The following is a 71,873-nucleotide window of genomic DNA, read 5'->3' on the forward strand; positions in this document are numbered from 1 at the left end:
AATATTTGCAGTGTTTTTGTGCCCAGCTTATTGATTTATGCGTTTTATTTTGTACTTTTATATGACAGTTCATGGCTGGCAAAATAATTCTGCTTGCTTGAGAACTGTAGCAGTTTTAATTTTGCTTTTAAGAGGCACCCTGCAAAGTTTGCAAATTTGGAGGAACATATACTATGCATTGAAATAATTACACTAAAAATGTAGTCACATGAACCCATGTGTGGGAAGATAGGTGATGGATGGTAAAAGGTTAGAAGTTTGGATGGAGAGGTGTTCAAATGGATTGATGCTGCTAGGATTAAAATTGATGGATAATGGCTGGATGGGTGAATGAATTGATAGTTGAATATATTACATAATGACATATTGTATTGGGTAGCAGGGTTATATATTTGGATTGTTCATTAAGAGTTGTAATTTTTGTTTGGAGCTGGTTTGTTCGATTTTATTAGTTTTTTTTTTTTTTATTCAAATGTGTTGTCTTAGTTTAGTTTTAGTGCTAGTTTTATGGTGGGGTTTTTTTTTGGGGGGGGGGTATTTGTTGTGTGCAACATAAAAGAAAAAAACTCACTGTTGTGTCATGAAGTAAACTACAACTCTCAAACGACTGTTTGACCTTCCTCCTTGTGTACAGATGAACAACAATACTGAAATAAACATATTTAAAATGAACCCCGGAAAGCTCATGTATGATATTAATTGGCAAAGAAAGAAATTGACATTTTCACTGTAATTATAGTTAATGTTAGCTAGTTTTATAAACACAAGATGTACAGTAGTTTCGGTTCATTTTCAGGGTTTTTAAAAAAAAACTAAGCATTTTTCATTTTATTTTATTCCAATAACAAAAATGTTTTTTCAATTTTAGTTCTAGTTTGTTGTTATTTCTGTTTAACACGAATAACATGGATGGATGGATGGATGGATGTGCTTTGCATGGAAAAACAAAATCTCTTGTTTACATGTCACGTACCATTCCAACTAATTATTGTGTTTTGCTTTGTTACGGGAAATCCTGCTAACGTCTCCTGAGAAAGAACATACGCCTTCCCATTATATTGGCTAAAAGAAGCAACAACGACACACCGCCCCCAAGTTTGCAAGTCGGCTCCAATTTAAGCCATCATCACACCTGCCGTGACGGGCATCTCTCACTCGCGCCGCACTCTTCTTCTTCTTAATTAACACTCCTCCCATTCAGGAAAATCTGTGTCAACTGTAGAAAAATACAACGTGGGGTGGGAAAGGGTGAGAAATGATCAGGGCGGTGTGCAGGTAAGAGAAAGGGGAACAAGAATAGATGATTTCTCTCACTAATTTCACACTGCGTATTGGCACTTCTGTTGCCGTGTTACATTATTCAGTGTTAACAAAGTGAATCCTCAATCAATTCTGACACTACTCGAGGTAGGCCTGCTAGATGGCTGTTCACCCACCACCAGAAAAGGTCATTAAGTTGTTGTCTGGGTTGTGGTGTGGGTTCAAGAAGTCACCCACAGCTTGCTTTTTTAAGGATGAGGCACTTTAGGAAAAGTAGGATGATGTAAGAGCAAGTAGTCCTGCTCCTGGGGGACAAAAGAGCCTTTGAGAGCATGTCGCTCCGAGCAACACACGAACTCACACAAGGCCTTCTTAATTGTGTTTTGTTGAGATTTAAAAGAAACAAAATTGAAATTTTTGCAAGTTGGGGATTTTGCATGACTGTATTGGCAAGTGGGTCAGTCAGTGCCCCACCAAATCCAGCACATGGTGTGCTAGGACTATGTGTATATATATATATATATATATATATTAGTGCTGTCAAAGTTAACAAATTAATTAATCACCAAAAATTATCGCATATGCATTCAAATAAAGAATTTAATAAATGTTTATGTATGACATTCAGAATATTAGTTCAAGTCAAAATATTGGAGTCCTTTTTCCCCATTTCAAATCATGCAAGTAATTAATTGTTTAGAAAAAGACGAGGATGAGAGTGTGCAGTGGGTCAAAAAATGTTGAAAGATGTCCTCATAACATTAAATGTCGAAAGAATTAACACAACAGGTGCTCGTCAAATTTAGCGGGCAAAATAATGTTGATAAAAACTTTTTAATTAAGTGATAAATCATGATTAATGAAAATTCTAAGATGTGATTAATGTGACAAAAAAAATTATCGTTTGACAGCTCTAATATATATATATATATATATATATATTGAGCATATCAAGTTTATTTTATAGGCACAAACGATCACGCCCAGTCACCGCGGGAATGTCGTCTTGATTTGTTTTGATATGTGGCAACCATTTGAAACACACGCAAGTGACTTGCACAGTGCCCCAAGTACCTGAGATGGAAAAACAGCAAAACATGACTGGTCGTGCCTTGTTTTGAGGGGGGGTTACCCGTCCCCTTACAAAGCCCCCTTGGAGTGAGCGGTGGTCCGTGTCTACAAAAGCTTGGCACGTCTCCCTCTTCTGCATCTCCCACTGGGACTGCATGCTGTCTCTTGCTTAATGAAACATGTGACACCACCAGCCACTATATGGGACTTTAGGGAGGCGGTCACCCATCACAGCCCCCCTCTTCCCTTCTAGGAACCAGACCGACCCCATTCATTTACCTACAACATGACCCCGCTTCATTCATTAGAGTACAATTGAGGAGGAGCAGGGCCAGACTGAAAAGAAAAACAATATTACAAGAATGAAGTCATTATTATCTTGTTCAAACAGCAGAATTTTACTAAAGTACACTATTTGTATTAACTCATATCAAAATAATTTAATTTTGTGAAAATGGTTGGTCATTTTTACCACAGTAAAGGTAGCCTAAAGCAATGACTTAAAACAAGCAAAAAAAATGAAGAAATAAATGGCATAAATATATTTTCATCTCTGCAAAGTCGTTTTTTCCTTTATTAAATTAAACATTTAAGCAGTTCAGCGGTTAAACAACTCGAAATTTGTCATAATTTTAATGAAATAAGGTCCACATTTTTTATTATTATTATTATTATATGGTATTTTAAAAAAAATAATAATTTAAATAAATCACTTAAGAAATTACAAAAAATGGAGTATAGATTAGTATAGTATATAAATTGGAGGCTTTATAAATTGTGAATTTTTTCTTGTTCTAATGCAATGGACCCTCATACAGTAACTCAAATGATTCCACAGTCAAACTTTGAGAATTTTGAATATATATATATATATATATATATATATATATATATATATATATAATTGTTATTGTTTGTAACTAAAAGAATAAAATACTATAGAAATTTATGAATTCTGAATTTTTTTTAAAGCCCATTTTTATTTTTCAAGTTTTTTGCTTTAGATATTACAAATGTAATTTTTTTGTAATTCAGTGGATCCTTAGAACTTGATTCAATGACTCGGAATTTGACGTGTAAATTCAAATCAAATATGGAACATAATGTGATTTAAAAAAAAAAAACATGAATTACTTACAAATTCAGCATAACAGCAAAAAGTCACAATCTTTACTTTTTTTTAAACTAGAACTAGAAAAAATACTAAATCATCAAGTATGTTTTTAGTTTTTAAGCTTTGAATTAACAAACTTGTTTTTTTTAACTTAATGTTAGAATATTATTGAAGCATTTGCTGCTCTGTATTAAAACTCTTGAAGAATGTATTGCATTTTGGTTATATTTTGTAGTAAAATAAATAAATATAATATAAATGTGGTAATATAATGAATAAACACTCCCAATTGCATGACTGTTTGTGACCATGTGTTTAAGTAAATGCTCTTGATGACGCAGGCTGTAAATTAGTTAAATACACACACATACACATTTGACATGGCCTCATCACACACAAAGAAAGATGGGTGTGTCTGCCCCCTCCTTCCTTTCACGAATACAACCTCCCCTCTGCCTCCCATGTGATGAAGACGTACCCCAAGGCGACTACCGGGTTTAAAACTCACAAAAAATTCCTCCTTTCACCTCCAAGATGCTGACGATCAATCCCAAAACACCTTGGCGGACTTTCACAGAAATGTGGAGGAGCAGGGAAGGCGGGGCTCGGCGCTTATTGACTTGGGCATCAAACTGGCATCGTTTACAAATTGGCTCAGGGTTGGTGAGCGTTTGCCTCCGTCTCTGCCTGGTGTGAATTTCAACTTGTCTGTGAGGGAACGTTTCATGGAAACTGTCAGTGTCGAACATTTCATATACTGCAATTTTTAATTGCTTGCATACAAATACAGTCATTTGCATATAAGGCCAAAAATGTGTTTCTTTGTCTGTTAAAAAAAAAAAAAAAAAAACACTTGGAGGTTGCAAAACTGGTGACAGTACCTCTTGGCTCATTGGAAGTCTATATTTTTACTCGTAATAATTATGTTTTGAAGTAAACAAAGGGACGAAATTGACTAAAATTAGCAACATTTCTTTCATGTTTTTATAGCTTGGAAAACTGGTGCTGATGGCTTTGCTTTGAATTTTTACTCAAATGGGGTCACACAAACAATAAAAGCTTTATCTACTGCCTTCTTTCTGTGTTGTACGTGCACTCGTGGCTGACAATAAGGCACTCTTAAGTGAGCAGCCACGCCATTAGACTATCTGAAGGGAAGATCTATTTTCAAGATATAGGGACAGCAAGCTAGCTAGATAGCTAGCTGCAATTTAGCCAGATAACCACTTTATGCGAATAAAGGCACTCAGGTTCTTACTATATATAGTCTGTATAGACTGTATAGCTTCAGAATTGAGCACTACACAGTTCTCAGTCTTTGCACATGTTTTCAGCATTTATCTCCAATCATGTATCATGTACAGTAATCTCTTGTTTATCTTGGGGGACTTGGCTAGCTGTTAATTGGCTAAACCATTAGCCACTCTGTGTGGAGTGACTCAGCATTAGCTGTGTGACGGTGTGTGAATACAGGATGTGCTTGTGTTTCTTTTGTTAACTTTGTTTAATAAAGTGATGGGAAGTGCACCAACGGCTGTGGTTCAATCTCTACAGCTGGATGGATTACAGGGTCTTTAAAAAAAACTGTAATATAACTGGTACTAGCATTAGCACTCAAATACTGAGCTAGCTAGTCCCGTTTTGAAACGTTTTTTTGACCAAGGTTATGATAGTTAACGAAATAAATAACGTGAAAATTGAAAAAAAGATTCTCAATGAATTTTTTTTTGTTTAAAAAAAAGATATAACTATGTAAATCTACATTTTACTTTTGTAAAAGAAACTAAATCTAACTATAATATAGCGAAAATATATTTTGTGTCAATCAGTTTCATATGTACATGAGCTTTCAGGGTTTTCAATCTTACTGTACGATTGTACGGAAGAAGGCAAGCATTTAAAAAAAAAGTTGTTTGGTATTTGTTTACTTCATTACACAATACTAAGTGACTTTTGTTTATCTTGCACTTGACAAACACTCCATATATTAAAAAATTAAAGAAAACCAATACTAAAACTAATTTTAAAAAAAAGTTAAGTTAAAGTTAAAAAAAACTAAACAACTTTCTCTAAAACTGAATTAAAACTCAATTTTAATAGCAAAGGTCAAAACAAAATTAAAACTAGCTACAAAGAGCTTTCTACTCACAAAAACGACATGCTCACATAAACAAGGGGCCCAAAAGGACAACATTCCTTATCGGCTTTTGTGTCAAGTTGAAAAGAGTGTTGTGCGTAAACACCCCCTTCCGATAAATAAAGGATGTGGATGGCCCCATACATCAGACGGGAAGCACAAACCTTGACAGGCGACAATCTGTCACCCGCTCGCGCTTCCTCGAGGGGAGGAAACAAAGATGTCCGTGTGTGAGCTAATTCATTTTTCTCCCAATGTCTTACATCGGCTCTTCCACTCTCTCTCCTCCACCTTCGCTGCTGCAGAACAGGAACCCCCCTCCCTCTCCCATCACCCCCGCCCGCTGAGGTCAAGGGCAACACTCCAAAAGTACGCACCCTTCATCTTCTTCTTCTTCTTGGTGTGTGGAAACATGTCGACACGTGCGTATACATAACCGTGTCCCCTTTGTGTGCACCGTTGCCATGCAACATGTCTGATTGGGTTAGTTGAGCTCTGCTGCATACACACACACACACACACACACACACGGATCAGATCACAAACACGGCGTGGCCACACCCTTTCTCTGCTCCCACAGGACTCGGCCGCGCCACCAAGGCCGAGGAAGGGAGAAGAATGGGGGATGTCTTCGAGTTGCTCGGGTGCATTGGAGGTGGTTTTCAAGGTTTCTCTTGGTACATTCGAGGGTTCGTTATTAATGATTGAAGCGCCAAAGCGAACCTTTTGTTTGTTTCCTTCTTTGGCTTTTGAGTCTCTTTCCAAGTACATTTTCTTCTGTGGTGTGTGCGTATGTGTGTCGGAGGTTTGAGTCAGCGTGTTTAAGGATTCGTCAGTGCATCCGAGGTTTTGTTTTCGACGGGCTTTTGTTTTTTTGTTTTTGAGTGTCTTCCAAAGTTCTTCTTCTGTGTATGTACAAGGTTTGATTTGATGCATTCGAGGTTTCATTTTTGAAGAGCGAGGTGCCAAAATAGACTATTTGTTTGTCTTGCTCTTTGGTTTTTGAGTGTGTTATAATTCATACAGATTTGACATTTTAGGTTTCTTTATTTAACCACAAAAGTTGTACCACTGGTCAACTTTTGTAGTTAAATAACAAAAACTAATAAAATGTCGAATCAGTATAAGTTATAATACACCAAACTTTCCTTCAGTGGTGTTCAAGGTTTGATTTGATGCATTTGAGGTTCCGTTCAGTGCATTCAAAATTTCATATGGTGTTCCTTTATGGATACAAAATAGACCCGAGGGTGAATAGTGAATATCTGACCGTCCTTGTAAAGGCCTTTTCACACTGCACTTAGCAGGGCACCGCACAAAGTAACCTATTCATTGTGTAAGTGTCGCGGAATGGCCGTTTACCGTCACAGCACTTCAAGCCTCAAATTGAAAAAAAATTGAAACCTGGAGTGGCGCCACGGTAACCTCAGACAGCATGTCCAATAGGAGAGAGTTTGGCAGCGTGATTTCAGAGTGCTAAAAATATTAGACCAACCAGGGCCAGAAGCTTCCATGCTACTTTCTGGTAGGCCGCTGAGCAACCTTTTCCAAATATGGGCAACCATTTTCCATGCAAAACCAAGTGCAGTGCAAAAAGGCCTTAATAGCCATGATGAAAAGAAACAAGTGGGAAATTGGGTGATAAAAATGTGAATTTTTCATTCTATGACTTTTGAGTGCCTTTCAATGTATTTCTTCTGTGCTACATTTGTGTTCAAAATTTGAGCCGATGCGTTCGAGGTTTTTACTCTTCTTTCTTTCTTTTCCTTTGTTTTGTTCTTTGGCGTTTGTGTGTCTTAAGCACTTCTGTGGAAATGTGTATGCGTGCACATTTGTGTGAATTCAACACGTTACAAAGGTGGAATATTTACAATTCAATGATTAGACATTGATTGGGAGATATTGTTTACAAAAATTTATTCATACAAATCTTACAACACTTTCATTGACAATGAGCAAATGTAAACCCCCTTGACCCCCCCACCTCCAAATGCGAAGGAGTCCTGTGTGTGGTCACCAAGTTGTACTTAGGTTGACTTTGCAAACACATCGTTTTCTAGTTACGATTAAATTCAACATTGAAGTAAGGCGTTTGGCGCTTTCGGAAAGATAACAACAGGCATTTTTCACCCAACCACCATCACTACCCCTTGTTTTTTTCTCTTCTATATAGTGATGCACATAGAAATGATGATAGAGTAGGGCTATTTTTCTGATTTAGTATAGAGCAAAAAAATAAATAACAACACCTTATCATCAACAATAACAAACACTGGTCATTGTGTACAACTCTCACAGACATGAAAACACCCCAAAAACATGCACACACACGCACACGCTCATTGCCCGCTTCATCAACGTATACATTCTAGTTTTACATATATATTTATATTTATATGTACTTGAACTCAATGAATCATTAGTCATGCTTCCAAAAAAAAAAGAACGTCTAAATCTACGACTCTTGGGCCAAGACCAAGTGATCAAAACAGGAAAACTTTCAATGTAAGCTAATGGACTTGCAGCATTGTAGGGCCACTGAATTTGCCATCTGTGACTTGTGGCGATATTCTATCTATTTTTTAACCTTTTTTTGGTTTGTTTTTTTATGTATTTTTTTTTTTTTTTCACATCAAAGCGAGGCACCAAAAGCCAGAAGCTGTCTGCAACTCCGTCCAATCAATGCACTCAAAAACAATCACAACAATCTTTATATGAAGCCAAATTTAGGGGTGGGCTGTTCTCAAGCACGTTTGCATCATCTTAATGAACGTACAATGGGAAATATGCTTCCGGTGGAGCCCATTCAACAAATGGGGGTGCGCAAAGCTGTGTCGCCAGCCTCAGATTGACCTCAGCTCTTCTTTAACTCCCAAATGGTGGTGCATTTTAGGAGTGTAGCAGTGTAATTTTTACTGAAATGGTGATCATTATTTCGTGGGGGGCATTCTTGCAGGTGCGAAGGTGTCTCTCTTATGTCTTTGAATTCCTCATTTCTTCCTTATCTCCAGACAGAGGTATTATGATGTGCACCACTGTGGGCATATTGATGCTCTGCTTTTTGTTTATTTGTTTACAAACACAAATCCCAGAATCATCAGCTGTTATTTTGTAAAATTTTACTCCTAATAGATATTCCGACAGACTTGGTGCACCCCCTCTCTTCCCATTTTAATTGTGCAAAAAGTAATTTTCAGTCAATTGTTGATATTTTAAATTTGACTTTATGGGGGGTGGGCATGGGGGAGAACTGCTTGGGGGTATGTCAACCTTCTCTTGTGTTACAGCTTTTGATTGCCCTCATCTCTTCCTTATCTCCTGATTGAGGGATTCCGAAACAGTGGCACGTACATGACTGGGGGTGTGCAGCGATAAAGACAAGGGCAGCCTGTTTTGTTTTTTTTACAACAAAAGTTAATCACAAACTCATTAGTATTTTGTCTACAAAATGTTGCTATAAAATCCTTCAACTTTCCTCCAGTGTTGGCGCACCCCCTCTAACCCATTTAATCATGCACTTACAGTTATTACATGTGACAAAATAATAAAAGTGGCCTTAAAAATTATTTGGGAGGAAATGCCTAATGATCCACTCAAAATCTATTTAACGAATCTTGCAAATCATCTCCTTTGCCCAAATTCCCACGCAAAACTCCCACAATGAATAGCAAATCCGACATAGTTGGCGCACCCCCATGGATGATCAAAACAAAACAATGACTGATATTTAAACCTTTTTGTATTTTGTGACCAAATCTGACCTTGCGCACCCCCATCCACCCCGCTCCCGAACAGTTTGGGAATCCCGGCTATGTACACACAACACCACCTTTAGCCAACAATACAACAGCATGCATATTATAAGCAGATTTTCACAAAATGACTACTAAGTAAATGCAGATTTCACTCTCCTGTTTCTCCCAAATAAAATCAACACAACCCAAGCACACTTTTGACACACACACACACGCATTTTCCACACAACATGTGCAAGTGTGAGCAGCATTGAGGCATCCTTGCAATAATAATATATTTTTTTTAAACAAAAAAACGTATTTTTCAATGGAATGTTTAACTCACACATTCACACATACACACAAACACACACACACTCAGACATAGATATGTTGCATGCTCACCGCTTCTTTGGGCCTGTTTTTGTCCAAAAAAACAACAACACTTAAAAAAATAGCTTACAAAAATAAGTATAACATTCAATACTTTGATTGTCTTTTTTTATCTATTTATTTTTCTGCATATACTATATATATATATATGTGTATGTATGTATGTATAGATGATTTTTTCAATGATTTTTTTTCTTGTTCAAGCGCATAACGTTGAAAGTGCACAATTATGATCTTTTTTCTGTCTTTTTTCTTTCATACATCTTCAAACATGAAAATAAATAGATAATGGTCCATGGACTGTGCGGTTTAACCCTCCTGTTACGAACAGTGATCGCTTTGCTCATTGGTCAGTTTGACCCAGGGTGTGTTTAATCATCCAAAATGGTTTGAAACAGGGTAAAAAAAATAATTTAAAAAAAGCACTATAGAGTGTTTATAGCTCATTGCTAACTCTATGATTAACAATTTCACTGGAAATGTCTGAATTTTGTGAAATTCTTTCAATTTTAAATGGGTCAATTTGACCCGGATCATGTTTATTGAGCCACAAGTGTCCAAAATGGGGGAAAGACAATAAAAAGTATTGTGTGTATTTATTAGTAACTCCACAACTAACAAGTTCATTGTAAATACGTGAAAGGTGAAATTATTTCACTTTTTAAGTGGGTCAATTTGACCCAGGTCATGTTTTATCATCCTAAATTGGTTGAAACGGGGGAATCATACTAAATAGTGTTTTTAGCTCATTATTAGCACTATGATTAAAAATTAAAAATGTTTATAGCTAATTGTTAACTGTGATTAACAATTTTACTGTACATGTGTGAATTGTGTGAAATTCTTTAAATTTTAAATGGGTCAATTTGACCCGGGTCATGTTTTTTAGCCACAAGTGTCCATCCAACATTGGGGGTATCTCATTATTAACCACACAATTTAATTTCATTGTAAATATGTGAAAGAGTAAATTATTTCACTTTTAAAGGGGTCAATTTGACCCAGGTCATGTTTAATCATCCCAGACTGTCTAAAAGTGTTTTGTTTTTTTTAACATGACTAATAATTCAATTACTATTTTTTTTTTTTTTTTTTAATTAATTTATTTTGAGGGTTTGTTTTTGTTTAAAAAAAAAAAGACTTGAAAATGGGTCATTTTGACCCATGGGCATGCATGTGTAATAATCCAAAAGTGTCAGCGAAAGAAAAAAAATATGCAAAGCATTAATTAAATCTCATTAACTCCACCCTTATACGATATAATTGCTAATATGAATTTTGTGAAATTCTTTTTACTTTAAATCAGGTCAATTTATCGCAACCTAACAGGAGGGTTAATCATCAAGTGCCTTTTTTTTCTCGTTGCAAAAAAAATGAGGGGGGAAAAACGATATTATTAATAAAATATTGATTTTAATGGCTTAACGTCATACATAAATACATAATGTTGAAAGAGAACACAGAGGCGCAATCCACTGCGGTTTGCTGAGCTATATTAGATGACACTGACTGTGTGTGCGTGTGTGCGGGCTGGGGGAGGGGGGGGGGCTGTCATACATATATACTGTATACACGCACAAGGTGTGTGGGTCGGTGGGATGAGGGGGGGGGGGGGGTTGACTGCACTACAAATAGGCGAGCCGGCGTCCTTTAGTGCGCACTCTCTGTCTGTACCTTCGTCCCAGGACGGCTGCCAGGTACTTTTGCACAGCCATCTGCTTCCTGTAGCGGCTGTAACTGTCGGTAAAGATGCCGTCCGAGTGTCTCTTGGACAGCGGCTCACTGTCGTCCTCCATGCTGTTATCCTCACTGTTAAACAAAAGACAACAAAAACAATACAGATTATTTTTTTAAAGAATAAAGGATTCAATTTAAGATATTTTTTTGTGTGGCGTTAATAATGCATCCCTGGGCCTTATCAATAATTAATTTACAGGCCGATTTGCTATTCTGACGCGTTGACTCGAGCCAGAAAAAATATCAATTTATGGATTAATCACATTAATTTTTCAAGACATTACAGCCAAGACAAAACAAATAATTACAATGACAACAATGGGGTTTTAATAAATAAATAAATAAAGACCCAAATGAATGAAAAATAAGAATGAGACAAGCCAAGGTGGATGCAGCAAGCGCTTACCCTGCGCGCATTGTCATCAGAGAATGCAGATAATGCCGCGTGGTTAACTGACCCAGGATCTCCCTCAAGGCTCTATCTAATTCCTCCTCAGCATGCCTTTCTGCTCTGAGGTGCCAAAACACACATACATCATCAGTGGACGACAAAAATAAAATAAATTACATGTCCAAAAAAAAGAAAAAGATGCGCTCAAACAGACAAAAATGACCAAAATGCACGACACGAATAACGCGTGAAGGGATGCACAAAATGCTTTTTTTTTTTTTTTGATGACAGTCTTAATAATGATGATAATATACACCTTTTTTCGGTGGGGTAGTAGAGCGTGTAGCCGCCGCCGTCGTCGTTTAGGGACGGCGCGCTGCGCAAGGCGAGGTGGTCGCGGTCGAAGCTCAGCTCCCCCAACGAGTTGCCGTCCTCGTCGAACGCGTCGTTGTCCAGCCTGCATGCACGCCACCACCAGTGTCAATTTAAACACTTTCCAAATTCATTTTGCATGATTCAAATTCCGTTTTTCATAGGTGACATTGTTATCTTTCGTTTTTTATTCACGTTTTTATTCGTTTCCAGCTTTAAAGCCGCCTTTTCCTGTTCATTCATTGATTAAAAACTAGACAAAATCGGCCAAAAAGAAAAAAACATTAATAATAAATTAAAAACAATGAATAAGGACCACACCCAACAACAACAAAATGGCACATTAAACGAGATTTAAAAAAAAGAATACATCTTAAATATTCTCCTATTTGCTTCCTCTCCTTGGTGACGCATCTTCCTCCTCCTCCCGAGGGCTATTCATTGCACTCTCATTTTTAATAAGGGGGGGGGGGGGGGGTCACAGAAGGGGTCCCACTAGACAGATACCTCCACGCAAATTTCCATATTGTCTCCTTCTCCTATTTTTAATGTTTTTGTTGTCTTTCCTCGCGCGTAATTCGCATGCACGCCCAAGTGCACTTTAATGATGAATCCACACGTGGTGCACACTTGAACAAAAACATTTAATTGGGGAGCATATTGAGATCATGCAACAACAAAAAAAAGCATAAAAAATGGACCTACCTGATTTTGGGGTAACTTAGTCCGAGAGGTGTGCAGAAGACGCTATAGTGCATTAAGATTCCGTAGATGAGCAAGATTAAAGTGGCTTTGCTCGAACTGGCCATGCTGTAGTGTGACAGAAGATGTATTTTTATTGTTAGTACAGTTTTTGCACGAAGTGGAGAAAAAAAATGAACAAAGTTTGTCTGATTGACTTTTTTGTGGAGGATCCATGAGACGGAGGGGTTGCGCCTTACCTCCAAGCCGGGAAGCGGAGGTGGCTGTTGGGATGTGATCCGGGCGCGGCTTGCCTGGTGCGGTGCGCTTGTCTCCTGCCTCGTCTTAGGTCCCCAGTCTCTCGTACTTCTGTCTTCCTCCAGATAATAATTCAAAAAAATAAAAACGCGCAATGAAGCGTTCTGCAGGTGCAAAAATCTCGTGTTTTCAAATAAAAAAAAAACAAAAAGCAGTAGCAGCAGCTCCTCTGTGTATCTCCTCGAAACTTGTTTTTGTCCCGATCGCCTTGGATTTTTATCTTTAAGTATTCCCCCTCCCTCCCCCTTCTTCCTCCCTCCCTCCTTCCTCCTCATCCTCCCTCCCTACAATAAGTCACGTTAAGGATGCTATGGACGTCATCAAGCCTTCCTCCTGCACGAATATAATGGTACAGTTCCTTTCTCGTGCGTTGCATTCGTCACACATGCACATCTCCGCCCACCCTGCAAACGCAGCCTCAGTCTACAAGTTTTCTTCAAAACTTTCGGGATTTATTTATTTATTTCGCGTTAACATTAGTGGTAAAACAAGAGTGACAGCCGTTTTGCACTAGCCAAAGTTCGATATAGGCTAATGCATGATGACTATTTGTGTTTTGGGGATTTTTATAACAGAATTGCATGGCAGGCTGGATGAAATCCTCTATAGATGGCCACACATCTTCATCATCATCATCATCATCATCATCAGTAGTAGTTGTATTGTACGATTGTTGTTGGGTTTAGATTTTTATAGTAACATTTTGTTATACATTTGTTGTTTGTAATATAAAAAAAAGAAAAGTTTAATTTGCTACCGGACTGCTATTTTATTTTGATACATTTTAATTGTGACCTTGATTTTTAAGAAATAATTTATTTTATGATTAAAAAAAAGTCTGATTTTGTAAATTCAGTTTTTTAAAATATGAATTTGTGTTTAGTTTTCATGTTTTACCATACCAAACGTTTGCATTTCAAGCAATTTTATCTAACCTTTTAATATTTGTTTTATCACATTAAATTCATGGCACTACTATGTATAAACTGATTTTATGTTGTTGTTGTTTCATTGTAAAGGTATTTTAGTATTTAAATCCAAAAGATTATTTCTCTGTACTTAACTTATGCACGTATTTTGTTTTGTTTTTTTACTTGGGAGTTATATATATATATATATATATATATATATATATATATATATATATATATATATATATATATATATATATATATATATATATATATAAAATACAACAAATCAAACAAAGTATTAGACCAAACAAACATTTGCTTATTCAGATGTCAAATTTCTTATTTTATTATTATTATTATTATTATTGTTGTACAAAAAATCTCAATTTGATCAAATGTAAGTCATTGTTTTATATATTAATTGGATTGTTTTTACTACAGTATTTAACTGTACTTAAAAGTTTCATTTTAAGAGTTATTTCAATCGAACTAAACTCACGTTTTGATGCATCATAATAAAGTTTCTTTATTTCATTTTATTAGTTGTATTTTGGATCTTTTGTTTATTTTTGTTTTTGCTTTTTACATAAGAGGCCCTATACTATACTCATGCAATGTAATAGGATACCACATCACGTCATCAACATCATCATCTTCTTCACCAGTAAGTCCAATTAAGAGTTTTATCTCGTGTGGGTAGGAGTGCATCCTCGTTTTGTGTGGGCCTAAAAGCTGCCCCTAGACAATCACCATTCCCATGAGAGTCACTTTCTTGGAAACACGCACTTTTCTTAATAATATTGATCATGGCCCCGCATGGATGAGGAAATAGGCCCAATCGGTGCGTGGGTGTGGGGAAAATTGGGGGGGGGGGGTTCAGACGTCCATCCATTCATCCGCCATGTAATCGGATTGGAGCAGGCCTTTGACGCAGGGTGCTTTTTGCTAGAAACATTCAATCAAGTTGTGTGAATCATCCGAATGGACCCATTGACGCGTCACAAGTTACCAACACAAAATCGCGTCAAACCCTACCAATGGCATTACGCAATACTAATTATTCACTAAATGAATCGAAATAATTCGATGCTTCATTGTTGTTATGACCTCTTACACCGGGATGCTGAATCCTAAAGGAATCGAACAACTGCACTTTGCCGGGCAAGAACGTCATTACGTTCAGCCTGACGCAATGTGACGAAGCAAGAACGTCACCGAGAAGGGGTGGTGGGGTGGTGGCGCTCATGTCTCTCCCCAACCATTACCACCACCCAACTTGGCAATGACTGGCTGCAATGAAAAGTGACCACGCACACACTTCACAGTCGAGGAATGAGGACACGGCGCCACCATCAGGACAACAAGGGGATAGATAGATGGATAGATAGATAGATAGTCAGAATTTATTTAACCAATCATATTGAATTTTATGTTAAACGGGAGTCTGCAAACACCTTTAATTAATTTAAGAAAATCTTATTAACCACAAATAATATCTAGCTGTGTAGGCTTTTTTTTGTGTGGACATTTTTGCAGTCAACAAGCCATGGTCTGCAGTGATTTTCAACAGCGTCAGCACAATCTCACTTTTCAAAGTTACGAGTAAGGAAAGGAGTCATATCCGAAAGAAGAAACACAGTTAAGACAGTCATCATCAAGTGGAGAAAATGCGGTTCAACAGTAACATTACAGACTGGACGCCTCTCCAAAACTGGTAAAAAGATGAGAAGAAAACTAAACAGGGAGACTGCCAAAAGGCCAACACCAACATCAAAGGAGCGGCAGGAATTTATAGCAAGTCCTGGATGTTTCGAACCTGTGACAACAATCTCCCTTCTTCAGATTTCTGGCATATGGCGTAGAGTGGTGGTAAGTTGAAACACACTATAAATCTCCAAAACACACGTGGGGAAAATGTTGTGTGGTCCAGTGAAACCTTAGGTGGAACTTTTTGTCCATAGTTCAAAATGGTATGTTTCGCCCCCGCTCATCAACAAAAGAACACCATCTTCAACTGGCACTGGGGCCTTCGTCAAGGTGGAGGGAAATATGAACCATTCCAAAGACCAGTCAGTGTCCCCACAAACCTTCAGGCTTATGCTAAAAAGCAAAACAAATATTCATCAGGAAAATCATACTTAGTTAACCAGAGGCAATTCAAATAGTGGCATTATTATGAGTTTAAATGTACAACTTTTATACTGAACAGAGCCGCATTCTCAGTTCTATGGAGTTTACATGTACACATATCAGTTGTTTTACTTCCCCTATCTAAAAAAAAAAATCATTAATATAATAATAATAATAATAATAATAATAGTTGTACAGTTTATAGGTCACATGGGAAAAAAATTGGGAAATTATTTTCGACTTTTAAAACCATTAAAACCAGATTTGAGTTGTGTGTGTGCCTGTGTGTCTGTCTTTCTTTCTTTCTTTCATTCTCTTTGTCTGTCTGTCTGTCTAGCCGTCTTCCAACCACATACATACTTTTCTGTTGTACTAAGGGCCAATGTTATTGTTTTATTTCAGGGCAACTAAAGCACTGTTCTTTTTCTTCTTTTTTAAAATAAAAAAAAACTTTTTTTTTTGGGGGGGGGGGGGGGTTATTATATATTTTTTCCTTCTTTTTTTTCTTTATTGCCAGTGCATTCAAATATTACATTGTTTTTTACAGTACTTCACAAACCCAAACTTTTAATACCTGTAGGGGGTGGCAGATGCTTGGAAATTGAGTGTTCAGTCAAGGCACATACAAAAACCCTACAAAAAACGGGCGGTGAAAGTAAGGTGCGTGCGTTCATACCGACAAAGTAAGTTTTTTTAAATTCTCTGATTCTGATACTAAAGTAAATGTTTCTATTAATTCTTAATTTCTTAAAGTATTTAACTACTTTAGTGTCCACGCACGTCGGCCATATTTGGCGCATGGGAGAGTCGATCATGAGACGTTCAAGCTCATGCGGAGAAAAATAAATATATATGCTAAACGTATTATTATGTCTTTAATTATGTAAAACGTTGTTAAATTTTGTAATATAATTTAGAATTAGTAGCTGTAATTAGTAGGATAGTGTCTCCTTGTTGGTAAGGTGTATGTTGTAAGGTGTTTTAGACCGAGTATGAATTTTAAGTTTCAATTGTCCGACTTTGAAAGTGAGTACATGAATGCACCGTGATTCCCTCTCTGGCCCTGGTGGCTACTAGCCGGGCTATTGTCGTGCTGGGACAAGTCACTCTCCCTCGGTCATTTTAAAATACGTTTTCACCGGCTATTCTCGCCTTTTTACGTAAATCTTTCCAACCCAAAGTGACGATTTTCCCTTCCTTTTTCGAAGGACTACCCGAGGAGTCCTCGTAGACGACTTGGAGCTGCTGGCGCAGGACTTATTAGTCAGCATGGGACGTACAACTAACTAAGATTTGATTGTGAGTGCGTGTGCTTGCCCTCCAATTTCGGACGTGAAAATAGGAAAAAGGAGGACGACAAGACGCATGTAGCCGGAGTACGGCGCTGCTTGAGGTCGCTTGGAAAGAGGTAAGAGACGCTCCCTCAGGGAGGGAAAAGTCTTCTTTGGGGAGAGTGGGGCGAGCGAGGCCTGGTAGTTTTTGTGTTGCCTGACACACAAAAAGTTGGGGATTGTGTATTTTTTCTAGTTTGTGTGTAGTTGGGTGTTCCCACCGGTACCGCTACTTGTTGTTGGGTTTATCCAAGTTCCTCAAAACCTGCCTTGGACGAACTAATGCTGTTGAAATTTTGTTAGTGTCGTTATAAAACAACCAAAGAAGATGGAAATCGGATGTTTCTTAGCTAAATTTACACTTCCAAATGTTTTGTGTCTCCCCAAGCATTTTCTCAACTTTGCCACAATAAACTTAACTCATGTAAAGTAGTTGTATTGCAATTGTTTATGCGTGCAAAGTACCACTGTTCTTTTGAGGGGGCGAGCATGTTTCCCTACTGTCCTGTAACTTCCACTGTTCCTGTGTTTGGACACTCCATTCCCACGGTAATCCTCCTCCATGTTAATCCATCTGTGTGTAATGTACAGTCCCGCTTGACTGGACTACACAGAACACACACACACACGGACTATACAAGGAGGTGTGAAGGATCCTCTGGGCAGATCAAACACACTTTACAGTCTCGTGATGTAATGCAGTTTAAAAGTTGGATTAACACACTGCAGGTTCAAATGGCCAATTCTGATTTCATGCCTATATCCGGTCGAGTTGAGTGACACATATCAGATGTAGCTTTGTTTACATTAACAGCACACATGAAATAACACCCAAATTGCACGTAAATAGCTCCTGAAGAGTCAATTTATATGAATGACCAACCCCCATTGTTTTACACAGGGGCAGTTTAATTTATAGCTTAACTGGACTGTAAAAACAGACAGTTAAAATCAAATACACATGTTAGGTTGACCTCTACTTACAGTACCTTAACTTATGTTAATGCGATGTTCCAGGCGCAGCCCCAGATTCAGGTCACTGTGGGCAAAATAGAAAGGTTGAGGGACAATTGGGGAAGGCAAACGGGGAAAAAGCTGTGATTGCCGTGGATGCCCGGCAAGATTTTTAAACTGTGAAAACATTTGCCAGCGTAGATAAAAACACAAAGCGCCTCTCATTGTTCAACATTCAACAAGGAAACGATGAGTAATTCTGTGCAAACAGAATTAAATGCAGTGTCCATTCTTTTATATTAGGTTTGTTTCCCCCGGTTTCATCACAAGCTGCATGTCCCGCCTTAATCAACGCCTGATTGGTCCGACCTAAAAAAGGTCGGTTGCGAACGTATCAGCGGGAGCAGTACGAGATGGATTCTCGTAGTATTTGTGAGCAAATACTACAAGAATTCAGCTTGCTGGCAAGTTTACAATAATAATACCTTGACAGAATGTCACAAATGTGATCAAAGTCAGCAAAGGCCTAATTGTCAGAGGTTTCAAAAATATTATCCTCAACACTTATCTTGTGGGGTGGTGTGTGCTAAGTGTTATTTTCCCCAGCACGATCTGCTCATAAAATGCTTGGGGCCGACAGTTGTTAAACCTGCTTAAAATTTCCGACTGCAAGTCCTTATAACCATACCACACAGGCGCACACTCTAAGAACAGTAAGAACACACGTGGAGATTTGTTTTTTTCTTGTCGCGTGTGTCGCCTCCCACTGAAAAAGTCGCTTAGGGTGTTAAGAATCGGTGTGTGTGGTGTTGCTCAATCCCAAAGTGTCAACAAGGGGGTGCTTTGCTGCGTTTACGGCGTGAAGACGCCTCTTGCAGGTGGCCTCAGTGATGTGAATGGGACTCGGAAGGAAGTCCCCTCAGCTAGCCTCCCCTCACCCCCCCCAAACTAACCACCCCCACCTTCCTGGGTGATTGGCAGGCAAAGAGAAGACGTCTCAGAGCGCGTGCCAGGGCGATTACTGAGTTACGCTTCAGTGATGCTCTTATAGTCGCCGCGCCCGTGTCGTCACCCCGAGATGTCATCTTAGATTTCAAGCACAAGCGCCGGTTTATCCTCCAATGAAGCGTGGCTGTAGACCTTGTGCTATTTTACTCAGGCTAGTGTACTCCTAAAATCACGATTTCATAAATTAGTATTTACTTTGGTTTTAACGCCTCTTGGTTTACATTTTCTAGAGCAGGGGTGCTCAAGTTCGGTCCTCGGGAGCCCCTATCCAGCCGGTTTTCCATGTTTCTCTCCTCTAACACACCTGATTCATGATCAGGATCGTTATTAGACTTCTGCTAAGCTTGCTGATGAGCTGATCATTAGATTCAGCCGTGCTGCAGGAGGGAAATATGGAAAACAGGCTGGATAGGGGCTCTCGAGGACCCAACTTGAGCACCCCTGTTCTAGAGTAACAGAACAAGATGCAAAACAAAAACAGTGCTTGACATTTGTGAAATTGACACAGATTTACACTAAAACCATTCAGAATCTCATGCTGAGTCAAAAGCTGTGGGATAAAAATTGGACAGAGAGGGCGCTTGCCTAACATTTAGCAGGAGGTCATTCCGAAAAGAGGGACCAGCAACGGAAACATTTGAACCGAAGATCGCATGGGTTTTAGGAAGTGACTAGGAAGTGGCGCTCTGTATATTCTGCGATTCATGATTACTTCAGGTGTTCTTTTGAAGAAATACTATGTGAACAGGAAAATAAATTATAAATTACTTCAAGTGTGCATTGAGTTCAAACATGAGGGATGCCAAACGTTTTTGCATGAATGATTTGAGAAGCAGCGGAAGGAGAATGCGTTAGGACAGTGAAATCCCTGCGATCGTCCCCCAGGTCCTAAAACTTTGCCACTACATATGCTTCGCTTTTTGTTATTCTAAGTTATATAAATAGTTGTTTAAAAAAGAAAAAAAGAAGCTTCGCTTGTGTTTTTTCGAATTTTGTATTTATATTTTTGTTTTTCCTCTATGCTCTGTTATGACGTGCACACTGATTGTCTGTTTACATGTATTTTTTATTTATTTAAAAAAAAAAAACACACACATTGTGTGCACTGACAAGTATGTGCTTGTGTGCCGTATTGTGGAAGTGATTTCAAGAGATGATTAATATTTGGCTAACTACTGCTGCATAGAGGCTTGGCATGCTTGTAAATGTGTGGACAAAGCCTGACACAATGTTTGCGTTTTCATCCATTTTAGAATCGCCATCTCACTAATTGCTCTCTAACATGTCACCACCGGCAAATGTAAACAATGTAGCATAGGCTTGACAAGCGATGTTACGATTACACTATCACAAATCATGTGCTCACGTGCCGCATGGAGGATTGTGGGCTTTACTGTATGCAATTTGCATATGGACATGCTTTTTGGTTGGTTTGTTTTAGCTTTTTGCATATGGACATTTATGCAATTTTGACAGGCTAATGTGGAGAGCGTGGGAAACATTTAATCTGTTTCACCCCGTCATTGGCAAACTGGGAGCATACTCACCAATGGTTGATGGACGAGATTGTGAGTCAGTTACACTCCATGTACGAATACTATTAACAATCCTAAACGTTTGGGTAAACTGCACTAGCATTTACAGTATGCAAATTGCACTGTTCAAAGGTCGACTGGCCGCTCCCAGTCTCCCTGACTGCCGTATTATCTGATTGATCATAAGAGCAGAGTGTTAACAGGATTATTTGCCAGACTGACCTATTCTTCACTCAAAAACAATGTATTTTTTTGTCAAGATAATGAAATTAGCTTGCATTTTAAACATTCTCAATTTGTTGTTCAGAAAATGGATTATGGGTGTTTTGAAGAAATCAGTAAAAAAAAAAAATCTGGATATGCCTCTATTCTAGGGCTGGGCGATATGGCCTAAAATCAATATCACGATAAATTGGGCAGTTTTACCTCAATAACGATAAATGACTGGATGGGTGGAGTCACGTGACTATACACGCTGAACACGGTCTTAAGGGGGAATGAACTTAGCCTTCCAAGAACACACAGTCAAAAATTCTTTTCTTTCTTTTTTTTTATTCAAACACCGAATTTACCAACATGGGGAAAATGACGTCGGTTATTGTAGAAAATTTCAGTAACTAAATTTTCGGTTAATCGCCGAGCCCTACTCTATTCCCTTTGCAATATGGACTTCCATGTTTTGGTGGGAGTCAGCGGGGGAACTGGACACAATACGTCCATTCAAGAATAAAGTGTTCAAAGTGCAAGAATGAATAGCCATTGGAGGGGTTAATGTTGGGGCAACAGAGAACTGTTTGAGTTTTTACAGTCTTAACAGCTTCTTGAAAGAAGCTGTCACTCAGCCTGCTGGTAGTGCTCGGGATGGTCTGTAGCCTCCTAATTGAGGGAATGGAAGAGGGTGTGTGTAGGGCGAGTCTCGATGATGCAGAGAGCCCTCTTTCTTCATCTGCTGCTGAACATGTCAGTGGTTGTAGGGAGGATGGTCCCCACAAACTTCTGAGCAGCCTTTACTGTCCTTTCTGTACGTGGTTGACAGTTGGGCGGGGTGTGATTTCAAACGACACGCTCACAGTGCCTGAGGGCGGAGAAAACGGTATGATTTTAATAAAGGTTCATTTTGAATACTCTGTGATTTATTATTACTGTATTTTTAAATCATTCAAGCTATTCGGCAGCTTTCTTACTAAGGATGTAATGATAATGGTAATATTGCGATATTAAAATTGCCACAATATAGTCACCGTGTTTATATTATTAACAGCAGCACATCTACATAAAAAAATAAAATAAAATTTGCCCGCTTAAGCCAAATGTAGCATTGTGAACTACATACAGGGATGTGATTTTTCCGCTAATTCGCGGAATTCCGCTTTTTTTATCTCCAAAAATAAAGTGAAGTGGCTGAAGTCTCCGTGTTGACCAATAAACGCGCTTGTTATAAAAAGGATCCTTTTGTAATTGTACTTACAGATATACTAGTTGCGAGCTCTTTCTAGACGCTCGGCTTTTCATCGACGACAAATGTGACTCGGATGCTAAAGTAGCTTAGCGAGCGACTAGCGAGCCGTGATGGGTTGCCAGGTTTAATGAAAGAAGCCACCTATTTTGGTCAATGGCTGATCTGGAATTGGCGAAGCAAATGTACGTAGCAATACGCACACATTTAACACATGAAACGTTTCAAATAAAAGTAATTATAATTGGTTATTTGGCTTTATCGGCTTATAACATTATTTTTAAGACACAAAAAAAACCTGGAAGAAAACAAACATGGCAACCTACTTTAAACCTGTTTTATGACGCTAATGCGCGTGTGATCAATGACATTCTAAAAATAGCACGTTGTACTGTTTAAAATCTAGACTACATCTGGATTTAGGTCGTAAACGAGACCGGGTGATATTTGAACTACTTCATTTGGGGCAAGTTCTCATCCCTGACTCTGGAAGGTGTTAACATTGTTAACATTTTTAATTCTTTATTTTATATTTTAATCATTTTGAATTTAGTTATAGATGTGTAGAGCAGGTGAAATAATGTTAAAAATGATATTTTCTATGGTGGTGTCACCAGCAAATTGATGGATTCTTCCAACAAGTCGTCAGTTGTGTTCAAGTTCAAAGCCAAAGCCAAGGCAGCATATCTGGCATGTGGACTGTACCTTCAGAAAAAGTTGCCCATGAACAGCAAGCTTCTGAAAGCAGCCTCTGCCATTGACCCACTTGCCAGAGGACACAGCTCAACTTTAAACCAACTGAAGAAGCTGTCATCGTTGGTCACCAATGTCCTTGATGAGTCAGAGCTGGGGAACTATGATCTCGAGGTGAGAGAATACCAGTTAGACAGTGAGTTGCCAACACCTTTGGACTCAGAGGGGAAGGCAATTGCACTGGATCGTTGGTGGGCTCAAGTCTTTGCTGTTGGAAGATACTCAACCTTGGCCAAGATGGTGAAGGCTCTCATGAGTTGCTTCCATGGGCCGCAAGTAGAGGGGGCTTTCAGTGTCATGGGTGATGTCCTGAACCCCAAAGCATGCAGAATGGACATAGCCACATACAGTTTTATCCAGACTGTGAAATATGCCCTAAGAGCAAGAAAGACCACCTCTGTCAGCCATTTTGGCAGGAAAGACATTCTGATGGATCCTGTGCAGTCCAAATTGTGCCTAAATCTGAGGACATCCTCCAAAAGGTACAGGGAGGAGAAGGATGCAGAAGCAGCTATGTTGTCTGCAAAATGAACAGAACTTGCTGTGAAACAGGACACCCAAATGAGCAAGGCTGCCTCAAGAAGAACCATCAAAGCTGCACAGAAGCAGGCTAGAAAGACCCATTCCAAAGCAATGAAGTCTAGGAGGAAGTAGTGTTTGTGTCATGTGAATGGGTTATGCTCAAGAATGAACACTTGTATATTCCTGTAAATATGTTGAATGTTTTAATGAGTAGAAAATAGAAAACAATATTTGTGATATTAAGTGATGTTATAATTCATCTAGAATGTGACAGAAAATATAAATTTCAGAACTTTGAATGAATTTCATGTTTCTGCATGGCCAGTGATTTAGTAGTTCATTGTGTATGCACATGACTCCGACAGATAACATCTTCTGCTATAACAAAGACATTTGTGGTATGTTCTAATATGAGTTACTTTTCATTTGGTCATGATACAATTATTTGTTCATGAAATTTGAACTCTTCAACATTATTTATGTGTTAACTTAGTAATCACATTAGTTAGATATGATGATATTCTAAGTGATAGTTTTTAAAAGCAAATTCCAATGTTTTTGAATGTGACTGATTTTGAGTTGACTAAAACTGCCATTTTATATGGGATAGTTCAATATACATTGAAAATTTATGCTGTTGTTTTGTCTATTTCTGTCATGTGAGTGCATTGAAAGTCCTTAAAAACACGGAAAACCCATGAGCTCCGGGGGGCTTCACCCCCTTGTCCCCCCACCAGGGCCCCCGGCTAAATTTTCAGATAATTTCACTTTGGTCAAATCGCATCCCTGTACATAGACCATGATTTTTTGCATCGCTGAGCCAATTGGAAGATACACTGTGCACAGTATACAGGGTCATTCAAATTGGCGGAGAGCACCAAACCTACTGGCATGGTTTTATTTTTTTTTATTTTGTCATGAGTTTGTTTATTGCCATGATTATTTTTCACAAATAAGTGCCTTTATCCAATACGTCTGTTATTTCATGTGTAAGTTAATTTGTATTTCTTATAAAAAATCATAATAAAATCTAAATCGTGATTTTATATTTTAAAAATCGTGATTTTATATTTTTGCAAGATCGCCCACCCCTACTTGGATATGTACTTTTCTTAGATCATGTTTTATTTAGTTATAGAATATTTTTAGCATTATTGCGTTGGCTGCTAGGTTGTGCAAGAGTAACTTATGGTCTGATGTGTGATTTGTCAGATTCCTGGATTCTTTATTTTTGCAATATCATGCAATATTGATTACCGTGCTAATTTTACTAACCTCAATCGTGATATACATTTTTCATCCAGTTTAGTCTCTATTCTAATTTTGCAGCATTGCTATATTAAAGAAAATGTTGCCTGTGAAATATTTTTTCTCATATTGTTTACTGGTTTTTGTAAGGATTTGCGATGCTCGTTTAAGTTTTGGACCGGAGTTCTTTTGTATTTGTCACTAGGAACTAGGGCTGGGCGATAAATAATAATACATATATTTTTTTATTAATTTGAGTGTTTTGTTGTGAACGATTAAAAAAAATTATAACGTCAATATCACCCCCCCCCCCCCCCCCCCCAATTCGTTGCGACGCGTCCGCGGCTTTCGCCCCCATGGGCTTCCGTAGAATTAGCTCTGCCAGTCGTGTCGTTACACACTCCATACGGGAGGAACTCAACAACCGCAAACAAACTCCCGCTAAAAAAAACAGTTTAGGAATTAGAGTTGGGCGATATGGCCAAAATGTAAAATCTCTTTTTTTTCTCTTCATTCAGGATGATTTTTTCCCAATTTTAATCTAATAAACCCAACATTTATAGTTAAAGGTTTCGTCAAAAATAATTCCTGTGCCAAATGTTCAGACAACACTAATGTATACCACTGATTCAAAATCAGATTTAACATAAACTTAACATTCATAGCTTGTGCTTAAATGCCACAATTAAGTAGTTGGCAGCTATTGAAAACATGTCTTGTAAACCACCAATCCAGCATTCTGCCACTTGTGCAAAATTACAACTCATAATAACATTTGGATGACCATGCGTGATATCAACTACAAAACTTTTCTCACAGCCACAAGTTTAGCTGTGTATATTGTATATGGCATTTAAATAGTGAATTGGTGCAAGGTAGATTTGTTTGGAAGGTAACTCACATTATGCCTTTTGTTAGCAAGAAGCTCAGCATAGCATGCCGCAGGACTCTCAGCGCAAACATTTTCTTTGTTAAAGATAAATCGGTCCTTCAGCAAGTTTCCAAACAGTGAATACCGGTCGTTACTTCCTCCTTTCGTCTGTGAAGCTTTTTAAATGGGCCGCGTGCGGGTTTGGAAGACACGACATGAACGCAGCAGCAGCAGCGTGTCGCTCTCTCTCTCGCACTCTCGCTCTCGCTCTCTCATTTCATTGAAAATTGTAATCCCTCAAAATAATCCCCATTTTTTAAAATAAATGTTTAAAATGTGTATTCTGATTACGTAACGCTGGTACATGTATTCCGTTACTCCCCAAGCCTGGCTGTAACTGAACCTAACAAAAGCTTTTAATAATCAAGAGGACAGAACTTGATTTCATGATTTAAAACATTTTTAAAATGACAATTATTTATTGCCAAGCCATACTAGGAACTCTGAATGAAGTCCCTTGCATCCAAAATATTCTTGATGATTCAGAATGGAGGCAACAGTGTCCCACTAAAGAAAAACCTTCACTGAGTCCCTCTTGCCGCTCTTCCTGTGGGAAGTGGCAGCATATATCTCCCTAAACTAGCACGGCAATGCGGTCATTACATCCAGTCAGGTGGCCTCAGACTTGGGGCATTTGTTTGGAACACATGTGCCTGTACAGTATACGTAAAGTGTAGTCGTTGTTAGGTTACTGCACTGATACTGTTCAAATGTGGTATTCGTTTATCACATTTGTTCTATAACATGCCTTAATTGTGCAAAGAAGTCACACTTAGACCTAAAATTCAGTGTTTGAACATCATTAGTTTGTGCAATTGTACTTAAGTCTAACTTTGAAAGTCTCCAATTTGATCAATTTAATTTGACTTCCTTGAACCAGCAGATAGCCTGCTTTAAACAAGGAAGCTTAAATATGTTAAACACATGTGCTAGACCCCACATCCTGCCCGCAGAAACACCCATTGTTTTTTCTTTCTTTCTTAGTTTTTTAAATTTAAATGTGTTGATGGATTGCAGGGTCTGCACCATCATTAGCATTTGTATGACTTGCAGTTAGCATGTGTGAGTTTGCTAAGTGAGCATGCTCTGTGCACACCGCTTAGGACTACCTTTTTGGTAGTATTGGGTGCGTCATGTGATGTCATTGTGATGCTCCTCTCGAATTTAACCATGAACGATTGATTTAATAGCAAGCTGTGGGTCCGTGTCCCTAGCGTGGAAGTGGTTCGGGTTTGACAAGACTGACGTCGGTCAAGGTGACCTTGAATATAAGATGTGCCGTATTGAGCAGTTCAACGCCAAATCTGTTACTACATCATCACTTCTGGTAAACCATATGGAGAAGTATAAGGAATATGTAGAAATTTGTCTCCAGCAGTCTCGACTACTGTTGAAAAAAAGATAAGTAAAAAATTTAATGTTTGTTTGGTTGTCTCCTAGCCCAAAGGTTGCGGGATCGATCCTCAGCCCTGGTGACCATTCAAAGTGTCCTTAAGCAAGCTGGGTATTTATTTATTTATTTTAGAACTCAGTATTGTTCATTCGGTAATCTTGCCGATTCAACATGTCATCATCATTGCTCTCTCTCTCTCTTTTTTTCCCCTGTTTTTCTTTTTGTGTGTGCGTGTGTGCTCATTAATTTACCTAAAACCTATTAAAAATTCCATACCGTTCTCCTAAACCGAATACTTCAGAATCCAGCTAGAGTTGTGAGGTTGTCAGGAGACCCGAGGAAGGATCAAAGAAAAGAACGAGGAAGGATCAAAGAAAAGAAAGAAAAGTGAAATCCATCACCGACCAGACATCACCTACTACCCACCGGGTTACCAACCAGAATCTTTCACCAACCCCAGAAACATCTAAATTCCAACAAATTAGGGAGACCTCAAGAGACCAAAGGAAAGACTGAGGAAAGGAAGTAAGGATAGATGAAGCGGAGTGAGATCCACACACATCAGCCTCCACCGATTCAGCGACCTGAGAAAGAAGCAGATTGTGTTTGAATTTCGGTATATGCTGGTGTGGTGGATCTGGCATGCATGAAAACCTCCACCAGAGAGGGGAGCCGTCGACCTCGGCCAGGACCGAGTAAGCACAACTCCCCTGGGCCCCCCAGGCCGCGGCAGCGCCAAGGCACAACCCCCGCCCACAGGGGCCACCGGCCGGAGAGCAAGCCCAGGAGCGCCCCCCAACCCAACACGGCCCGCGCCCCAAGCCCAACGCAGCAGAACGGGGCACGGCAGGCCCACCAGGCACCCCACCGGCCCACAGCCCCGGCTCCCCCGCCCCCCAAGATGGGTACTTTTAAAAACAAATAATTTCCTCCCACCCAGGGTAGATACAATTTCTGTCCACACTTCGTTTGTTTAAAAAAAACAAAAAAACATTATTATAAGACTGTAAAACACAGAAGTGTGTTTTTAAGCTCATTTACAAGCATGCCAAGCCTAGAGTTCATTAGCATCGTTAGCAATAGCCTATGGAGTGTTGTGGAAAATTTTGGTTGCGTCACCTCAATAGGAGGACGCCCTGTTTTGTTTTTTTTTCTTCATAATAATACTACAAAGAAGGGGCACATTTGCTTGATTGTTCAGTCTTTTCAAATGAAATAAGATAATTGATGATATGAACATACCGTTGTTGCAGTTACTGATAATTGTGACTACGTTTACATGCAGGCAATAACCCTTTTAAAACCCAAATATAAGCAATATTTGGGTTTTATAAGGCCATGGAAACACGCGCAAACCGAAAATGCCCTTATTCGAGTTTTTAAAAACCCGAATAAGAGCCCTGGGTTACTCCTTTCATAACCGGAATTCTTGCTTATATAAAAGCGTACGGAATATCTTGATCGATTGGGGCAATGTTTTTTGCTGTGCACATGCGCGCTATTTTCTCTTTCGTCTTCGTCTTCTTTGCTGATTTGATTCGCAAGGAATCTTTGTCTATGTAGTCACGACTTGTATGCGTCCAACTTGCTATAGTATACATTGATTTCTCCACTGCGTTTTCACATTATCTTGTCTCTCTACGCCTACGGCGAAAACGCCACAGTTTGTGTCTTTATACACATACAGTAAATACAAGTATATAAGTCCATGCTTCTGGCGTGTAACCCACCGAAAATACTCAAGCCGTTGTTAACAAACATGACACTTGCAGCAAAGAATCACACTTCAGGAGCGAGGAGGAAACGGACTACTTTATTTAGCGTGGTGAGTGACATAAATATGTCTTTTATTGAATGTATAGTAAATTAAAAGCGGAAATGACATTATTTACGTAATTACGTTGTCCGTGCGTCTCCGTCTGAACGGGTTGTTCCAATAGAGCACAAATGAGCAGAACGGGAGTAACTCTTTCCGCCACGAATGTAAACGTGTTACCTCGATTGTTTGAATTCAATTCACTAACTGCATAGCGACCTGCTCCACATCTACTACCAAAGAACTGACCTGCCTTCTACTGTCACCATTTGACAGTATTGTCAATGCAAAGCTACTAGATTGCCACCGTTTCAGTTTCCCTTTCTCACATGTTCCATCATGTGGTGGTCCTCAACCTTTTTTTGCGCCCAGGGGTGGGCAATATGACAATAGTAGATCGTGTGACGAAATGCAGGGCTCACGATGTCATTTTTGTGGAATCGATTGATCCTGACGTAAAGCATTTCAGCATAATTTGATCGTCAGCTCATTTTCTGCCACTGACTGAAAAATAATTTGACAGCCAATCAGTGTGGCCAAGTACCGCACACTCCTCGTCACCCCGCCTTTTCCACAAACAAACAAGTGTGAGGTATGGCGCATGATGGCAGAGGAGCGAGTTTGTTCCAAAATTCATCGTCCATGATATAACTGTTTTGGCAAATTGTAGAAAAGTAGTGGGGCAAAAAATAAAAAATGTGCAAGTTTTTTTTGTTTTTACAAGCGACCTGTAACATTTGTGAAATCATCAGGTCAAGCGGCGAACTAACATCGTAATGCCAATTTTCAAAAGTTACCCGTCCATGCCAGAACACAACACGCAAACGTGTGTAGCTTAGTTCCCCCCCCCCCCCCCCCAAAAAAAAGACTCTGTTTTGCATTCAAGGCCCATTCAGACCATCAGGAAAACTACATAACCTGCAATGCACTCCCAACGATTCGATTTTCAAAATGGCCATTAATCGAATTAATTTGATTTATTACCCAGCCTTAATCTGACCTATTGTAGCCTCCACACGACGAAGGTAGCTCACTCCCACTTTGCTGAAGACGCGACCTAACTGGCTCACACGCTCTGATATTGTTTTTATGCAGCAGCGAACGATGTACGTACGTCCAAATGGACACTAAGATGTATGATGTTACGCATTACGTCATCACGACAATTTCGCGATACAGTATTTAAATTTATTATCACCCAGAAAACTACACCGGTAATATTGTAGATGGTATGATATGGAACACCCCTATTTCATATTAATTAAAAGAAATCGTGAAATCGAAATCGTGATTTTATCATTAAAAAAATAATGATATTCAATTTTTGCAAGATCGCCCACCCCAATTTGTGCCACTGACCAGTTCAAACAAGTACACGCTTTTCGCGGACCGTCAATCATTCCCGTGGGTAGTTATGATCAAAAGATGACTTGATTGATTGCAACTTTGGTCCAGTGTCTGCATGGCTACTTATCATGCTTTGTTTCCACAAGTTGTTCCACTTGTTTAAATGATTCAACAGGATTTTTGAGGACTTAACTTGCACAACAGCTTCATTTGCTCCACATAGCCTTGGAGATACCACCCTAAAGGAATGATCTTGCCAAAAGAAGGAAATGAATTCTATGGGTTTTTTATTAGAAGAGTAACTAATTACAGATTTCTTCAAAACATTACACATTTTGGAGTAACGCATTTTAGTAGCACACATTACTGTATGTGCATGTATACGCTTTTAACAGAACATGCTGGAGAATCTCATTGTTAAAGCTTGAGCCATCATGAAGTGGACTTATTGAAGAGGATGCTCTAAGCACTACACTACACTTGACGTGTTTATCTAATACTTGTGGGAAGAGTGAGTAGGATTACCTCATTTGCCGGGCATCCTTGAAGTTCAGATAAGATAAATGCCCGGGTCTCGTATATCAATGAAGAGAAGGGCCATACCGTGCTTTTTTGTCTTAAATCTGTGTCAGTGAAACGGCCACAGGCTGTAAGGATCTTGTTTCCAGCTCGGATGGCTGCGCAGCCTTTTGTTTGGGATGTCACTGGAGGTTGTTGATTGGCCTGTGGCGAGCCCTCATTTTACACTACTCAGACCTCACTGTGCTGTCTACAACATTTTCTACTGGTTGAAAGACGAATCGCTGCAGTAGATTGACTTGGGATGAAATATTTTTATTTTAGAATGATTAAATATAGTAAAATAATTCCACACTAGTAATACACGTTTGCTTGGCTCTGGAAAATAATGCTGTTTATTGCAGTAGAAGTAGTGTCATGATTTAGCTGTCTACTGTGCAAACAAGATACAACATCACAAGACTTTGTCAACAATATTAATAGTATCACAATATAGCGATTGCATGATGAATATGTTGAAAAATGAATAGCTCAAGATATAAAATCATGATATTTTACCAATGGCATTGTTAGCCTAACAATACAGTGATTGCTACAGCCATGCTTGACCGATTTCCTTCCCTCTCGTCCCCTGCAGGCTTGACGATGGGCTGCGTCCGGAGCAAAGAGGACAAAGGCCCGGCGCTAAAGTACCGGCCGGATAACGCCAACACCATTCCGGTCAACGCCCACCTTGGCCACTACGGTCCCGAACCCTCACTGATGGGCCACTCGCCTGCAGCGAAGACACTCAACAACAGCTACAACAGCCACGGGTCCGCGCTCACCCCATTTGGCGGTGCGTCGTCTGCTATGACGCCTTTTGGCGGCGCCTCCACCTCCTTCACATCGGTGGCTGTGAGCAGTCCCTTCCCAGGTGTCATCACAGGTCGGTTTACAAGTATGGAAACGTATAGATTATTTTTTCCAGCGTCAGTGTTCATCTCCCATCCGTGAGGTTGTGGCTCGATCCTCACCCCAGGTGACCATGTCAAAGTGTCCTTGAGCAAGACACTGAACCCCGATCAGCAGTTAGTCATTGGTGTGTGGATGTGTGTGTGAATGAGGCATTGTAAAGTGCTTTGGGCACCATACGGTACTATTTAAAAGCAGTCCATTTACCATTTTTACTTGTATACATTTCATATACACATCATACATACTGTATATAAATCTGAAAAAGTATGGAAATTAGATTTTTTGAGACATAAGATCAAGAATAACTAATAAAAAAAGAAACTGAATACATCTTGTTTTCAGGGCACATCTTTAATTTTTTTTTCTCTTACCGTAAATTTTACTTTTTTATATATATATATATATTATATACACATATACACACACACACACACAGACAGACACACACACGACCAGAAGTCTTGTAGTGTCTAGAAAAAATATGAACATCTCAATTGTGAGAGAACACTGACTTGAACATAGAGCAAAACATATTTCCTGTTTATCAATATCAGATGTTAGACAATCATCATAAGTAACCATAAGAATGATGCAAATCTAAATAGATACCATAGGAAGCAATGTGGACTCCCCAAAAAATTGCGTCCATCCTCCGTCCATGCAACGATGCTTTTTATAGTCTTTGTCGTAGAACTAAATGTCGATTTTATAGGATCTTCCGGCAGTATGAGTGATAAACACAAACACACACACTGCTCGCCCGCTCTCAAGGAGAAAAAAGTGACCTGAGGGAATACCACCCATCTAATCCTACCCACTCAATTTCCTCTTGAAGATAAACATATGCCTGCAGTTGTCACTTCACACTACACTGAGTCCCACAGGCTGACTCTTTATTACAGCTATTACGTAGGTCATATGACTTGACATGGTCCAATAAGCACAGTGAATCAACAATGATAAGACTCAATGAGTGTTATTTGTTTGCTTTTGTGGAATAATTCGAGTTGGGTTTTTTCTGGCACCCCTTTGCATAAGTTTAAGCAAGTAAGATAACCCTAACAACCCTTTGTCATTTTAAAAAAAGAATTCATTTTGTTAATGTTAATCAGCAGGATTATGCAAACAAAAAAAGTTCACAAAAGGCATACAATTTTGGTGTGAATTCAAATGATCCTTTATTTTAATGTACTGATTTTTATCTTAATGTCCAAGTGAATAAAACATGAAGCAAGCATGCGTCAGTGAATGTGGGCGGTCGAATGTGCACTGTGGGCGGTACAAAGAGCAAAGATGATTGAATCATTCTAAGTTGTTAAACCTCGATATTTAATGTTAGCTATTAATAAAGCAAGAGCAACACCTTCTTGTTTTTTACCACATTTATTTATGAAATCTGTACTGGTAGCATCCTTGAACTTCGGGTGGCCTGACACAGTCTCATAGTGGCTCCGGGGCATTGGGCCACAGTTACGGTCGCTCCCTGCTCAGACAATTTGTTCTGGAAGTGAATTTCTGTAGGTTGGCATCTCTATATTTCCGCTTTGCATTTTTGAAAGTTTAATTCCCCATTAAAGCCTCCAGTCAATTGGACGGCCAAATCCGTGACTGGCTACCGTTTTAGCTACGCTCTAAAGTGGAATGGTGAAAAACAGTGAAACGTTATCGCCACAGTTGAGTCTTTAATGATATAAGTAAAATTGTAAGCCGTGTGGTGCTGCCTGTTTATAATCACGCACATCTGTTGCTGTTCATCTTGCCTTCAGGCGGCGTGACATTCTTTGTTTCGCTGTATGACTACGAAGCGAGGACGTCAGATGATTTGTCGTTCAAAAAAGGCGACCGCTTTCAAATTATCAACAACACGTGAGTGCCTTTACTTTTTTTATTTTTTTCAGAAACACTCTCCTGGTGTGTGTGTGTGTGTGTGTGTGTGTGTGTGTGTGTGTGTGTGTGTGTGTGTGTGTGTGTGTGTGTGTGTGTGTGTGTGTGTGTGTGTGTGTGTGTGTGTGCGTGCGTGCGTGCGTGCGTGCGTGCGTGCGTGCGTGCGTGCGTGCGTGCGTGCGTGCGTGCGTGCGTGCGTGCGTGCGTGCGTGCGTGCGCGCGCGCGCGTGCGTGTGTGTGTCTTTAATCCGTTTTTTGCTTTGGACTGCTATTAAGGCTGAAATCTGTCTGGGTTAATGGGCTTCTCTGACTAGGCCATCTGTTCTCATCACTTTCACCATGTTCAGCACTGCATTGTTCAATACAACTGAGTGATAGATTGGAAATTGTTCTTATTCACAGCCGTCGAGTTGTTTGACATGCTTGTTTGCATTGTAAATCCTACCAAAGCGTTGCTCTCCTTCTAGGGAAGGCGACTGGTGGGAGGCTCGTTCCATCAACACGGGGCAGAAAGGTTACATCCCAAGCAACTACGTGGCCCCCGCCGACTCTATACAGGCTGAAGAGTGAGGATGCCTTTTTGGCCACCGTCTTGTCCCTCTGACTCGTCCCTCTGTCTCGTCCTCATTGCCATTTCCAACACATTCCTCCACCCGCTCCGTCTGAGAAATGCATTTCCGTGGTCACGCTGTGACAGCTCGTCACATACACATGCAGAGGCTAAACAATAGTGTCCTATGTTGTGATTACAAGTTGGTGGTAATCCCATGGTTGGTCATCATGTTTGACACAAAACTTGTATAAACTCTTGTCCTGTTTTAGTAATCCTATCCTAGAAAATATTGGAACTATTTTCAGTTGTTGTTTTTTGTGCAGAATCAAGCAACTCTCACGAAATGATCATATACTGTAATACATTGCCAGCGATGCCTATAGTGTCACAATACACTTATTGCGAAATGTGTAACGGTCTGGAAGAACAAAGTAACTCACCAGGAGACTAACCATTACATTTGAATAAAAACAAGTAGCCGACACTATTTTGCCATCACGATAACATGAATGATAATGCAATAATAAATATATTAGAAGACATTAGAGTAACTCGCAATCTAGTATGAAAATAATTTGCCAACTTTATTGATAACAGGATACACACGCTGCATGATTTTCGATGTATTGGAAGACAAAATTAACACAATACTTTGGTGAACTGAAAATATTTATAGTATCATGAGACAGCAAGTGAGCAATAATATTTATATTAAAAAGGGTTACTCAAGATACTTAGCCAACAATATTGAAGGTATGATACGTATATTGCGTGACACATTGTCAACACTGGAAGAAAAAACTAACAATAATATATTCTGAACAATATGTATGGTATCATGTTAGAAATTATGAGATATCTTGGAAGAATAAGTCACTTGTACTTTTTTGAATGATATCTATAATATTATGATACAGCAATTATGTGATCAATGTTATTTTGGAATACAAAAGTGACTTATTTCGTTTTGACAAATGCATATTGTTGATCAAATGTGCGAACGGTTCCCAAAAGTTTAACCCAGCATCTTTCTCACGAGATGGTGGTAGATACATTTCATCATGTTTGTAAGATAACATGCACTGTGGCCCTCCAGAAGCATGCAGTTGTACAACGTGAGCCTTTTGTAAAGCGCTTTGAGCACCTTACATTAGGTGGGTTTTTTATTCTAATTTTCAAGAATTGCAAAAAACAAACTGAATATAAACGGCAGAAATTAATAAGCGACTACAAGACCGGATATACAGTACGTCTCATGTTTTGACCGATACTACGTCACACACACGTTTCAAGTCACTAAATGGCGGATGATAAAGTAAGATATGTTTGGGGAGATGAAGAAACACGATTCTTTTAATAATTAAAGAAAAAAAACAATGCAATTTTAGATGGCTTCATTAACATTAGCTCTCAATGTAACGACACACTTCACTTACATGCGGGAGGGAAAACAAAACCAATATTCCCACCTGGAACTCCAAATTGTCCCAAAGTTCCGTCGCTGCAATGTCATCTCGCAGCGCATATTCACAAAAACAAAAGAGCGGATGCAAACGGGCATAAGTCGCATGTCTGTTTTGCTCATTTTCACAAAATTTGCATATACATTTCTAAACATTTGGGTAGAAACCTGACTAGTGTAGATAAAAGCACTATATAAGTGTGCTCCATTTATGTTTATATGCATTTTAGTAATACTAGACATGATTGAACTGATGAAAAAAACAAAACAAATTGTATGTACACAAAAAGACCAAACCTCATCACCACTGTTCTTTCCACAGATGGTATTTTGGCAAAATGGGTCGCAAAGACGCTGAGCGACTTTTATTACTTCCGGGCAACCAGCGAGGTACTTTCTTGGCACGAGAGAGTGAAACCACCAAAGGTAAGCTTTCGTTTCCTGCAGGTTAATGTCAATGTGAATTGTGACACGGTATGTGAAGTTGACTGTTGGCATTTTGTGAATGTTTTCTTAAAAAGGTGCCTACTCTCTATCTATCCGCGACTGGGATGAAGTCAAGGGAGACAATGCAAAACACTACAAAATACGAAAGCTAGATAGTGGCGGCTATTACATCACTACTCGGGCTCAATTTGAGACGCTCCAGAAGCTGGTGAAACACTACACAGGTATGTATCATCGACGCTTGAGCTTCAGTTTTGTTTACTACTGAATGTTGCGCTAACTATACAATCAGTCTCTTAACATTATATCTCTTTATACTGTTTAACATTATATCTCTATACTTTATTCAGACGTTAATGGAGCATTTGTAGAGCCAATGAATTATTCAGCTGCAGATCTGCTGCTGGGATATACATATATTCAACCCTGATTTTCACAGGATTTATTTTCTTCCCTCCTGTGATGCCTGAAAGACCCACTAGAGCAGGGGTGCTCAAGTTCGGTCTTCGGGAGCCCCTATCCAGCCTGTTTTCCATGTTTCTCCCCACTAACACACCTGATTCACGATCAGGATCGCTATCAGGCTTCTGCAAAGCTTGCTGATGAGCTGATCATTAGGTTCAGCCGTGCTGCAGGAGGGAAACATGGAAAACAGGCTGGATAGGGGCTCTCAAGGACCGAACTTGAGCACCCCTGCACTAGAGTCTCCAAAAATGGAAGAAGAAAGCCCAATGTGACTTTAAAGTGACTATACAATAGTTTTTAGTACTTCGGCTTCTTTTAAATTGCTCTGTTCTACCTTCAAGGCACACAAATGCTTTTGCAGTGTCACTCCGTTCACATCATGATCAATGATCGATAACTGAATTTTGAATCTGGGATGAATTTAAATATACAAATCATTGCAACTCAGTTTGTATAAAAAGAAAATCAATTTCCAAATACACAAATTATTGAAAATAGCATGCTGGCGTAATTGTGTGATAATAAATATACAGTGGACCCTTGCTCGCCTATTCGCAATATTTTTTTTCAAAATGTTTTATTTTATTTTTTTCTTGTTTTATTTTTGTGTTGTGGTGCCTCCCTCCGTTTTTTTTTCATGGAAAACACCTATTGGCAGTTTGTGTGTGTGTTTTTTTTCCAAGAATTAATTTTATTTGTATTTTTTTAGGGTGTGGGGGGCCTTTTTTTTCCCCTCAATGCATACATAATTGGTGTCAGATAGTTGTAGTAGTTCGCTATTTGCATGCTGGCCTAGTCCCTATATCAGAGCAGAGGTCCACTCTATTGGGGAAAAACAACGCCCAATCACATATCACAATCCTTTTTCAACATAATTATAGTGTCATGATTCAGTGATTGCATAACAATTGATGTATTGGTAGGGAAAAAAAGAGTAATTTGTGGTACCATGTTATAATTCTTTGCAAAAGATATCAATCGTGTTATGTTACAATGGCTGTGTAAGAGTCATATGAATATTAAAAAAAAAATAATTCCCGAAACGATACCACAATAGTTGCAAATAAAAGTTATTGTTAGTACCGTGATACAGCATTTGCATGATAATGGAAATTAAAAGAAGAAAAGAGTAACTTTTGCACTGATATCACAATTGTATGTCAACAATGCTGATATTACGACAATACATACAGTGATTGCACAATAATATATTGGAAGAAAAATTAGTTACTCATGGAATAATATCTAGGCATCATGATACAACGATTGCGTGACAATCGATATATCGGAATGAAAAAAATAATTTGTGATATTCTGCCAATAATATTTCGATTGTATCAGGTTACTGTGCTTGTGAGATAATCAAATTCTCTGAAGAAAAGTTTGACATGCACTATAATATCACAATGTTAGCTGTAATATCACAATGCAAATATTGGCTGATTAACTCACCAAGCGATACTTTGTCAATGATCTTGATAATGCTTTATCGGGGGAATAAAGTGACTCAAAAAACAATATTGTAGTTTGCCAATGATATCGATATTAACGCAATAGAGCAATTGCGTTCTAATGGACATATTGAAGAAAAAAACAGCGTAGAAATGTCATCATCAACAGTGCTGGTTTATTCATACATTGCAATATTGATTTGCCGCACACTTACTCAACCTTCATCCCCCATCTCCCATCTGACTCGTCCACTTCTGTCCAGAACACGCCGATGGTTTGTGCTACAGGCTGACGACGGTGTGCCCCACAATCAAGCCGCAAACTCAGGGACTGGCCAGGGACGCGTGGGAGATCCCCAGAGAGTCCCTGCGACTGGAGGTCAAGCTGGGCCAGGGCTGCTTCGGAGAGGTCTGGATGGGTAAGAAGGCTCACATGGTGTTAACGCGCTATAATGGATATTTGATCATAAATTAGTAAACGGGGCTTACAGCAGGAAATTAAGCATCCACTTTATAGCTCATGTATATTTAACAGGGAGGAATGGTTATCGACTGCTTATAGGATGATTGATAAACAGTTTGAGTTATAGAGCATAGCAAAGAGCTAGCCTATTTATGGAGGAAAGCGCCGACGACTGCAGTCGGTTTACGCTGAAAGGAACACGCCTGTACACTAATGGCAGGCCGTCCTCCTACGGTTCACTTCACCGGCGCGCTTCCTCCTCGCTCACTCCCTCATCAGGCCCGCAGCAAGCCTCGACCTGCAAGTGTGCAATCCCAGGAATTCCTTTTATTTCTTTGTGCTGCACCCCCTGCAGATTATTCCCTTGGTGACTTCACTTATTTTTAATTCCAGATATGTTAATCACTACATTTGACCTCCATTCCTCTGTGTTCTCAGCACCTTGCGGTCGTTATTATCATTGCCCTACTTTGTCCTTTAGCGCGAGTGCATGTGTGTGTGTTGCTGTGTGATTCATTCATGGAGGTCGGCCCTCATGACGGAAGCACCGACTCTCCTGATCAGGCTCATTGTATGTAAGCAGGGCGTGAGTAAGTGGCTTTTGACCAGAAAGTGCGAGATTATTTTGCTGGCCAAGTTTATCAGCTGTCTGAAAAATTATCTCACATGATTTCTAGTTTTTTGCATTGTTTTAACTGGAACGTACACTCAAAAAAAATAGAAACTTTTGTTTTTGCTCCCATTTTTACGAGATAAACTCGAAGATCTAAAACTTCTTCCACATACACAATATCACCATTTGTCTCAAATATTGTTCACAAACCCCGTCCACACGAAAGCCAGTGTCCTTACAAGTTTCTTACCGTTTAGGCCTCTCGTCCACGCGATGCCGTGTTTTCGGAGCTTGAAACCGATCACTTTTGAAACTGGTTTCCAGTGTGGAAAGATTTCAAAACGCGCCCCGCCCCGTACGCGTCCGTCTGGACACCATGATGCCCAAATTCTCGCGTGACTGCGTGTGAACCGTCAGTCAGGGGCAGTTTTGTTTCATTGGGAGGGGGGGGGGGGGTCTGGAAACTCAGAAAACCAGTCAGTACTGACAGTACGGTACAGAACCGTTATTGTGGGCAGTCGAAGGCACACCTGTGCACTAATCATAGTGTGGAAGAAGTTTTAGATCTTTGATTTCATCATAAAAAATGGTAGCAAAAATAAAAGTGTTGCATTCATATTTTTATTGGGTGTATGTACATTGTGTCAGTTAAACTAGTGTTGCCACTACCAACATTTTCACTTTGATACTATGCCTTAGTACTTCCAGACCGATACTGAAACTTAAAAAAAAGAAGAAGAAAAAAGAAAAGTGTTTGGAATGTGTCACAAATTACCCTGTTGATCTCTAAAGAGACAGTAATGGGACAGCAAGGTGAAAAATCAACTTTTTGGAGCTTTTAGCCTTGTTAAAATGCTAATTCCTCCCGAAAAACATCAAGTGGTGTTTTCCTCCATTCGCCCCTCTATGAGAAATTCTAGTTCATTCTGCTCTCCAAGCATCAGCCCCTCCCAACTTGAGAAAACGAGCTGTTGGAACTTTTTGACATCATTAGATGCAGCCCCACCACCGCACCCCCTCTGCGGACTAAACACGCGCCCACTTTCTCTGAGACCTCCATGCTCGCAGGATAGTGATAAAAGTAGCCTTTATCAGTAAACGTTCTGTCCAAATGAATTCAAAGCAAACAATTATCCTTCGCATTTGCAGTGCCAAAGTGTAATACCAATTAGCCGTCCTAAATTCCTAGGAAGGTTTTGTGGCTGATACTTGTGTAAACTACAAGTCAAATTTTTGCACTATTAAACTTAACTGACTGTGATTGGCTGGCAACCAGTTCAGGGCACTGCCCGAAGCCAGCTGGGATAGGCTCCAGCAGCCCCCGTAACACTTGTGAGGACAAGCGGTTAAAAAAAAATGGATGGATGGATGAACTTAACTGAACGAATGGTGTAGCGGTTAACACCCTCACCCTGTAAGCAGAAGGTCCCGGGTTCGCGTCCCCCGCAGAGGTTTCTCTCTTATTCTCTTATTCTTCTTCCCTCTCGTTCCCTCCTCCTCCTCCTCCACTATAATTTTTTTTGCGATAAGGAGCCGTTTTGTTTCAAATGTATATTGAAGAATTGAACATCCATCCAATTTCCACATTTAAAGAAAGCTGTACTGCAAAGGTTGGCTTGCGTGGCCATTCAGAGGAATGGTCGAACGCAGCGCTCCAGAGTTTTGTGGGCGGTGCGCACAGCTGCTGGCGCGGCAACCACACGGGGAGAGGCGGGGCCTTACTGAACCGGGCGTTTTATTTCCGCGTTAGAAAAATAGCCATAAAAAAAATTACATCGCCATGGTGTCAAAGGTGAGATTTAATCATTATATGCCTATAGTTAACTGTGGAAGGGCTTAAAATACCGTCATAATACAATTCCGACAGAATTCAGCATGCTCGATCTGGCCTGCAATAAGCTGTTTAGCACATAGCATGTAGCTTTAGAACACAACTTGCGCACATACTTAATAGACATATTGGTTGAAGGGTGATAAGGATGGATGACAGGCAAGCAAGCTAGAGAAAGACCGAAGAGGAAGTTGGTATGTAGTGAGGGAAGGCATGAGGGCAGTTGGTGTTAGTGGGGGAGGATGCAGAAATTAGGCCTAGATAGAAAAGTATGATGCACTGTGGCGACCCCTAAAAAGACAAACTGAAAAGAAAAATAAGATGGTTTATACGGAATAGTGTGGTGTGCAAAAATAAAATTTTGAATAACTGATATTGACATAATTACTGTTGCAAGATGGCTGGCATCTAAATTCACGTTTTTCAAAACTTGCAATTTCATGGGCAAGATGGAATTTTGTCTACCTTCTTTTTTTATTTTCATTCAGGCACATGGAACGGTACCACCAAGGTGGCCATCAAGACCCTGAAGCCTGGCACCATGTCGCCGGAAGCCTTCCTGCAGGAGGCCCAAATCATGAAGAAGCTGCGGCACGACAAGCTGGTGCCACTCTATGCCGTAGTGTCGGAAGAGCCCATCTACATCGTCACAGAGTTCATGGGCAAAGGTCAGTCCTCGAATGTGTGCAGCCACCTCTGCCAAGGCAAAGCACTGCCAGATAGTGTTAGCTTAGCCTTGTTAGCATCCTGGGTTATGATAGGGTTGGGCAATTAGTTGAAATGTAATCAGGCAATCAGGCACCCTGAATGTGCTTTTTTGCTTGCAGTGAGTGTGACTTTTATTTAGTTAATGGCGAATTTAACTATATCTTCATAACGGTGAATATTATTCTAAATTGCACTCTCATGGGCGATTTTCCTAATGTCTAGCTGAGTAAATACAATCCTCGTGACACTCCTCCACAAAGTTGTGTGAAAAAAAATCCAACTCTGTAAAAAAAACAACCCTGGCCGTACCTTGCTCTGTTGTGGCAGTCTTTAGCCACGGTAATGAAGTCTTAAAGTATTAAGTGGAGACTTTCACGAGTTTCTTGAGCAGTAGAAATGTTTCACCGTGACACGTAAAATTCCAGCTAGTAGTTAATTCCACCCACATCTGATGACTGATGTGCAAAAAAGCCATTTATCCTCCACTATATAAACACTAGGAAAATATGTCATTTTGGCTGGATTACCACTGCCGGTTAAAGTACCCAATTCCGATTTATATCTGTCTATTTCTATGTATATTTCAAATAACATATTATCCAGTATGGCTGTGTTTACACTGACAGTACACATTTTACCAAATTTCACGTAAATTACCACGCAAGCATCAACACTAGGCAGCAACTACACTGAAGTAAATCATACATTAATAAAGTGAACCTCTGCTCTTTGGTTTAGATATGGAACGAGCCCTACCGCATTTACCCACCAAAAAAAAATTGTATCACATTTTCATTGTTCTATATTCATCCTGTAATCTTTTGCAGGGAGTCTGCTGGACTTCTTGAAGGAGGGAGATGGCAAATATCTGAAGCTGCCCCAGCTGGTGGACATGGCCGCACAGGTAGGATGCGAAAAACAGGCCTCTGCTTGCTAAACTGTGAAGGAAGATGTGTGAAAACAAAGCTCGCCTGTCAGGTCGACTCAAGTGCCGCGCATGCTTCTCCATGCGGGTTGGCATATTTATTTCCTACCCAAATTGCCATCTCTCTTGGCTTCGTGCCACCGCTCCGTGTTCCTCCCGTCGTCCTCCAACACTTAGCTGCCTGCGGAGCCTAAACGCTCGTCAGCAGAGAGCCACTTAAAGCAACTGTCGTGTGCGGGGATCTGCTTTCACTTTGCATGCTACACTCCTGCCTCGCTCAGCCAGGTGCAAATGAAAATCAAGATGCAGGCAGGAGCCTTGCGGTCGCCTCCAAGGGAGTTGGCAGACAAAAGATGTTTTGAAATGAACAAGCCTGCATCAACTTGATGAGCACTAATACCTGATACAAGCAAACCTCAAATGTCGAATGTAATGCTGGTCAGATTTCAAAACAATTTCTCACTTAGGGACTAACCAAAATTGCTCTAGTGCTGTCACTATCGAATATTTTTAGAATCGATTAATCGATTGATTTTTCAATCGACGAATCAGATTCATTTGAATTTTGCATTAAAATGTATTACAAAATAATTTCCCCCCCTAATTACTGTTTATTAACCATTGATTGGTGTTTATTTCATACTTCGTATTCGTATAGTGATTTAAAGGTCCCATATTATAAAAATGCACTTTAGTGGGGTTTTCTATCAATAATATGCATCCCCGGACTGTCTACAATCCAACCAGGTATAAAAAAAAAAAAAAAAAAAAAAAAAAGTCAGTTCGCAACTTCTTTAGCTTTCTCCTCCTATCTGAATTGTGTGCTTCAAACGGGCAGATTAAACTTCCGTAACCGTTTGACGTCACTAAATCACGGAAGTGCACTCGACCCCGCCCCCTTGGGTTACTGGCAACGCCTCTGTTAAAGGTTTGTCTCGCCTACAGAAATTCGAGAAGCTGACTGCTCATACGCTCCGTGTAGAGTAATGGAGAAACAACCAATCAGGAACAAGTGGTTGCTTCCTTCGTCCGAGTCTTTGAAAAGACAGTGGTTTAATTTTATTTTTGAAGGACGTGTACCGACAGCATTTCCAAAAGGACTGTTTTGTTACTCAAAAGCTTGTTTTGAGCTGGATTTGTAAACATAATGGATCGGTCCCAGCGGACGGTGTGTGACACGACTGGAAACGTGAAAGATGTAAATTTAACATTTGATTTGGAATATAGTAAGTGCCTAAAAGTGAGTCATCACCTTATCGTGGTGGAGGGGTTTGCGTGTCCCAATGAGCCTGGGAGCTATGTTGTCCGGGGCTTCATGCCCCTGGTAGGGCCACCCAAGGCAAACAGGTCCTAGGTGAGGGACCAGACAAAGCATGGCTCAAACGACCCCAATGATGAGTACAAACATTGGATTTTCGTTTCCCTTGCCCGGACGCGGGTCACCGGGGCCCCCCTCTGGAGCTAGGCCTGGAGGTGGGGCTCGAAGGCGAGCGTCTGGTGGCCGGGCCTATACCCATGGGGACCGGCCGGGCACAGCCCGAAAAGGCAACGTGGGTCCCCCTTCCCATGGGCTCACCACCGGTGGAAGGGGCCAAAGGGGTCGGGTGCGCAGTGAGTTGGGTGGCAGCCAAAGGCGGGGGCCTTGGCGGTCTGACCCCCGGCTACTGAAGCTAGCTCTGGGGACATGGAATGTCACCTCTCTGACAGGGAAGGAGCTCGAACTGGTGTGCGAGGCTGAGAAGTTCCGACTAGATATAGTCGGACTCACCTCCACACACGGCTTGGGTTCTGGTACCAATCCTCTCGAGAGGGGCTGGACCCTCTTCCACTCTGGAGTTGCCCACGGTGAGAGGCGCAGAGCAGGTGTGGGCATACTCATTGCCCCCCAGCTAGCCGCCTGTACGTTGGGGTTTACCCCGGTGAATGAGAGGGTAGCCTCCCTCCGCCTTCGGGTGGGGGGACGGGTCATGACTGTTGTTTGTGCTTATGCACCGAACAGCAGCTCAGAGTACCCACCCTTTCTGGAGTCCTTGGAGGGTGTGCTGGAGAGCGCACCCCCTGGAGACTCCCTCGTTCTACTGGGGGACTTCAACGCTCACGTGGGTAATGACAGTGAGACCTGGAGGGGCGTGATTGGGAGGAATGGCCCCCCCGATCGAAACCCGAGTGGTGTTTTGTTACTGGACTTCTGTGCTCGCCACGGACTGTCCATAACGAACACCATGTTCAAGCACAAGAGTGTCCATATGTGCACCTGGCACCAGGACACCCTAGGCCGTAGTTCGATGATCGACTTTGTAGTCGTGTCATCGGACTTGCGGCCGTATGTGTTGGACACTCGGGTTAAGAGAGGGGCGGAGCTGTCAACTGATCACCACCTGGTGGTGTGTTGGCTCCGATGGCGGGGTAAGATGCCGGTCCGACCAGGCAGGCCCAAACGTACTGTGAGGGTCTGCTGGGAACGTCTGGCAGAATCCCCTGTCAGAAAGAGTTTCAACGCCCATCTCCGGCAGAGCTTCTCCATTGTCCCGGGGGAGGCGGGGGACATTGAGTCCGAGTGGACCATGTTCCGCGCTTCAATTGTTGAGGCGGCCGATCGGAGCTGTGGCCGTAAGGTGGTTGGTGCCTGTCGTGGCGGCAATCCTCGAACCCGCTGGTGGACACCAGCGGTAAGGGATGCCGTCAAGCTGAAGAAGGAGTCCTATCGGGCCTTTTTGGCCTGTGGGACTCCGGAGGCTGCTGACGGGTACCGGCTGGCCAAGCGGAATGCGGCTTTGGCAGTCGCTGAGGCAAAAACTCGGGCATGGGAGGAGTTCGGTGAGGCCATGGAAAACGACTTCCGGACGGCTTCGAGGAAATTCTGGTCCACCATCCGGCGTCTCAGGAGGGGAAAGCAGTGCACCGTTAACACTGTGTATAGTGGAGACGGAGTGCTGTTGACCTCGACTCGGGACGTCGTGAACCGGTGGGGAGAGTACTTCGAAGACCTCCTCAATTCCACCAACACGCCTTCCTTTGAGGAAGCAGGGTCTGGGGACTCTGAAGTGGGCTCCCCTATCTCAGTGGTCGAAGTCGCCGAGGTGGTTGGAAAGCTTCTCGGTGGCAGGGCCTCGGGGGTGGATGAGATCCGCCCGGAGTTCCTGAAGGCTCTGGATGTTGTGGGGCTGTCGTGGTTGACACGTCTCTGCAGCATCGCGTGGACATCGGGGACGGTGCCTCTGGATTGGCAGACCGGGGTGGTGGTTCCCCTTTTTAAGAAGGGGGACCGGAGGGTGTGTTCCAACTTTAGAGGGATCACACTCCTCAGCCTCCCAGGTAAGGTCTATTCAGGGGTGCTGGAGAGGAGGGTCCGTCGGGAGGTCGAATCTCGGATCCAGGAGGAGCAGTGTGGTTTTCGTCCCGGCCGTGGAACAGTGGACCAGCTCTACACCCTCAGCAGGATCCTCGAGGGTGCGTGGGAATTCGCCCAACCAGTCCACATGTGCTTTGTGGACTTGGAGAAGGCGTTTGACCGTGTACCTCGGGGAGTTCTGTGGGGGGTGCTTCGGGAGTATGGGTTACCGAGCCCCCTGATACGGGCCATTCGGTCCCTGTACGACCGATGTCAGAGTCTGGTCCGCATTGCCGGCAGTAAGTCGAATTTGTTTCCGGTGAGGGTTGGACTCCGCCAAGGTTGCCCTTTGTCACCGATTCTGTTCATAACTTTTATGGACAGAATTTCTAGGCGTAGCCGAGGCGTTGAGGGGGTCCGGTTTGGTGGCCTCAGCATTGCATCTCTGCTTTTTGCAGATGATGTGGTGCTGTTGGCTTCTTCAAGCCGTGACCTCCAGCTCTCACTGGAGCGGTTCGCAGCCGAGTGTGAAGCGGTTGGGATGAGGATCAGCACCTCCAAATCCGAGACCATGGTCCTCAGTCGGAAAAGGGTGGAGTGCCCTCTCCGGGTCGGGGAGGAGGTCCTGCCCCAAGTGGAGGAGTTCAAGTATCTTGGGGTCTTGTTCACGAGTGAGGGTAGGTTAGAGCGGGAGATCGACAGGCGGATCGGTGCAGCGTCTGCAGTGATGCGGACGCTGTATCGGTCCGTTGTGGTGAAGAAGGAGCTGAGCCGAAAGGCGAAGCTCTCGATTTACCGGTCGATCTACGTTCCTACCCTCACCTATGGTCACGAGCTGTGGGTCGTGACCGAAAGAACAAGATCCCGGATACAAGCGGCCGAAATGAGTTTCCTCCGCAGGGTAGCCGGGCTCTCCCTTAGAGATAGGGTGAGAAGCTCGGTCATCCGAGAGGGACTCAGCGTCGAGTCGCTGCTCCTCCACGTTGAGAGGAACCAGTTGAGGTGGCTCGGGCATCTGGTTCGGATGCCTCCTGGACGCCTCCCTGGGGAGGTGTTCCGGGCATGTCCTACCGGCAGGAGGCCCCGGGGACGACCCAGGACACGCTGGAGAGACTATGTCTCTCGGCTGTCCTGGGAACGCCTTGGGGTCCCGTCGGATGAGCTGGCTGAAGTGGCTGGGGAGAGGGAAGTCTGGGCTTCCCTGTTAAAGCTGCTGCCCCCGCGACCCGACCCCGGATAAGCGGAAGAAGACGGACGGACGGACCTAAAAGTGGGAGCGACATTTGTCGTGTGGAGGTTGTTTGGTTACAAGAGGTCAGATATGATAAAGCAGACGGTGGTTAGATAATAAAGTACCGGCCGAGCGTACTTCAGTTAAAATCTGGGCATTTGTTTGCCCTCTACCGCCTAACCCTTGATCGAATGATAATGATTATGAAGAAAATATTAATCACGGTTAATTTGGTAGTAATTAAAATTACGATTAGGATGGTCATTTGTTTTATGGGTACAAAACAAGAAAATGTTTAAACATCAAAGACAAATAAATGTTGAAATTGAAACACTACAATTAGGCTGCGTCCAGACCGCAACTAAATCAGATTCCTCCTCAAATCAGATTTTTAGGGCTTACTGTCCAGACTGTTTTTAGCAAGTGTCCAAATCCGATCTGGCCCTGTCCAGACTGAGCCACATTATTGACCCATCTGACAGGTTGCTGTAGCAACGACGTCGACCGGAAGCGGCGCCCAGCGTGTTTGACGTCATGTGACGCTCTTTACCGCTCCGTACTTCCCTTCCTCGCAAGCGCTTTAAGCGGTTTTCTTTTCTTTTTCTTTCTTTTCTTTTCTTTTTTTAACAACTGTATATCTATGGCTATAACCGGGCACTATTTTGCTATTTCCCGTTGCGCATGTGAAGATATGATGGGGTAACGAGACCGGCTTCAGCGCAAGTAACGTAAACTGTCACTCTATTTCCGGGGCAGTTGAGCCGTCAAGGCGATTGACTGCCGAGCATGCGAGGAAACAGCCGGGCAGCGAACCGATTAAATATTGGCACATTGCTTTTGCACTCGTAGTGTAGTGGTGGACAATATAACGATATTAGATCATTAGTCACTGTTACCGGTTGGGTCATTGTTTTCCAAAGTAAAAACATATGTTTGCAAATGTCTTTGACTAAACAAAGAACACAAACATAATCAGTCTTCTTTCATGAAGGACTACAGAGAGCAATAAACAATTACTGTTACTATTCAGATGATTTGGACAATTTTTTTATAAAAAAAATGACTCCAAAAGATTACTCGATTATTAAAATAGTTGTCAATTAATTTGATAATCGATTTCTTGTTGTTTAATCAATTGATTTTGACAGCTTTAAATTGTCGTCATCTTAAAACCTTTATTTTCTGTGCAGCAATGTTTTAAGTAAAATTTTAACAATAAAACAGTCCGTTATATCTGCTGTTCAATATTCACGAATTTTATCAATTCACATCCTTTTCCTGTGGAACTTATTGTCAACCATTTGCTGAGAAACTCACCTGTGCTCTCCCCTCCGTAATGCACCAAGATAGTACAAGATGGCGCCCAAAAGCCCTTGCTCATAGGAAAGTAGTATGTAGTGTAAAAAGAAGTGTTCTCAACAGTTTGCCTATACAGAACTCCAAACAGGAAGGCCAGCACCGAGACTCAAAACCAGAATCTGAGAACTTTTCTTTCTCTTTCCCGCCCACTTCCCAATGGCAATATTTTTGGGGGTGGTCAAATGCCTCCACGTACATTGTTTGCTCCATTTCCCCATAGATTGCGGACGGCATGGCCTTCATCGAGCGCATGAACTACATCCACAGGGACCTGCGAGCCGCCAACATCCTGGTCGCCGACAACCTGGTGTGCAAGATCGCCGACTTCGGCCTGGCCCGGCTCATCGAGGACAACGAGTACACGGCCAGGCAAGGTGCGTTGTCTCTCCCCCCCCCCTTCCCTCCCAAAAAAAAGAAACATTGACAACCAGCATGAGAGTTTCAAAGTGTCTTCTTGTCGTTCCAGGCGCTAAATTCCCCATCAAGTGGACGGCGCCGGAAGCAGCTCTGTACGGCCGCTTTACTATCAAGTCGGATGTGTGGTCGTTTGGTATACTACTGACTGAACTGGTCACCAAAGGCAGAGTGCCCTATCCAGGTCAGCCTCTTTTACACATATCCCACAGATACGGCTGTAAAAGAAGCCAACTTATTTTCACATGCAACTTCACAGTTAGTTATTATGATTATTTAATATATTTTGTAGCGGGAATTTTTCTAGGTCATTTAAAGTTCCCATGTGTTTTTTAAGATGGGAAGTTTTTTTTTTTTTTTTTTACTGGATTGAAGGTGTGTTTGGTGTTTGTTTTTTTTTAAACAATATTTGCGGGAATGCCGGAAGCATGATTTTTATCCTCCACAATTTTTTGCCGTGAACATAAAAAAATGATCGCCTTCCGGGGTATTATCGTCTGATTCCACATTACGTATAGTATTGGCACAATTTAACGTTAAATATCAACTTTTCCCCATTCATTTTCAATGGGACTGCACATTTGGTATATTGTCTTGTCCAGTAACCAGGATGTCGCAGTTTCGAATCCCACCCCCGACTGTATTTGCAAATATATCCATGGCAATTATGCTAAGGGTTAGATACATGTGTACCAACTGACTATCATAGTTCCACTTTTCCATCTAAATGAATGGATGGCATTTTTTTTAGATAACACTTTTCCATATCAATTTCAACTTGCTTCAAAAATTCCCGCCTTCCGGGATCAAGTGTTCTTTATATTAATTTATCTTTCAACTACAATTAATACAAATGTAATGTAATGTTAACATAATTTATTTTTCAATTTACTTCATAAGCATTCAATTTAGCATTCAGCTATTAACATTCGTCTTTCAGCATTCCCACACAATTTCTGCAGAAATAGCACTTACAGTAGTCTAGTTAACAATGTGCTTTATTTTTTCCAGCTAATTTATTCTTTTAACGATGGGTAGCATTTTTAAGTATTGCACTTGCGCATATTAACGGGGTTAAGTTTTTTTTTCATTGTTTCCACAATTTGGTTTTCAATTTAGTTTATTTTAGTTTTGGTTTGTAAAACATTTCTGTATAGAATATATATTTTTGTTGTATTACAAACTTTATTTAATGAAAATACTATTATTGATTTTAAATGCCAAGGTGTTTACGAATTATATTTAATGTTTTAAAGATTGATAAATATTTTAACTTTTTGCACATTAATTTTTGGACAATACACACAATAACGCATCAACATTGGAGAAAAAAATCAGTAATATAAAAAATATATATAATACATATAAACATAAGATAAATTGAATTGTAAAATCCATATAAAATCTATATGTTTTCAAACTTATTATATTATTTGTATATATATTTAGATGAATGAATGATGCAATTGGCAAACACATTTCTGTGTTTATGCAGGTTAAAAAAAATAAGATGGACAAATCATTTAACAAGTTCAAATGTGTATACATTATCTCTGTTAGCTTGTATGTATTTTTTTTAGTGCTTACTACAATTATAATCGTATATAGAGTCAAATGATATCTTGAGAAGTTACATCACAATTAATTCCAACAATTCCCATGTGGCTCTCTGATGGCGGTAACGTTTCAAATGGGGACCGGACTGCAGCTTGCAGTGATCACAGAGCCGCCATCTGGCTGACCTGGCGGCCATCTGGCTTTTGTGGCCTTCCCGGATCCACAGCGAAAACCCCTTCAATGTAATTAATTCAACTTCATCTGGAAGGACTTTGCTTCCTTTCTATAGTCATGTTGACACAGCTGCGTGGAAACCAATGACTTAAAAAGAAAAAGATATATATACTGCAGTGTCAGAATATCAGATAGTTGACAATTCACGTTTCGATTCTGCCGCCATTCTATTGTCTCATTCTGGCTTCCCTGGTGAGTGGGATAATGATGGCTCCTCCCCCCACCCAACCCCTCCCACTGAGTCATATGCCCTGGCTCCTATCCTTTCAATGAGTCTCCTCCTTGCAAGGGTCACCATTGCAGGGCCTTCCTGTCTTTAGGAAGAAGCTTTCAGTTTTTTTTATATTTTTTTTATAGAACAGGCAGAGGACAAAATTATGCAATGAAACATCAGTTTAGTTGTACCTATGTAGTGGCAAATGTCGACAAGATCCCCCCCCCCCTTCCTTGCTTAGGTTTTTGGCAGCTAAACTTCCAGAATTTCCAGACCATAAAAGACAGCTGCACATTAAATGACTGTAAAGTATCCCACATTAAACTCTTTGATGCTAGGAATGAATATGTTTTATATTTAGAACGGCGACATGTTAGCATTGCTATTCCAGATTAGCTGACGTTTGCCCATGTTTCAAGTACATCCAAATCATTTCTTGAAAACATTTGAATGTGGAATGTGCCCCAGTGAGGATAAGCGACCTTGAAAACTGATGGAAGGATATGCTGAGATACAGATATGTAAACAATGTGTGCTGCTGCTGTGTTTTTCAGGGATGGTGAACCGAGAGGTGCTGGAGCAGGTGGAGCGCGGCTACCGCATGCCCTGCCCCCAAGGCTGCCCCGAGTCGCTGCACGAAATGATGCGCCACTGCTGGAAGAAGGAGCCCGACGAGAGGCCCACCTTCGAGTACCTCCAGTCCTTCCTGGAGGACTACTTCACGGCCACGGAGCCCCAGTACCAGCCGGGGGACAACCTGTAGACTCGCAAGACCTCGTTTGGTACAAAACAAGACTGGCCACGACACTGTGATCCATACCAGAGTAGTTAGTCCTCATTTCACATTGATGGCTAAACTTGCAAGATGTTTTCTTTTTTACAGAATGACTCTTTTACACAATTGTCCTCCCTTTTTTAAAAATATTATTTTGCTAAAATAATTCATTGATATCGGGGAGTCCAAATCTGTTATATGTACAGTAGTTTGTTGGGAATTGAATGCCTGTAGGCGGACTTTTTTTTTTGTATGTGGACGGTGCAGATGGGGCTTGATGCAAGAATGTACAGTATGTGCAGGAAAAAAAATGTAGCAAGTGTGAACAGGTGGATGAATGGCAATTTTGTATGTTTATTTCATTATTTGAAAGCCTTTTTGAGTTATTTTAATCATGTCCAAGTGCAAAAAAAAAAAGATAAAACATTTGTTTTAATTGGGGGATTAATTATGAATACATTCTGCGACCACTGAGTTTTTTTTTGTTTTATTTCTGTTGAAAACTTAACATTTCTGTCTTCTTCTTTTTTTATATACCTATAATAGAGATAATTTAGCGCCAGTAAAAAGAAAAATATTTTTCAATGTTCAGGATGGGAATTTCCTCATAAGTTTATTTTCAATTAAATACTCAATATTGCAGTCTTTAAAAAAAAAACTTACGTATCATTTTAATTATGACCAAATGCAAAAAAAGAAAGATTTTTAATATGCAAAATACACTTGTCCTTTGAGTTTAATTTTGTTTGATGTCTCTCAAGTATTTTTCAGCCATTTTGGAAATACTTACCTATCATTGAGTTGTTTTAATCATTCCCAAGTGAGGGCATGCTTGTCTAACATTTTGCTTTAAATGTTCACGATGGATTTCCTGTGACCAAGGAGTTTTTTTTATTTTCATTTCATTTCCATCACTGAATTTTCCCGTAATTATCTTTCACATTCTGTCACACCATTTGATGTATTTGAATCATTTCGAAGTCTTTTATTTCTGTCAAACTTTTCACGATTACTATGATGTTTTTGACACACTTTCACATCATTGAGTTAATCATGCCCAAGTACAAAAGAAACGTCTAACACAGATTTTGAAGGTGAGGTGGGAATTGTCTGTGACCATAAAGTGTATTTCTTTAGTTTATATCAAAATGAGGTCTGAGACGTTTTTGCAATGGAAGAGTGGCACAATTCTGTATAAGATCTAATTTGTTAATCATGTCATATACTGTATGTGAAAACTAAAATTGAAACAAATCATTTATATTTGTCAGCCACTTAGACGCCTGACTTTTCAAAATGTCACTGTTCTGCTTAATATGATTTTGCTAGTGTTAATAACACACAATATCACTATTAGCAATGCCAAGTTGCCAAAACCTTTATTTTCCTATAGCTATCCTATAACTGTTGGCCCAGAGGTGCATGATGGGAAAGTTGCGTACAAAAGCCAGCGGTTCGAACAAAGATGTGAACTTTTTATTGTTTTGAATTGAGTTTCTTGTGTGTCTGTCTGTGGAGAACCTAATATGTGATTTTTCCTAAAGGTAGGACTTGAACTAGAGATGGAGAAAAGAAAAATGGTAACAAATAGAATTTTTGTACAGAAAAAAAATAAAAATTTTACTTGAAAAGTTGAATTTGAGTTTGCTGTGCTGAAATCTTGGGGTGTTTTTACTGTAAACATCAAAATGTAGCATTTGGATGTAATGCAATTGGCATATTGTGGTTTTACTCTTATCTTTCAACAGGTGAGATGTTTGAATTCTGCAACTCTATGGCGCGCTGTGATTGGCCAGTTATTCATCCTCGTGGTACCTGTAAAGCAACAACACAAATGTAAAATACAGTACAACCTTAAAGTGCGACTAAATATTCTTTTGTGTTCTGTGAATTGTCACAGCCATTACCTGAACATTTCCTTGTACTTGTCCAGGGCCTCCTGGGCCACGTACTGGATGAAGGCCGGGTCCTGCAGGTTTAGCTCCCCCGGCACGGATAAGACGAAAGAGGGAGAGTTGAGGATGTTCACCTCCACTTGGGTCTCCTCCCTTACTGACAGGTTCTTGTCTTGGCTCTTTGGCACCACCTGGAGAGCAAAAAGCAACACGAGAGGTACACACGGGACACTATTTAGTACACTAATGTCAATGCAATTGAACAAAATGTGTGGTTTTTTTTTAGCCGGCTTACAGTAATAAAGTCACGTGAAACCTCTGCAAATCTCGTGAGACTTGAGTTTCTGCTTTTAGTATCTTTAGTTAACTCCATTAAGTGTAATAGTATGCTGTTCAAACCAGGCATTGAATTTACGGCAGTATGACAAGAGAGGATCTAGTTCGGGCCACCAAGCATTTACGTTACTTGATCTATAATAGATAAATTTGGCTGTTTTTCTTAAAATAACTTTAACCTCATTTAAATTCTTTGTTAGTTGATTTTTGTAAATTAAAGAAAATATTCGAACTTTGATATGCTTTTATGGATATTAATTAAAAAATAAATAAATACATAGCCCTACTTAAAATACAGGTAACTTGAGTGTATCCCAAAACATACCACAAACTTAATTTTACACGTGTATAACAGTTCGGAATGCTCAGATTTTACTAAAACATTGTATACTTAAAGCTGACAGAGTTGACCGTGAGACACATTGTTGTGTTGAGGTTTGTCAAAGGGTTAGCCGTTTGTTTATTTTAATTTTATCTTATGTTGGCGAACAGTTTTACACATAAATCACATTCAAGCATGTTAAACTGTTTTCTATACAGTAAATAAAAGAGATAGAGACAGATAACATGGCTGTCAAAGTTCGTCTATGGTCGTGCTTTTACTTTACTTAAAATATATTTTTTTCATGGTGGGGGTCCAAATAGCGAAAATCCTTGAGTAACTGTAGTAACCTAACAAGGTTTGGAATTGCCCTTTAGAACAAGGGTGTCAAACTCATTTTATTCAGGGTCCGCTTATGTATGTTTGTGGCCTAATAACCTATAAATAACGACAGGTCAAAAATATTTCCTTTTTTTGTTGTTGTTGTTGCAAATAAGTACACATACATTCTGAAAATATTCTCATTTATTATTATCATATTTCTGAAATTTGTGGACTAAGAGTTATGCAGCAAAATCCAGCCGTTTTTATCCATCCCAGTGGGTGGCCATTTTGCCACTTGCTGTCAACTGAAGATGACATCTGTTTTCTGAACTGTGATTGGCTGTTACCTGAGACCCGAGTAACTGTGATGTCATTTTCACTCGACAGTGAGTGGCAAAATGGCCGCCTTCTGATTTTGATAAAAACGGCTGGATTTTACTGCATAACTCATATTCCACAAATTTAATATTAATCAGAATGTCATGTTTAGACTAGTGAGGTCACATATAACCTAATAAGAATTTTTGGGGGTAGGTTGACTTCCCCTTTAATGAAGGCTCCTCTCCTCATTTCAACATAAGTCTTTTGGCCACAAGATGGCGCCATAGCAAATTAGACATGGCAAACAGCAATAGGGGAGTTTTTCAGCAAAAATAGATGACGTGGAGTTTGCTGTGCAGTGGTTAAACTTTCAATGTTGTTTTCCTTAAATTAACTCAAAAGTCATCTGTGTTCATCTACTTCTTTGCATCTCCTCATCTCACCCTGGTGATGCGAAAGATGTTTTGAGTGTCCGCCCGCGCCACCCAGCCAAACTCAGCGGCCATGTTGCCCAGCCAGCCCAGCGTCTCGTCGGCATGGCGCCGCACGATGGACAGGACCTCGTCGTACTGCTCTCTGGACACGCCCAGCAACTGCGACACCTGTTCCAGCTCCACGTGCAGCTCCCTCACGCTGGGACATTCTGTGAGGGGGAGTGGAGAACGGACGTCAACCCATGGAGGTATACTTGGGCGGGTGCTTTTTTTTTTACCTGTCAGCAAGGCCCCCTGACAGGCCTCGCACTGGCTCTGCAGCTGCCAGCACTCGGACGACTGCTTGCGCAGGTCTCGGCACAACTTCCTGTTCCGCAAGAGGCGCGGGAATGTTTTCTCTGCAATCCAACATAAAGACGGACATTACAACCATTCTTATTTTTACCGTTACTTATTTTTCCCCTCATGGGTTTTTTTTTAAAGTTTTTCCTTGCCCTCTTGTGGTTCGATCAGGGGATGTCGTTAATATTTGTCAACCGTAGGCATGTGAAGTCCTTTGAGACTCTTTTGTGATTAAGAGCTCTATAAATAAACTTGGCTTGACCTGACCTGACCTGACCTGACTTGACCTGACTTGACTTGACTTCCACTATTCAAATACAAAAGTACAGCGACTGGATTTATAGGCAAGCCCCCTTTTACCCCCAGGAGAGAGAAAAAATCCCGGAGACTTGACTTGACTTCCACTATTCAAAAACAAAAGTGCAGCGACCTGATTTAAAGACAAGCCCCCTTTTAGCCCCAGGAGAGAAAAAAAATCATGGAGACTTGTTTTGACTTGACTTCCACTCTTCAAAAACAAAAGTACTATGACCTGACTAATAGCCAAGCCACCTTTTAGCCCCAGGAGAGAAAAAAAATCCTGCAGACTTGACTTGACTTGACTTCCACTGTTCAAAAACAAAAGTAGAGCGACCTGATTTATAGGCAAGCCCCCCTTTAGCCCCGTGAGAGGAAAAAAATAATAATCCCGGAGCAATTTAACGCTCACCTGGCTTGTTATCCTCCTCCCGCGCTCCGTGAAGGCCATCAAACGCCTGCGTCACCACCGCCCCAAACTCCTCCACCACGCTGCGGCCAAAGTCGAAGAAGGAGTCCAGCACCTCTTCCAGGCCCACACCCTGCAGGAAGCCCGAGTCACGGGCCGGGTCGTCGGGGTCCACCGTGGCGCTCGGCAGCGGGAGCCCGCTAAGGAGAGCCCTGCGGACGGCCCGGTCCAGCCCATCTCTCATCCTGGAGGCCAGGGCCGCGCTGCTGTTCACCAGCGTGCCCACCTTGCGGCTCAGGCGGGTGAGGGCGTCCTGGATGCGGACCACTTCTGAGTCGGGGCTGTCCGGGTCTTGGTTCACCTGGATGTCGTCCGCTTCTATGGCCGCTTCGCTGAAGCGTCTGGACACACGGCGGAAGAAGTTCTCAACCTAGCGTGAGAGTAAAGACAGAAAACGGTGGACCCTTATTCACTGTTTTGTGCACTGAGGGTTTGTCCTACTTTGGTCTGGAAGGTGGCGAAGCCTCGGCGGCAGGTGTTTGTGAAGAACGTTTTACACGCGTCCTCCAAGCACGGTCTGCACTCGTCCCACTCCAACTGTAAGGAGACCCTGCACTGCTCTTCGGCTTCCTGCAGCTTCTCTGTCACGTCCTGAGCCAGTTGCGCCGCACCCTGGTGGAAGAAAGGAACAACAGGTTTGAGTCTGACTCTGCCTCTTTCGGTTCTCTGAGGCAGTGGTTTTCACCGGAACCCTTGTACTAGTCCAGAAAATATAATTAATAAATTATGTCATATCATTTAAATAAGTGTAAAAAAATATATATATAATTGTACAAAATAACAATAAAACAAAATTATTCAAGCCCCCCACGCCAAAGATTATAACTGCCTAGCAAAGTCGGAACAGCGCTACTTTTGTCTAAATGCTGATCCTCAACTCACTTCAACATAGTTCCTTGGCAACAAGATGGTGGCAAAGCACTACTTGTTTCTGTAGAAAGCTTGTCAACTCGCGTCCAAGTAATTTTTTGACACCAAGATGCCATAGGATGGTGACAAAGCACTACTTTTGTCTAAATTAAGTTCTTCAACTCACCTCAAAGTAGTGTCTTGGCACCAAGTTGCCACAAGATAGCAGCAGAGCACTACTTGTTTAAGTGAAGCTTCTCAACTCACCTCAAAGTAGTTCCTTGGCACAAACTGCTACAAAATGGCAGCAAAGCACGACTTCTGTTTAAATGAAGTTCCTCAACTCATTTCAGATGTTGTTGCTTGGCCAAAAGAAAGTGACAAAGAACCACTTTGGTGTAATTTATGCTCCCCAACTCATCTCCATATAGATCCTTGGCACCAAGTTGCCACAAGATGGTGCCAAAGCACAACTTTTGTCTAAATGAGCCTCAACTCACTTCAAACTTTCAACTTCAAAATTTATTGGACAAAAGATGGTGCCACTTTAGTCTAAATTACGCTCTTCAACTCATCTCAATATAGTTCCTTGGTACCAAGAGGACACAAAAACAACCAATATAGGAGTTTTTTAGCAAAGAACGGAGAACAGGTTCCGAAAATACCAGTCTTGGAATATGCGGGGGAACACTTCTACTAACGGGGACCAGCGCATTGATAAAGACAGGAATAAATCTCTATTCTTCTTTTTCTTTTTTAAACAAAATGATCATTTTTGAGAATACTGTACAGTTTGGTGTCATTTCATGACTAAAAGGCTTAATATAAAGTTACATTGAGTAAAAAAATAAAATAAAAAAAGAGTGCCTTAACCTGAAACATTTTCTGATCAGTGTGCCGCACACATCATAACACACATATCCAATTTCACATAATTTGTCAGAAAATGATTTGTTTACAACAAATATGTCCTTGTTCATCTGTCAGGAACGTATTGTGACATTCAGAGTAATTCAATGCCAATTCCACTAGATGGCACAATTTCCAGTAAAACTATGTACCTTTTTCTTGTCACCGCTGTGATGCAGAGACTTCATGAGTTGCTCGTGCTTGCGCTCGTTTCTCCACATCACCTCCCTCATCTGGCCCACGCCGTACAAGGCGCGTTCCACCTCATCGCCCACCACCTTCTCTCCGGCCTTGGACAACTCTGACAGGACGCAACGGAAACTCGATCAGTCTACGATTAGGGGTGAGTGGGCCACTGCCCCCTTGAACCAGCTGATGCTCTTTCTCTCCTTTCCGATAGTTGGCCTTTTTAATTGTTTGTGTACAAATAATTGGGTCTTTTGATTACCTGTCCGTGTCCAACCATCATGTGGAATTACACAACCAAGTACAGTGGTGCCTTGAGATTCACATGACTAAAATACTTATTGTGTTTTGGGGGGGGAGGAATGGATTCATGGCATTTTAATATTTTCAGTAAGAAATTAATGTTTCGAGTTGGCGTGTAAAAAATTGAGGGTTTCTCAGCGCATGATTTGTTCAGCTTGGGTGGGTGAAGATCCAAAGCCACTTTCAAGTGGTGGCTGGAGTCTATTCTCATGACAACACTGTGAAAAATAATCATGGTAAAAAAAAAAAGTAAGCAGACCTGCAGTATGCTTTGTCGGATCCACAAATTCCACTTTAGCTTCTGATAAGTAGTGCATACATGATTGGGTGTGAATTGTCACCTTTTAAAGGGTCTTCTGAAGCGTTTCCGTCCTCTGAGGCGCTGCTGACGAGCAGGCCCAACGATGCCAGTGCAACCAGAATGAGCACAACCTTCATTTTGCTGCTTTTATTCTCCCGTATGGAAGGAGAACAACGTCTGTAAAAGACACACACACACACACACACACGTTGAACAGCGGGATAATCGGATTTGGGCTTGTCTAAATTCCAACACTTGAGGGTGCTCAAGTATTAGGATAAAAAAAGAAAAAGAAAATCCCTATCAGCAGATCACTAAAACAGTTACAATTATAGTATTTCTGATGTTTAATTAAATTTGATTGTATTTATTAGTTATTAATTGGATGTGCATAAATTAGTATATTTCACTTTCCATTAATTTATTGATTATATTTTCTTATTATTATAGAATGATTATAATCTAGACAAAATGTTGCAATAAATAATGTAGGGTTATTTAAAGTGTTTATTATTATTTTTTACTTATCTTTTATTATAGTTTAACTAATGCTAGATTTGATCTATTTTTTACTTTATCTGAATTTAGTTTTTACCATGATTAAATTGATGCTGTTTTATATCATTTATATATATATATATATATATATATATATATTACTACTCATTATTGTATGCATTATAATTTTCTTATTAGTACGTCAAAGGTTTATGATGGATAAAAAGATTATTTAGAATGATAATTATATTTTAAATTTTTAAATTATGCTATAATTAGTGTAGTTTTATTTCTGATTTTAATTATTTGTTTTACTATAGTTACATTAAAGCTATATTTTCTTTAATTAGTTGGTATTATTTCTCATTGTAGGAATGATTTTTTTCTACTGAGCATGCAAACAAATGAAAACCACATTTAGGGCACTAAATATCAATAATATAGTTATCTGTATTTTATTAAAATATGATTGTTTTAAATAATTTTATTGCATTAAATATATTACTTATCAATACATAATTATCATTACCTTCAGCAAGTAGAAACAATCACGTACATTAGTATACTGTAATTGATCATTTTTAGGATTTTGTATTGTTTTATTTATTATTTTATTGCTTGAGGATAACAATCTTATACCAGAATTGCACTGCAGAAATAGCATCATATAAGCATCATATCGAAAATTAAAAAAAAGAAAGTATTAATTATCAATAGTATATTAATATTATACTATAAACTATTAAAAAGTTATATTATTAATTTACCACATGCAGTTGTTTAATTTAGTGTATAGTCGAGTTTTGTAATATGCGCACTAGCAGCCTCATTGAAACCGACGACAACATGAGCTAAGACGAATAACAAGTTGGAGGAAAGTTGACTTACCAGCCTGAAGATGCGCTGACAGAGTAAAAGAAGAAGAACAAAACACTTTGTGTGTCTGGTGCGAAGCGTGCCAGGTCTATTTGTGCTCTTTCCACTCGGAGCGTGATGGCTGATCCTGTTAGCGTCTTTGCTTGACGTCCACGCCCGTTAATCCTGCAGTCAACACGCTGCTGCCCACTGACAGGCAAAGCTTTGTTTTCAACACTTTGACTCACAAAAACGAGATGTTTAGGAACTACAGTGTATTGGGGGGTGCGTCTTCCACACCAAACTCATCCCAGCATTATGGCGTATACCATTGTAGTTGTTTGCTTCTTAATTGTTGGCTCGTGGCGTGGAACCAAATACGCAAAAAGGACGTCCAAATTGTTTGTGCTGCGCTTTCTCAGCCACCTGGGAGCAGTATAAGATGAATGTATTACTTATTAAGACATCTCAACTCCTTTCAGCTCATCAGTGCAGCACTAATATTAGTCATTCTTCACAAAACATAAAGAATATATGACTGTGAGTACTGTCGGAGTACCGTATGTATTTAGGGGTTGTTCCATGGTTTGTTTTCAATCCCTTACTTAAGCACCATCCATCCATTTTCTTGACCGCTTTTCCTCACAAGGGTCGCGGGGGTGCTGGAGCCTATTCCAGCTGGCTTCGGGCAGTAGGCGGGGTACACCCTGAACTGGTTGCCAGCCAATCGCAGGGCACACAGAGACGAACAACCATTCTTACAATCACACCTATGGACAATTTGGAGTGTTCAATTAACCTGCCATGCATGTCTTTGGAATGTGGGAGGAAACCGGAGTACCCGGTGAAAACCCACGCAAGCACGGGGAGAACATGCAAACTCCACCCAGGAAGGCCGAAGCCCGGACTCGATCTCACGTCCTCTGCACTGGGAGGCGGACGTGCTAACCAGTCAGCCACCGTGCTGCCCTACTTAAGCACCATAGATGCTAATTAGTGTTAGAATCAAACTAGCAAACTGGAAGGTTAACTGAAAAATTAACCAATCCACTACTTTGGTTAATTTGAACCAACCTTCCAATTATTTGCTTTGTGGAAAACAACAAAGAAATTTGACCCAAGTAGTGGATTGATCAATTTGGACCCAAATTTGGCTTACTTTTAACCCAACTGTTTTTAAGAGTGTTTATGGTTGTTTCAAATGTACGATGTGTTCATTTCTATATATTTAGTTTTGTGTTTCATATAGTCCTTATATAATCCTTTTGTTTTTATTATTTATATTTCTTTTGTGTAGTATATTTTACATTGATATTATTTTTTATATTATAATATTTTCGAGTTTTATTTTTAATTTCTCTGTTGTGCTTTACATAAATTTTATTATTATTTTTACTCATATATTTTGTATTATTTTCTTCTATCTTTTGTATGTCTTTTATTTTGTTATTGTGCTTTGTATTGTACTTTTTGAACATTTTTGTAGTAATACATTTCATTATTATTGTTTAATATTATTTGAAATATGTATTTAATTTTTATATTTATGACACTGTCTTTTTATTTTCATATTTTATTTTATTATTTGTATTTTATTTTTATATTATTGCATTTTATATTGCATTTTATGTGTTCATTCTATTTTTTTTTAATATTTTGCAATTAATTTATTAGGCTATTTAATACTAAAAATATGCTTGTTCATTTGGTATACTACACTATTTTTCTTTCCTCTTATGGCATATGTGCATTTCTATAATTTTTTTTGGGGGGGTGGGCGGGTATGAAGTGGTTCACAACTGAAGGAGAGGTCAAATGAAACTTGAACCTGAACTCGGGCTGCAGAATGATAGATGTGTCCCAATACTTTTGTCAGTGTCATGTGATGCGCACTTCTTGTTGATTCCTCAGGCCAATGTAAACAATCTACTCTTTCTGTCCTCTGCTCTTTAGCATCTGGAATGTGGTAGTGGGGGTTCTTCCCTACAGGCTCAAGAATGTGGCCCTTTTGCATGCCGTGACCCGCAAAACCAAGTGGTCCCAGCATGGTAATCAGAACCACAATGGGCCTACGGCACCTGGTTCCGATCACCGTGATGGCAGGAGGTTTGTGCTTGTACTCACGTTATTGCTGGAGAACATGCGTGGAAAATTCACAACGTGCGCACGGAATAGTTTCTTGTCACACTGATAACCTACCACAAATCTGTGCTGAGGAAACCAAGAGGTGGTTGGTCACTTGGGTTTGGATACTGGGGAGTTTTTGGACCATTTCCAGGGGTCTATTCGTTTAACTGGAACAATATGGAAGTCGGGATCACTGGGAACTGGTTAATTGGCTTTGTTTGTTTGGTGTCCCCCAAGGCTCCATGTCGGGACAACTTTTTGATTGCATGTAGCTATTAACTCATTCACTGCCATTGACGGCTATAGACATTTTTTCCCACTTTTGTTAACAAGAGTAGGAAAACCTAGAAAAAAATGTATTGTACATTTATACCAGATATCAAATTTGTGATTAATCGTGAGTTAACTATTGAATCATGCGATTAATTGCATTTCAAAAATTTAATTGTCTGACGCCCCTAATTTTTCAATATTTTTTTTCTTTTTTAAATTAGGGGCATCAGGCGATTAATTTTTTTAAAATTGTAATTAATCGCATGACTTCACTAGTTAACTCAAAATTAATCACAAATTTGATATCTGGTATAAATGTACAATACATTTTTTTTAGGTTTTCATACATAAAAATGTGAAACTAATAGAAATATTTTTGAATGAATTTTTGATGTCTATAGGCATCATTGGCAGTGAATGAGTTAATGATATGTTAAATGTGTCTAAAAGTCACTAAATGGGATGCTCTTTGCAAATGAATTGAATACAAGTTCACAAGTTTAATTTGTTCTGTGACCATGCTCATAACTCAAATCACTTGTCTCAAATCATCCTTCCCCATTGAAATCAATTGAAATGCCATTAATTCATTCCAGCCTCCACTTTGTTTATTTTATTAGCCATGCATCCATCATCCTCATATTTCGTATGTATTTTATACTTTCAGATTTCATTTTATTTTTTTGCATCACCAAACCAGTTTGTAAAAGTGACATAGCATTTATTATGAATTCTTTCATTTCACTTTTCTTTGTTTTTCGACACTCGGCACATACAATCACACACACACTCAGTAGGGGGGTGGGTGCTCATGCAAGACGGCGCAGCCAGATGTGGGAACACGTGGTTTCTTTCTCCAAACAGCCTCGCAGGCTTTTCCAGCACTTCCTCTCTTAACGCAGCGCTCTCACTCTCCTCTTTTCTTTCTTTGCCTTCCTTCCCTCTCACCTTGACTAAAACAACTTTTGACTTCTTTTTCTTGTGTTTGAAAAAAACAGCCGTTGACTCGCACTCTTCCTGTAGTTTCGCAGCATCAAGTTGATCGTGACGGATGGAACTGTGCATGTGATGGAGTAATTCCTGCACGCCAAAAAACAAAAGTGGATTTTCAGGGAGCAATGCAGTGAGTGGATGGGCAAGACGACAAAAAAGCATAATGAAAGGTAAGATCATAGATTGGATGTACGTACCGTTTATAGACTAGTGAGGTGCATTGGATGTGCCACTTTTGTTGGTTCGCACTGTGCGACCTGTGGAATGTGTGGGCAACAACTTGCGTCTCGCATCTGCTTTCACTTAGAGCTCTGTGTGTGTGTGCGTGTGGGTGTGTAACACAAAAGACAAAGTGAGACATGCGTGATGTCAGCTCTTCTATTATATCATTCATTTAGTGTCACTAAATATAACAATAAAATTGGTTTCATTAGTGCAATATAAGTCTCTTGGTGCAAAGTTGGGTTATTGTCATTTTTATGTTGGTCGGTGGAGGGTTGGTTATAATTTGTCCTATAATTAAGCCTAGCAACAAGTGGTTAGTAAAAACAAGAAATAGATATAAATTTAGTTCTTTAATTTAAAAAAAATAATGCAGTGTGGTCATTAAATTGCAAAATTAAGTAAACTTTTTTCATAATATCTATATGTAATGCTAATTTGGACTAATTTTATTCCCCACTGGGCAAGAAAATGAAAAAAAGCAGGTTATAAATAAAATAATCAGAACAATTTTAAAAAATTAAGATAGAGTAGCCATTAAATTGCAAAATTAATTTATAGCAATAAAAACATATCATAATGTCTACATGTAGTTCAAATTTTATTGGTTTATGGGCAGCTATGATTGAGCCCCATGAATTCTGCTTAGCAACTAGCAGCCAGGAAAGTGTTCATTTTAAAATAAAACACATGTCCTTGCTTCGGCATATGACAACCGGATGCCACGTTTTTTTTTAAGTAATTTTCTTGGTCCGTGGGGCATTTATGATTAAGCCCCACAAATTCTGCCTAGCAACAAGCGGCTGGGAAAAAAAAGAACAAATCAGGGTTTTTTACTCGATTTTATTTTTTTACAGAACAGGGTTCAATTGTATTTATTACAGAGTAGTCATCCAATGCAATGTTTATAAATAAACTACTGTACTGTCATAATTTCACTGGTCTGTGGCGACAAAAATGTTCACGCATTTTATCCTTTTACTAAAATAAGGCACAGTGGCGCAGTTAGGATTAAGGCCGACAGGTTCTGACTAGCAACACATTCCAAATTAACAATCTAGCAATTTTTTTTTTATTTTAAAAAGTAAGACAAATTTAAATAGTTTGGTTAGAACCCCGCAAATTATGCCTATTGCCTATCAACAAGAGGGCAAATAAATACTACAAGCTAGTTTCTTAGTTTTATTAATTGAGACACATTAGTCAGTTTGGATTCATTTGAGCCTCATGAATTCTACCTGGCAACAAGAGGCAAGAATAAAGACATATCAGAGTAATTAATTATCTGAGAAATGAATTTGTTTCTTGATTATCCATATGGAAAATACTTAGATCAATATCTTATTGGTCAAAAAATTATCCAGATTATTATTTTTTTAACACGGGGCAGATTTGATTGCGCCCCACAAGCTCTACGCAAATTAAGTGTATGGAAAAAATTCTAACTTTTTTTTTTTCTCTTTTTTTTTCCTTTTTAAAAATAAGACAAATGGGGTAGTTATGTCCGATCCCCACAAATTCTGCCTAGCAACAAGCTTAGGGGAAGAAATAATCAGAGCAATTCATTTTGTCTTGATCATTCACATGGAACATGTTTCTAATGGCTTACAGTAACATAATGTTGTCAGCCAGGTTTCCTGATGTCTCACGCTGTCATGCCCCTTATGGTCTGAGATACAAGAACATTTGCGTATAATTGTAAAGTATTCTTAGTTGTAGAAATTGTGGTTTTCTTCTTTTCCCAAAATGTTTAATATGACTTATTTCTTATTTCCAACTCCATGGAAAACGATGCACGACATGACGTATGACTTCACTATTCTCCATTTACCAAAATCCAAACCATCTGCAGTAAATGTTGACCTGTGTGATATTACCAGAAGCAAAGTTGTGAAATAATTGTGTGCTAATATTGCAAACGCCGACGCTGAAGATCTGTTTGGCACCAATACGGGCGAGCAACTTTAAAACGCTTTCCCTTGGGGCCTGAAAACAGAAACTAAAACCGAGTGCCAGAAAAGCGTCTCAGAGAAGTTACTGAACGCAGCACAGCTGTGGAACTGTGGGCCTTTCTCTAAACATCTCATTTATTTCTCGTCTTTTCCCCCTTCAGACGACTTTGGGGAAGAGGAGGAGGTGCAGTCCTTTGGCTACAAAAGGTTCGGTGAGTATTGCACGACGTCCCAAAGTCGTGTTGTCCCCTCGATTCACCACGCTTCAAAGACAACATTTCGCTTGGCTGGACCGAGATCTTGTTTTTGGCCGCGGCGGTTGTATTTTTGTGATATTTCTTCGTTCTTATGACAACACATAGCATCCTGTGCGCTCCTGACGTTGCAACCTGGTCAGCGCCTGAGAGCACTTTAGGGAGAAATAAACCACTTGAAGCCAATAGCAACCTATTTAGTCTAAGGCAGGAAGTGCGAATAGTCCCAGAATGCAATGCAACGGGTAGTGCCTCTTGAATCGCTTCTTTGCATTTCATGTAGGAGAGAATTATGAAGGAGTATTAATTTGGGGCTTCAGTGAAAACAAATTTAAGTTTGTTTTGTGACCATATTCATAATTTGAAATCTCAAATCATCTTATCCATTAAAATAGATGCCATTAATCCATATCAGACTTCCCTGAAAAAAAAAAAAATCGAATGTGTATTTTGATGAGGAAAAAATATACTACACCGTTTTATTTAATTTAAAAATAAAAAGTACAGTGAAGACTTAATTAAACAGGATTAAAATGTTTTTGTTACACTACATCAATTCAATGGCCATTGTGCTCCTCTTTCTACCGTGCCTGTCTTGGCCACCTGGGGGCAGTATAAGACAAATAAAATGTTCATTCAAATGTCTCAACTGCTCTCACCTCATCAGTACGGCACTAATAAGATAAATAATATATGACTGTAGTCTATATGTTGCTATATGTATACTTTCAGATTTTTTTTCTACTTTTTTGGCAGCACTCTTCTCTGTAATGTTCCAAATACACAATATATATTTGGTCTTTAATATTAATAACTTTTTTTCTGAAATATAATGTATATCAATTTTTATCTGACAAAGTCCAATTGCATTGCCAAACTTTCCAGTGTGGTCCTCATACTCTTTGTTACTACCTACCTTGTGTTTTTATTCTCTTTTATTTTTATTTTCAGTTACACAATTGAATGAAATGAATGTTGTGTCCAAAACATGGGCTAGTTACTAAACATTAGCTTGCAATGGTACCATATGCGTTTGAGTATGGTGGCATTTTAGCACCAAATAGGAAAAAAAAATGTTTTTAATTGATAAATAAAACTACACTCTGAATAAAAAAGTCACTTCCCTTTTCTTCAAACTAGTAGAGAAAGTATGTAATAATTAAAGCATTGTCTGTAAGTATGGTGAAGGAAAACGTTTATCATCTAAGTTTTCCGGTTGTGTCGCAGCAGAAACAAAAAAGTTAAACACACGCAGGTGCAGCACCAGCAGCTCTTCCATTTGGACCCTTTTCCTTTTCAATGGTTTTCCCTTAGTGGAAAACCCAAGCATAACAAAATGCATCAGTACAAAACCGCACTCAGCACTGCTGACATTTGGACTGCATCGCTTCCAAACCACCACCAACAAGAATTACAAGATGTTTCAAACAACTTGTATTTCTTTTCTTCTTGAAGGGGGGAACATCATGGACACATTTCTTTTTAATTCTTTATTCTGCCTTGACATGCGAGCTGACATTCAACTGTTTTTGTTGTTGTTGTTTTTTTGCTTTGACTTGTGAGCGTAGACTTGAGATGTGAGTGCTGTATGGTGGCCACTTGGCAAGTAGTCAACAATTTTTCAAATATAGAAGATTCAAGCTGTTTAATGGACCTCCCAGTTGACGTTTACTGGTAAACTGATTACAGAACAGCTACACCTTGTGTATTTCAAACAACCAGTTCATTAGCTTAGTGCTAAAGTAATTAGCCTCTATTTTGTGGTGCTTTAACCCATTGAGTAACTGACTGAACACAAACGGCACAGCAACAACTTGTAGACCGACTATATCACAGTACCCCCTAGTCATATATTATTTATCCTCTGCCTAGAACAGCTAATATTAGTTTCATACTGATGAAGATGAGAGAGGAGTTGAGGCATCTCAATAAAGTTTTACAATGAACCCCAGTCAAGGCAGGACACGCCCCACTACAATATGATTGGCTAGTGGATCCAGGCAAGAACGCCAAAAACGGCAATAGGATTCATAATAACATTATGAACAGGATGGATGATTTTTTATTATTTTTTACTGCCCCCAGGTGGCCAACGCATGCACACAATAATGAGCAGGAGAAGATATGTCAGGAACTGGAAATGAATTCCAACCCAAAAATATGTGTCTAAAAGCAAGCTGTTTTGAGTTTTTTCTAGATTGTGATAAACTGCGGTTAATTTTTGCATAAGCGCCCCCACATGTAGTTGCTCCGCTTATTACCTGATAAGATGGGCTGGGTGATTATCCGATATTTTCAAGTAACAGACTACACAGAAACACATTTGATTAAAAAATCAAATAAAATAAAATAAGCACAGGTACGGTGTTAGCTCAGATTTGTAAACATATGCTGTATTTATTTAATTTTAATACAAAAGTTTTTTATAGACATTTAAATGTCAACTGTACTGTTTGCTTTGTTGCTGTTTTGAAAGTGTACAGTTGCTGCCTTGTTTCTGTTCTGGCCTTATGTCACCTGCGTCTCGTTTAGTAATAATCCTCTCGACTATTTATAGCTACGTCTGGTCCTCATTTAGTCTGCTGGATTATTGGAAGTCTTGTTGTTTAACAGCATGCCAAGGGTTGCCTGTGTAGATTTTTAGCGTATTTTTGGGAATTTGGCCATTCTGCCTGAATGGATCCCATATCCGGTCCAACTTGAGCTATTACCACGTGGATTTAGATGGTCACACTCCGTTTGCGTGAGAATTTAGTAGGATATTGTGCAAAAAGTAATGTGCTGCAACCCAAAGAACAGCTTTAAAATATGATTTTTTTTTAAATAAAAATATTTCTTTTTCTTTTTTTTTATGCTGAAAGACAAATATGAATTCCACGTTAACGAGTCTTTTGTGCCTTGCCAAGAATTCTCGCCCATGTTTTCCTTGTGTGCAGAATTCCTGTTGCTTTTCTTCGGTGTGTGTGTGCGAGAGAACATTGTGAGTTTTCAAAAGAGGTTCGTTATTGCAGTGAAAGTGTCCAAAACCTGAGAACTTGCTGAGACACTTCCTGTATTAGATTCAGTGCAAACCTATATACACTGAGCGGAGGGGATGGGGGTGCGAGTGGGTGTTGCTGGTTCTCGAGGGTCTGTGCCTGGGTTTCGCTGTGTCAGCAATGTGCCACAGGGGTGGAAAATGTAACTTAACCTTCAGTGGGAGGATGATTTTCTGTTTATATTTCTTTAAAGTTATTTATTTCCGTATGTGCGTGAGAGGGGAAGGGGGGTTGTCTGGGGTTGCTTTTGTCAGCTTTCCAGCTGAGGAGTCACATTCCTTGCCCACTTATTTTTGGGCGCACCACTGTGAGTGGTTCTAATTTATGGCGACTTTATTAGCAGAAAAGAATGCTTTCAGCCTGTTACTTACGACCCCCCACTTTCGTGATTTCACATCTCTTTCATGCACATGTTGAGTTTCTACAATGATGCCTTGAGATAGGAGTTGAATTCATTCCATGTCCACGCTCGTAACTCAAATCATGTGTATCTCAAATCATCTTTTCGCATTGAAATGAATATAAATGCCATGAATCCATTCCAGCCTCCAATCTTCTTTAACTCATTCAAACCCCAAAACTTATAAATACATTTTTAGTACTTTGTCCTTCACTCCCAAAAACATATTTTTTAATGCTATAGCATACAGGTTTGATGCAACCTCTGAACTGAAGAGAATGCTTAAAGTAATGGTAGTTGTTACAAAAACGGCCAGCAGGTGGCAGCAGAGTATAAGAAATCAACCAAGGCCATGTTGGAAAAAAAAAGCTCTTTTCCCCACTGTTTTCAACAGATTTGTGAATAATGATGAAATTTAACTATATTCTAATGCTAATTGCTGCAAAATGGAAACAGATATAAATATACTTTTTTCCTGATGAAAGAAGAGACTCAAATCTTTCTTTTGGTAGGTTCCATGTTTTTATAGCAATAGAACACAATATTCTGTGGGCCTTAAAAAATCAGTCGAAATCCAGTAAAACAGCCAGGAGCGATGGATGTTGCTTCTGTGAAAATGGTTGGGAGTGAATGAGTTAATAAGGAAAAAAAAAACATTTAAGATAGTGGACTAAAGGCTAAATTATGTGCTTGTTCTACATAATAATCTTACCACCGTTTTATTTTGACAGTAAGCTTACCATAAAGCATTTAAAGCATTGTTTTTAAGGAATTGTTCATATTAGTTCATAAGTGCTGTTTATTGTGAAATTAATTGAGTTCACTGCCACCAAATAGTGCTCATATCTCAAGTTTGTGCTCACAAGTCAAAGCAAAAAATTAACCAAATGATGCTGGCCTCTTGAAAAAACGGTAACTCTAGTCACACTGATTTATTTTGTTGTCATAATGAAAGATGAGTCCCCGGTGGTTTCAATAAAGGAAAGAATAGCCTGGTTTCAGATAACCAAAGAAGTGACGGTTGACAGGTCAATCCGGGGATTTGAGTAACTCAAAAGGCAGACGAGGAGACCAGCAGGAGCCACTGAGAGGTGTCCCTGAGGATCATTTAAAGTGGGTCAGAGATGAGGGGATGAAGTCAATAGCAGGTCACTTTGGAGAGAGGACCACTCCAGTGTCAGCCCGGGAAATGATCACTAAAGTTTCACACTGCGCGCTTAGACTGCATTAGATGAAGAAAAACAAAAAAATCTTGCCAATTTAGCATCGCCCATGCCCATTTTGAGCAAATTACAACCAATAAGAGAAGATCGTAGAGTTACATGGGTTGATGAATTGCATTTTGGTTCATAAAGAAAGAAAGGACTCAAAGCGAGCTGTAGTGGTAAAAGAGTAGTAGTCAAACTGACATCTGGTAACGTGTCATTTTTCGTACAGTAATGTCTTTTTAATCTTTTTTTTTTTTTCAAACTGGTTTCTGGGCTCAAGCGCAAGAAAAACACAAGGATTGGAGGTGTCTAACTCAATTTAGCGTCTCGGGCGTGAGATGCATTTGGAGTGAGAACACACCAAAAAGTCATCTGCTTCCAGATGCCAACATCAACCACCGTCTTCTGAAACGTAGCGGCATGCAAAATGGAAAGATGGATGGCTTCTAGAGGTGGCAGGACTCTGGATGAATATGTGATTATGTGTGACCAGGGCCGGCTCACCTCTTGGGAAATCTCATGATTATGACTTTTGCGCTGGTATTGAGCAGCAACAAGAGTGTGGGGCAGGAGTGGTTACGTATGGACAGCATCACAACATAAAGTGTGCGATATTCGTAGACAGCTCAGCTCCGTTTGAGACTGAGTCTAATTGGCAAATCCTGATTTTTGTGCCGACGTAAGACTCGATGCGCTTGTTTGGGAATTTGGTTGACCTATCTGCTCCATGCTACGCATTCCGGGGTACCGAGGAAATTTGGTGGCTTAAAGTAGGCTAAATTTTACGCCTGCTGAAACCACGTCTAACAATTGCCGCAGGTAGTGC

The 71,873-nt window shown here is 40.1% G+C and overlaps 4 protein-coding genes across 6 annotated transcripts in view; 2 read left to right on the forward strand and 2 right to left on the reverse strand.

The window, feature by feature from the left end:
- Positions 1-7,474: 7,474 nt before the first annotated feature.
- adcyap1b (adenylate cyclase activating polypeptide 1b) lies at positions 7,475-13,412 on the reverse strand. Of its 2 annotated transcripts, XM_077558895.1 has the most exons (5): positions 13,151-13,412; positions 12,915-13,019; positions 12,154-12,294; positions 11,853-11,957; positions 7,475-11,518 (listed from the first exon to the last, which is right to left on the reverse strand). In XM_077558895.1, the coding sequence occupies exons 2-5, from the start codon at positions 13,016-13,018 to the stop codon at positions 11,335-11,337; spliced, it is 534 nt and encodes a 177-aa protein (XP_077415021.1). In that variant the 5' UTR covers position 13,019; positions 13,151-13,412; the 3' UTR covers positions 7,475-11,334. The 2 variants fall into 2 exon arrangements, with proteins under 2 accessions (XP_077415021.1, XP_077415022.1); XM_077558896.1 differs by lacking the exon at positions 11,853-11,957 and having other exon boundaries at positions 13,151-13,411.
- A 3,905-nt stretch (positions 13,413-17,317) lies between these two features.
- On the forward strand, positions 17,318-53,576 carry yes1 (YES proto-oncogene 1, Src family tyrosine kinase). Its single transcript, XM_077555650.1, has 12 exons — positions 17,318-17,660; positions 31,703-31,993; positions 33,789-33,888; positions 34,374-34,472; positions 36,244-36,347; positions 36,443-36,592; positions 38,548-38,703; positions 41,680-41,859; positions 42,727-42,803; positions 48,966-49,119; positions 49,212-49,343; positions 51,719-53,576. The coding sequence occupies exons 2-12, from the start codon at positions 31,711-31,713 to the stop codon at positions 51,925-51,927; spliced, it is 1,644 nt and encodes a 547-aa protein (XP_077411776.1). The 5' UTR covers positions 17,318-17,660; positions 31,703-31,710; the 3' UTR covers positions 51,928-53,576.
- clul1 (clusterin-like 1 (retinal)) lies at positions 53,394-60,747 on the reverse strand. Its single transcript, XM_077555653.1, has 9 exons — positions 60,614-60,747; positions 59,268-59,404; positions 58,590-58,738; positions 57,121-57,291; positions 56,623-57,049; positions 55,850-55,969; positions 55,581-55,780; positions 53,847-54,025; positions 53,394-53,754 (listed from the first exon to the last, which is right to left on the reverse strand). The coding sequence occupies exons 2-9, from the start codon at positions 59,362-59,364 to the stop codon at positions 53,736-53,738; spliced, it is 1,362 nt and encodes a 453-aa protein (XP_077411779.1). The 5' UTR covers positions 59,365-59,404; positions 60,614-60,747; the 3' UTR covers positions 53,394-53,735.
- Positions 60,748-62,578: 1,831 nt separating this feature from the next.
- colec12 (collectin sub-family member 12) overlaps positions 62,579-71,873 on the forward strand; it is a 29,081-nt gene continuing 19,786 nt past the window's right edge. The window contains exons 1-3 of one of the 2 annotated variants that reach the window (XM_077555649.1): positions 62,579-62,686; positions 64,004-64,143; positions 66,309-66,359. In XM_077555649.1, coding sequence (XP_077411775.1) covers positions 64,137-64,143; positions 66,309-66,359 — 58 coding nt within the window. In that variant the 5' untranslated portion in view covers positions 62,579-62,686; positions 64,004-64,136. Of the gene's footprint in view, positions 62,687-63,832; positions 64,144-66,308; positions 66,360-71,873 lie in introns of those variants that run through there. The other variant, XM_077555648.1, reaches the window with a different exon arrangement.

Source organism: Vanacampus margaritifer, chromosome 2, assembly GCF_051991255.1.
Source record: "Vanacampus margaritifer isolate UIUO_Vmar chromosome 2, RoL_Vmar_1.0, whole genome shotgun sequence".
NCBI lineage: Eukaryota > Metazoa > Chordata > Actinopteri > Syngnathiformes > Syngnathidae > Vanacampus > Vanacampus margaritifer.

What these genes read in the sequence shown, in the direction of transcription:
- clul1 (XM_077555653.1), bottom strand. Translation starts at nt 59,364, where the DNA reads ATGAAGGTTGTGCTCATTCTGGTTGCACTGGCATCGTTGGGCCTGCTC. An exon ending in ACAGCGGTGACAAGAAAAAG is followed by an intron (nt 57,292 to 58,589) that starts GTACATAGTTTT and finishes TTCTTCCACCAG; the next exon opens with GGTGCGGCGCAACTGGCTCA. An exon ending in ACATCTTTCGCATCACCAGG is followed by an intron (nt 54,026 to 55,580) that starts GTGAGATGAGGA and finishes TTTGCTCTCCAG; the next exon opens with GTGGTGCCAAAGAGCCAAGA.
- yes1 (XM_077555650.1), top strand. Translation starts at nt 31,711, where the DNA reads ATGGGCTGCGTCCGGAGCAAAGAGGACAAAGGCCCGGCGCTAAAGTAC. An exon ending in AGAGAGTGAAACCACCAAAG is followed by an intron (nt 36,348 to 36,442) that starts GTAAGCTTTCGT and finishes TTTCTTAAAAAG; the next exon opens with GTGCCTACTCTCTATCTATC. An exon ending in GCTGGTGAAACACTACACAG is followed by an intron (nt 36,593 to 38,547) that starts GTATGTATCATC and finishes ACTTCTGTCCAG; the next exon opens with AACACGCCGATGGTTTGTGC.
- adcyap1b (XM_077558895.1), bottom strand. Translation starts at nt 13,018, where the DNA reads ATGGCCAGTTCGAGCAAAGCCACTTTAATCTTGCTCATCTACGGAATC. An exon ending in TACTACCCCACCGAAAAAAG is followed by an intron (nt 11,958 to 12,153) that starts GTGTATATTATC and finishes TTGGCACCTCAG; the next exon opens with AGCAGAAAGGCATGCTGAGG. An exon ending in CTGATGACAATGCGCGCAGG is followed by an intron (nt 11,519 to 11,852) that starts GTAAGCGCTTGC and finishes TTTGTTTAACAG; the next exon opens with TGAGGATAACAGCATGGAGG.